Genomic DNA, 71,532 nt, shown 5'->3' with positions numbered 1-71,532 from the left:
CACATCCGGACGACACACCTGTGGTAAGTTTAACTCTGACAGGACGACTTCAAAAAGAAGGACTGAAGATTGAAAACATGTAAAATTAGTTTTGTTTGCTTGTTTGTTTGTTTGATTGTTTGGTTGGTTATAGATCAATCGATCGATCGATCCACTGGCGGGAACATCAGCGGATTGATCGATAATGACTCCTGGCTAGTTCTTCTGTAGAAATGACTTCATCTTCAGTCCTTTGAAAAGCTGCTTCCAGGTCAGATTTATGTTCTCAGCTCTGATCAGACCTTTGACCTTTGACCTCTCACAGCCGTGGCGGCGAGCACGAGCGCTGTTCCCGCAGCGAGGAGGATTTTTACTACACCGAAGTTAACCAATGGGACCAGCCGCAGTCTCCTTTACTTCCTCTCCTCTGTGGCCCCGCCCCCGCCTCCCCCACCTCCTCCTCCCCCTCCTCCCCCTCCTCACCCCCCAGCCCTCCCCCTCCCTCCCCTCCGTCTCCCCCCTCTCCGGCCTGCGGCGCTCTGAGTCGCTCTGCCCCCTCCTCCTCCGGCAGCTTCTGGCAGGTCCAATCAGAGCACTCCTACCAGGTAAGGCGGGGCTTTAAACGGTGATTGACAGCGACTGTGTTTGTTGATTTTTGATAGTTAAATAATTAATTTCATTTTGAATTGCTTCCTCAGGCTCCGCCTCCCAGTCATGTGATGTCAGCAGCAGCTTTGAACACACCCTCCTGTCGTTGGACGGCCACGCCCACCAGCTGCCTCAAACAGGTAAACTCATCAAACATGAAACATCCTCAGACTTCGAGCTTTGACCTCTGACAGAAAATCAGTTTTCATTTCAACAAACGTTTTTGATTAACAAAAATTCAAAAAAATTCACAAAAAACAAAGATTAGAGATTAAAAAAATCTAAATTTGTGTTTCAGAACTTTGTTTCTTCTTCTTTCCCACCAATCGTCTGCCGACCCCTCAGATTGCTCTGCCGACCCCTCGGAGGGTCCCGACCCTTACGTTGAGCCCCGCTAGTATATGAAGTATTTAAAGTATCTCCACCTGCAGCAGCTCTGACAGTAAAGTCACAGAGAATCAGAGGAGACACTTAACTGCACAGACAGTACTTTTACTGCATGCAGCTGAGAGTACTGCTGTACTTTTACTGCATGCAGCTGAGAGTACTGCTGTACTTTTACTTCAGTCAAGTCATCCTCTGCAGTACTTAGGGAGGAATCGTTGCTTCGACTCGTCGTGCAGTAAAACAGATTCTGCTCACTTGATGCATCTTAACTGTCTCTTCTGCACAGAGGACAGACAGACGGACGGACGGACACTTTTGGACTTTCCTCCGGAATATTAGGTTACTTTTTATTTGTCCCTCTCGGCTGTCCGTCCCCTCAGACAGCGTCTCCCTCTGTGCATGAACACACACTTCTCTGATCCACTTCTGTTTTCTGTACAGCAGCCTATTGTTTATTTCCTCCAGCCGCCAGAGGAGCCTGTTAAAACTGGTTTTATTCTGGAGGGGGGTGAAGAGTGTGTGTGTGTGTGTGTGTGTGTGTGTGTGTGTGTGTGTGTGTGTGTGTGTGTGTGTGTGTGTGTGTGTGTGTGTGTGTGTGTGCGCGCTCCTCCCTGATGGTTTTCATTCAGCAGGAAAATCCCCTCTTGGATGGTTTGTGGTCACATTTTCCATCAATCTGCCACAGTCCAGTGCTGCCACCTGCAGGCTGATGGAAGCAACTGCAGAATGTTTTTCCACCGGAGGACAAACACAAAGGACATCAGCAGCAGAGACAGAGACACAAAATGAGAAAAAAAAAACTCCTGCTGTTTATTTGTGCTGCAGAAAAAATCTGAAGGATCGAAAACAAACTGCAAAGACAGAAAACAGGAAGCGAGAGACAGACCTGAACTCTTCATCACTGTCACACTCTTCCTCCCTCTCTTCCTCAGGGTTTGGCGTTTCGGGTGCGCTCGGTCAGTGTTGGAGAGCAGTGGCTGCAGCATCAGAGCGCCCCCTGCAGGTCAGTACTGTGCGTATGAGGATGCTGATACACACGTATCACAAAGGCAGTGCTGGAACGTAGTGAAGTACTTTTACTCAAGTACTGCAGTCAAGTGCAGTTTTGAGATACTTGTACTTTATGGTACTTATTGTAATTTGAAATATTACACTTTGTACTTCACTACATTGATCAGCTTCAGGTTTGAGAGCTCTTTGCTGTCGTCACACGTTGACCTTTGAAGAGGACAAACTTGTCTTTCTGTCTCTGTCTCCGTCCGTCAGGAGGATTCGTGGTGAAGCCAAGAAATGTCGTAAAGTGTACGGCGTGGAGCACAGGGACCAGTGGTGCACGGCGTGCCGCTGGAAGAAAGCCTGCCAGCGCTTCCTGGACTGAAGCGAGGAAGAGGAGGAGGAAGGACTGAAGCAGGCGGCAGCCTTCGGCCCGGCCTGCTGGACATTTTATACTTTCTGAAACCAGACGTATTTTTTGGTTTTTATACTCTTTCTACATTTGCTAGAGGTGTCTTTTTATGTTGAACGTCTTTGAAGGTGTTTTGTAGACGTGTGTCCTGTCAGTGCTTCTCAATGGGCAGCTATGACCTTTGACCTTTGACCTTTGACCTTGAAGCAGCAGACTGAGTCTCTGCGTCCTCAGGTGTTCTTAGAGGACCAGCCAATCCTCCTTCGCTCGCCGCATCCTGAGTCGCGTAATCACGAGCTGCGTGTTTTCCACCGTTGTCACGCTCGCACCGGTCGAGACCAGCTGTGGGTTCGGTGTCTTGCTCAAGGACACTTCAGCACATTCAGAGGAGGAGCCAGGGGTCAAACCGCCAACCCGCCTCCTCCTGGTCCCGCTTTTCTGATGAAGCTCAGCTGATAGCGTTTCTCATTGAGGTTCAGATTGAGCCAATCGGCAGCCGTGTGAGTCAACATGTGACAGGAAGTCTTGGATTCTACAGGATCCCAGCGGGGACAAAAACAGCGTCCACAGCCAGAGTCCTGGGGAGGACAGAGAGACGAAGCTCTGCAGTGTTTCTGTGTGGCAGAAGCAGGTGGTTTGTTACCTGCATGAGCTTCAGCAGCGTCAGCACGAGGCAGCTTTCCCATGAGCACCTGCTCCATCAGGCCTGTCGAGCAGCGACTCGCGTGCAGACAGCAGACAGATTTCTGTCCACTAAAGTAAACGCGTTAGATTCACGGCCGGAGGTCGTCTGATCGGAGCTTACACACCCCGGGACTCAGCTGCTGTTTGGACAGAAGGAACTGACTCAGGACCAGCAGAACACCTGAAAACCACGAGGCCGATGACGCGAGCAGTGACGGACAGTGACGGTGTGAATCTCCTCACGCCGTCCTCCGCTCTGAGCGTTCTTCGTCTGAATGCTTGGAAACGTTGCAGCTCCTCTTCAGTCAGACTCTTCCGTCGGCCCGTGATGATGGAGCAGGTTCGAGCGTTCGCTCCGTTTGTGACGTTCACATTCTGCTGAGCCGCCAACCAGCCTGAAAATGTCTGCTGTCCACTGTTGTCTCTGTGGTGCGTTCAAGTGCATTCAGACCTGTGGGTCCTGGCCGGTTCCTCTTTGTCGGCTCTCGTTTTTTAAGGCGGTCTTGGCGCGTCAGGGACCTTAAAGGCTCCACACACTGAACACTTTTATTTTAAGGTCATTGATCGTTTTATCGTCTCCAGTAAACGACAGAAATCTGTTGTTTCCCATCAGCCCTTTCAGCTCCGCCGGGTTTGGAAACAGAAGCCATTTCCACTCGTCTCCGTGGAAACTACATGCAGTATTGATCAAGAAGTACAAATACACTGAATGACATATTCTAAATGTGTGTCTTACAGGTGTGTATATTCAGATATCAGCTGAAGCTTTTTAAACGTCTCAGATGTTTAACGTTTCTTTGCAGTAAACAGATTCTTCTCTATTTATCGTCTGTCCTGTCTTTCTGTCCTGTCTGTCTTTGAGCTGAACTAAGTGTTGATCGTTGTAGTTGAATCATTTTTAAGATGCACTCTTTTATACATGATGTCAAGTCACGATGTTGTTATAATAAAGTGAAAAAGTTGATTCTGGCTCGTTTGTCTCATTTTGTCCCACCTGTCTCCTTTGTCTCGTTTGTCTTCACTGATCATCACACTTCGTCTCCAGCTTGCAGACAAACGCCAAAGTGATTTTTCATAAAAAAAGAGATGCAATCATAAATGAACACATGACTTTATTGACAAACGCCCGCAGACGCTCGCTGTGTTTTAAATAAAGTTTTATTAAAGATGATTCAGCTCAACGACAGCAAACTGAACACAAACCTCCTGTAAACTGATAATAATAAAAAAAACTGCTGCAGGTACAGTGACTGGTCCATGCTGACACACACACACACACACACACACACACACACACACACACACACACACACACGCTCTCTGCTGTGACGCTGCTGTAATAAATTATATGTACAGTCCAGGTCCATCTGCGCCTCCATCTGACACCAGAACACGAGGAGTCGTCGGCGCTGGAGTCTGCAGACACACAAACACAAACCAGTGGAATAAGAACAGGCACAGCGCCACCTGCTGGACATCACGCGCACTGAGGATACGGCCCACGGTCACCTGACTCTCACCATTTGTCCGTTTTGTTCTGGGTCGACTCGCTCTTTCCATCACAGGCGACGATTTTGACCTTGTCCACCTTCACGAGGTCGGTCACCTCCCTGAACTCCACGTCGTTCAGGACGAACGTCCACACGTTGTCACAGAACCTGTAGGTGTTCAGAGACCCCTGCAGGACAGAGACCACAGCCGACCCTCAGACAGCATGGGATGACATGTCCTTCTACTCTGCTGTTTGTCTGCCAGCTTTAGTTACTCTTCAGACTTTATTTCACGACGTATTGAACGTCTGAGCAGGAGAACAAATTCTAACTGAAGCTGAACACAATCATCGCTTTGAGGACCAAAACCACAGAAGAAGACTGATCTCTGAGCAGCTTCGCTCCTGCTGCTGTACAGGGTTCAGCTCGAGGTCGGAGGTCAGAGGAGGTGGACTCACCCTGAAGTTGACTCTGTTGCGGACTCGGTTGGCGAGCGCCGTGTTGATCGCTTTATCAAACTGAAGGAGGACCTGAAGAGCCAGCTGAGGAGTGATCTGCTGAGTCTGAACACACACACACACGCACGCACGCACGCACGCACGCACGCACACACACACACACACACACACGCACACACACGCACACGCACACACAGTTTAAGACCTTCACCCTTTGTGCATTTCCAGGTTCCTGTGTGTTGAGTTTCGGGCTCAGACGTCGGCGCAGTGACTGTGTGTCGCCTCTTTAAGCTTCCTGAAGGTTTGGACAGTCTGAGCTGTAGTTCCAGCACATAACTGCCCCAAACTGTCCCTCTGCCTGTCTCTCTGTCCCTCTGTCTCTCTGTCTGTCTGTCTCTGATGGATGAACCTTCAGACTGTTGCTCGTGTATATAATAAATGCTCACTGCTGATATTTTTGTGGTTATGGTGTCAAACTGTTCCTGATCATCATCTTTCTGCTCTCTGTCAGACTGAGTCTCCTCTGATACTTCTAACCTGGACTGGATCTAGTCTTCATACTAGTTTTCATACATACTTCATACTACTGATGCTACTCTTAAAGTCACTGTTGTCACTAACAAACGTCAGTTTCGGGCAAACTTACTAAACTACGACGAACTTCAATTACTGCTACGCTACATGATCTCAGCTGAAGCTGCTGCTGATTAGTGACGTGATAAAAACTGTTGGTTATGTTGGAACAAATCAGTGCTGAAACAAACCGCAGCTAACGAGCTAAAGTTAGCTCACTGAGCTAACAGGCTAACAGGCACTGACCGCCGCCGCTGCAGTTAGCAACATGCTAAACGCGGCTAGCTGTGAGGAAACAGCCGTCACGTCTGAGGTTAGTGTCACCTGTATGAGCTCGTCCAGACTCTCCTGCAGACTGTTTCCCAGCGTGGTGTTCCTGTACAGCTGGTACGCCATGATGGAAACTGCCGGAGGAACAATTAACTACAGCAAACTATGTTTCAAACACACACAAAGCTAACGGAGCTAACGGAGCTAGCCGCTTCCCTCCACAACAAGCGAGCAGTGCAACAGCTCAGCAACAACAAGCTAACAACAGAGAGTGGACTTCCGGTTAGATATTTCAATAATAATAATAATAATAAACACGTATATAAGACATTTCAAGTATGTAAAAAACCTGTCAAGTAAAAGATGAGGGTACCACAAAAATGTACTTAAGCACTGCAGTATCTAAGTTCATCCCACCACTGTCAATATCACAAAACGAACATAAAGAAAACAAACAATGATAATGATATTAACAATAGAACAATCAAAAGGGAATGTAAATCTAATTTTTTCTTTTTTCATCTTTTTATTTGTTTGTTTTTTTAAAAATCTGTCTTTTATTTTCTTTACATTCTTGAGATCATTTCTGTATCACCTTATGTCTCCCTGCCTTATTAAGAAAGACCTGAAGCAATGTTGTTGCTTTATTGTGAAATGTCTCACTCGACGTTTTTAACCATACAACAGTTTTAGTTTCACTTTTACTCATTCTCATAATGCTAAATTTAAATTCAATAAAATTACTTTTGTTCAACAATATCATAGTAGCATGAATTTAATTTCTGATTTCATTTCTGCTTTTATTTTGGAAGTGATGTCCTCATTTTCCTTTTTCGATTCTTGCTGGCTTGATGGAGACCACGGAAGGTGAGAAGGACCAAAATATCTTCAAATCATATCGCTGATGTTTCTTTTATTGTGTTTTTGTTGTATTTTACTGATGTATCAGAGAGATTTAACCTTATTTTTATTCATGTCTGTACATTTTATTTATTTTATTATGCAATCACTCCTTTTGTTATCGGAATCACTGAACTTAACTTTATTTTTTATTAACTTAACTCTCATTAATTTAACAAAAATCAAAAATAATTTTTCTTTGCTCAGTGACAGTTTCGAGGTTGAGCATTAACCTGGACGTCACTGATTGTTGCTCTCTATTTAATCTGCACCTGATGGAAAAGACTTTGGATGACTAGAATAATTCAATTCCACTAGATGGCAGCAAAACCTCGAACAGTAAAACCATAAAGCAGCACCTGAGCAGCGCCTGTAGGTTCGTCTGTTCATGTGTTCATGTTCATTCAAAACGCCCGAGTTGCCTGTACGTCTGTGTGTCCTCAGTCAACACTGACGGTCCACGCAGGATGAAGACAACACGATCTGGACTTCAGGGTCCGTCCAAAGATCTGAGACTGTGGATTTTAAAAACTCTCCACTGAAATGAAGTGAAATGAAAGAAAGATCCATCTGGAACAAACATGAACATTTAAAGGATCAGCTTCATCCAGAGCACACGGAGAAGATGCCTGAACAGATTAAAAAAAAAAAAAAAAACGTGTTTTAGATTAAAATAAAACCATAAAATACAAAAAAGTGTTTCAAATGTGTACTGAAGGAAGAAACAAAGAAAAGTCAATTATATTTAGAAGGAAGATTCAGAGTGCACACGCGCGCGCGCACACACACACACACACACACGCACACACACACACACACACTCAAGTGTATATGAGTACATATATGTGCATGTAAAAGTGTAATCTAAATATATAAACATACAGATATATAAAAGGAGGAAGTCAGAGGCACTGGCCTGAACATCTGGGAGTGTTTCTTCACATGATCCATGAATCAAGAACGGCACATTTCAGCCCACACGGAGCGGCTGGAGGTCAGTCTGTGTGAAGGCTCGATCGGCCTCAGACTTCCTCTCAGACTGCAGCTCGAGCAGCTCGGCGGCGGCGGCTGCTGCTGTAAGCGCTCCTGTGTGATGGATGTTACCGCTGAGCGTTGTGAACGGCTGTTTGCTAATGAACAGATCTGTTTAGCCAGCCGCTCCGCTGACCTCTGACCCCGCTCAGTCTTCACGCTGAAGGAAAATAAAGCACAGCGGCGCTCGGTAACTATGGACGAGGACAGAAAACTCAATTATTGGGAAGGAGTGTTGGCTCAACATAAAGTGAAATGATTAAAAACGATGCAGGATTTCAGCCTCAGAGGGAAATGAACTGATGTGTGATTCAGATCTTCAGTCAGCGTGAGAGCAGCACTGATGAAGCTTCACCAAACAGGAAGTGCTCCTTCACCCCATGAGACAACCCACAGCCAATCAGCTCCCTCCACTCCTTCATATTCAGTTTCTTTCTGAGTAAAATCAAATAAATAAATACTAATAACTTAATAATAACAGTCCCTCTGTCCTCACTGTCTCTAATTTTCTGTCCTCCACAGACACTTCGCAGCAGGTGAACCAGACAGGACAGGAAGTGTTTGTGTCACCTGATGAACGTCAGTCCAATAGCTCCATGTCCACAGAAACATACTGAGAGGACGGCTCACACTGGGACAGACAGACTGAAGGGACGGCTCACACTGGGACAGACAGACTGAAGGGACGGCTCACACTGGGACAGACAGACTGAGGGGACGACTTACACTGAGACAGACAGACTGAGGGGACTGGTCACACTGGGACAGACAGACTGAGGGGACGGGTCACACTGGGAGAGACAGGCTGAGGGGACTGGTCACACTGGGACAGACAGGCTGAGGGGACGGGTCACACTGGGACAGACAGGCTGAGGGGACGGGTCACACTGGGAGAGACAGGCTGAGGGGACTGGTCACACTGGGACAGAGACTATTGATCAGTTCGTCAGAGTCAATCAGATCAGAGGAGAGGAGAGGCGGAGCCATAGTGACATCACTGACAGCACCTGAATGGTTTTTGTCCACCTGGAGGAAATCAAAGCATTTCCCATCAGTCTGCGGGGTAATGACCTCTGACCGGTCGGGTGATACATCAGTAAATATCCGTCTGTCAAACTTTCAGCCGTTTCCAGCCGCGGTGATCGATGAAGCTCGACGACACAAACCTTCGTTTCACTGCCTCCGTTTTATTAACAGGGATGTTTTTGTGTTTTGTCTGAGCGTCTCATAGGAGGTGAAGCATCGTGTTGAGTCTTTGTCTTTGTCCTGTGATGATGGAGTGCATCATTTCAATGTCCCAGCACGTTGAAAGAAAATCAAATGCATTAGAACACAAAATACTAGAATAAATGGAAAACTATTACATAAGAATTTATTATATTTATCCACATCAATATCTAAATTTCTATCCATGAAATCTAAATTTTGGCCGTCTATATTCATATTTAAGATGTCTGTACTTATATTTTTCCTATGTATCTTAATATTGAGGCATTTACTATATTTATCACTTCAAACAGCAAGTCATACCGTTATAACACTGCATCCCATAATATGAGCTGACACCTGTCAATATCAGGTGTTCAGAATTTCATTGGCTATTCAAAACGTCAGTCATGTACAAGATTTGTTGCAATCAACACAGACTGTAATTGGCTCCTTTGGTTGCTAGGCTTCATATGATAGCTCGTGATTGGTCAAGCACTGTGTCATTTGAAACCCGACCCTCCTCAGAGTAACCGGAGGCAAAATGGCGCGAATTGGTTGAAGTTGAAGTTGTAGCGCGAAAAACAGCGGAAAAACGGAAGAAGATAGTCTGCTAATTTGAAAGGAGAAAACATCTTTCTGTGGATTATTTGCATGTTTTGGACTAAATATCTTGACTGCAGTGGATCTTTTGGACCTTTGTGGATATTTCAGATCGTTTTCATGAGTTTTATCGATCTTTGGATCAATGAGAGACGTCAGTGGTGAGTTGCCTTAATTTTAAAAGCGTTTGTTTGTCAGTGCTGTTGCCGTTTATTGTGTCTTCTCTAGTGATAGTATCTTGAAATGGTTTGAATCGATCGATTCACATGAATTTTGGCGGTGTTTAATATGAATATAACCGTGAACGTGACCTTTGTGGAAGCAGACAGCAGGGGGCGGGCTGTTGGATCAATATGGCGCTGCTAGCCTTTAAGCTAGCGGCAGTTAATGAGAAGTTTAAGAGAGGAGAAAGCTGTCAGGAGCAAATAAATCACCTCAAAATCAACGCAGAAATATTTTCCTCGTTATTATTTGAGCTGAAGACCGTGCATGTTCTCGGCAGATTATTCAATTAATAAATAAATATATGTTCATATGCAGCATTGATTTCCATCATAATGTAATATGGCGTTATGTTTTAGACTTTCTGGAATATTCATCACATTACTGTGAAACGTCAGGAGAACAAAGACAGATGGAAATGCTGGAATACTTAATATTTAACACATCTGAATACAGATGTATATTTGTATTTAAGAAAGTGTCCCCTGCTAACAGTTGTGAGGAGGATTTTTATTAGAAGATATTTTTCAGTATTTTTATTTATTTTTTTAATCACATCTGCTCTGTAACCATTGGACAGGCTTTAGATGTGATGCCAGAAAAATCTTCAGTAAGGATATTTAGGCTGTTTTTTCAGATCTTTGGTGTTACACCAAAGATTATTATTTAACAACAAGTGCACAGAAACATACTTTAGATCCATCATACGTTAGAAAAATGGCCGACCCGTCCAGCAGGACATCAGTCCTCTATGTGTCCGGATGGAAGAACGAACAGTTTACGGTTTCATTGTGGAGTATTAGTCAGCTGTCAGCGCGAGGAGGTTCAACAGCTGATCGGTAAGAGGCTCCGTCTCTCCCTCTTATGATAATGAGCTCATTCAATATGCAGATTCAGTCCTCAGAGGCCTCACGCTATTAATTGTTCTCATTGACTCGAGTAATTATTTGTTTGCAGATTTAATTTGTAGATTTGGAAAGTGTTGATGCCACATGAATTGTATGAGCTGCGTGTGTAAATCACGTTATGTAACTCAGACCTGCCGCGGCTGATCATGTGACCAGCAGTCATTTCTGAGATATGATAATTGTAGTGCAGTGTAATCCGACAGTGACAGCTGTCACTTAGCAGGCTGAACATTTTAACCTTCCTGAGTGTGAAGTCAAAGAGCCGTGTGAAAGCATGCATGTGCAATTTAAATGGTAAAGCCGTAAGTTCACTAACAGCACTGAAACGTTTCAGCTGTCTGTGTCACAGAAAAACGTTTTTCCTTCAGTTTTAATCAACTTTCTGCCGCATGATGGAGGTGAACCTACTCAGGTTCTTTAGGGGACGTTGGCTGTGTTGTTTCTGGATTTGATTCATGCGTATTAAAATTATCCAGATGAGTTGAATCAACCAGTCGCCTTGTTTGACACACATGTCCATGTGACATGTAGAGATGGAGCAGTGTTCAGATCCTGTACTTAACTTTACTGTGAAAATACTCCACGCCACTCCACTTCATTTGTGTTCCCGTGCATTCATGTGTTCATTCATGTTCCTGCTGCATTCATGTGTTTATTCATGTTCCTGCTGCGTTCATGTGTTCATTCATGTTCCTGCTGCGTTCATGTGTTCATTCATGTTCCTGCTGCGTTCATGTGTTCATTCATGTTCCTGCTGTGTTCATGTGTGCGTTCATGTGTTCATCCATGTTCCTGCTGCAGATGTTTCAGCTCATTGAACTCCTTTATCTCCTGTTGCTGCTTTAATCTTCATCACTGCTTCAGATTCTAGAAGATCATCACGTTTGCAGCGCGGCGTCCTGTGAGAACCTCGTATCTCCAAACAGTGTGACGAGCTCAGAAAAACAGGCTGTTTTCAGCTTTGTGACGAAGCTTTTTCAGCTGATCCAAGAGGCTTTTAAAGAGTTTACTGAGCTGAAGAAGACATGAAGGAACTCTTCATCCTTCAGTTCAGCTCAAACATTCAGCATCAACACATCTGGAGATACGAGCTTTTCAGTGGACATCTGCAAAGTAACTAGTAACTAAAGCTGTCAGACAAATGTAATGGAGTAGAAAGGGCCGTATTTGTATTTTGTTTCAGCGTGGGCTGTGATTGGTTAATCAGGTCCTGCATCATAAACAAGCAGCACAACATGAGCATTATTTTTACTGCAGCTCGTTGTGACTCAAAACCTGCTTAACGAGCAAAAATGAGTGATTGAGTCCTGAATATTCAGAGAATGTGATCGTCTGAACGGTGTTTACCCTCATTTTTCCTCAGAAGAAGACAAACAGACTGGAGTCTGTCAATTTTGGTGGATTACTCCTTTAATCCTGCGGCGCTCTGATCTCACAGAGCAAACAGTGGCGCTCTAATTAGTGGCATTAGTGTTAATTAGCTGACAGTAATCTGAAGTTAAACTCGGCCTTTCCTCCGTAAATACAACATTTCTTTTGATGATTGATACGTTGATTGATCTTCTTCAATTGTTTAATTGGAGCTGAAATGACCTGTGAATCTAGCGCCTCCATCAGGACAGTCACAGTATTTTGTTCAATTTGTCTTATTTTGGTTTTGTTTCTCACCACAATCATATATTTTTTTTTAATTAATTATCCTGAAGATTTCAGGACCATCACAAGACATTTTTTTACAGTGGACACAAGGTGTGTGTGTGTGTGTGTGTGTGTGTGTGTGTGCGTGTGCGTGTGCGTGTGCGTGTGCGTGTGCGTGTGTGTGTGTGTGTGTGTGTCCATCCATCCATCATGTTTTTTATGTTTTAACTCTCCCAAGGTCGCTCAGCCGCAATTTAATTATGTCTCAGCTCTTATTAACTGGCACATTTTTAAAAGCTCAATTGTGGTAATTAATTTTTTTGGACAGTTATCCCATGGGACACACACACACACACACACAGAGTGGGTCACTGCTGGTCAGCTGACTGAAGGTTATTGTGCTGAATGTTTGTACCAGTGAAGCCTCTCAAACGTGTGCTCAGAGGTCAGAGGTCAGAGCAGTGACGTTCAGGCCTGTTTTCGACCCTTTTAAGCTTCACATCTCTCTCTCTGTCAGAGCTCATGTTTTTATGAGGTCATTTGCTGTTAATGACATTCTGGATGGAGGAGAAACGTCTTTTCAGAATAATATTTATTCAGAAACTGATTTTTAGCCTCGAGGAGGGTCGTGTGTTTCTCTTAAAGACGACTGAGCTGCGATCAACAGATACTCATGTGAACTGCTAATAATAATGGGAGGAAAACAGAACAGAGTTCCCTGTCATTAACGCAGGCATTTGATTGGCCGGCTGGATGACGTCACGTCAGGTTGATCAGGTTGAGCTTCTCTCAGCTGACAGTGAACTGACCTGAGTGCTGCATGTGTGTGTGATGCGTTCAGGAACAGAAGAAGTCCCGACGTCTGATTTTCACCTGAAGCAGCACAAACGGTCGAGTGTGTGTTTGTCTTTCAGGCTTCACTCGGACATGATGAATGAGTGAATTCTCTCCACTTTAAAGGACACGCTGACTGTATTTCTTTCTTGTCTGAGATGTGGTCGCCTAACAAACCGCAGCAAATTACATATTAACTTTCTTTTACGCTACGCTCGGCTTTTGTCTCCATAATGACGTCGACGCCGGCGCACAGTCAAATGTGCCGTCTGAGGAAACCGGTGCTGGAAGTCATTTCTTCATACATGACACGAGTGACCTCCTCTCAAAGTATTTTATGAAGGTAATCAGATGCATCAATCACGGCGAGGCCTGTGTTAATCCTCTCTGTTCGCTCACAGTTTGGAGTTAAATGGCCCTAAAGACTAATGAAAGAGACGCTGAGCTTTATTCTGCCGGTCTGACGAATTAATCTCTTCTGTCACTGCTCAGTCAGTGTTGGACAGATCCAATCATCATTCAGCTAAAAATCAAATCAGTTTCAGCTTAGATTTTCAGGAGAAGTCACTGGGCTGGAAGCAATAAGTTCAGCCAGTTTAAACAGCGGAGACGGACACGGAAACGTGTCCTCATGTCCCTTTGATCCGTCTCTGCTGCAGCCACGACCATGTTCACACGATCCCTCCAGAACAACAAGTATTAGCAGTAAAAGTACCAAGACTGTTATTATGTACATCATATGAAAACCTCGTATTTGGCTCTTCTGGAGCTTCCAGTCACATCACATGACCTTCCTCAGCTGATGGAGTTCATGGAGACGTCTTCTGTGGACATTAAGGATCCTTTTCTTTTCCCTGTCCTGCCGTGTTTGTCTGTCGTGTGAAGAGTCTCTCAGCTTCAGATCAGCTCGTCAGCAGTTTTTCCTGCTTTATGTTGTTTGGTCGAAGCAGAAGAAAGCAGCGTTGAATTAATCTCTCTGCAGAGTTCACGTGACGTCTGTGGTTCTGTAACGTCGTGCAGGCTTTATGTGAACATGTTACTCGCTGGTCCGGTGTCCGAGTCATTCCCGTCAGGACGGAGGTTCAGGGCCCACCTGTGCTCCACCTGAGATGCTCCACAGCTTCTGCTCTGCTCACCTTTGTGATGGGATGGTTCCTTTGTGTCCGGCTCGACTTCTGTCTGCTGGTGATGTCGTGTTGTGCTCATTGCTTTTGTTTGTGTTGTTGTGTTTGTCTGACAGTTTCAGTTACTTTGCAGATTACGATTTTATTACTAAAAATGTGAGAGTTGAAGATGAACTTAGTGATTCTTGACCCTCTTCTGCTTAACTGTCACCAAATGTCCTCAAAGGTTCCACGACCTTTTTCCTGTTGCCGTGATGCGTGTCATTGATGACACTGAAGTAACAGAGGAGTTATTTATTTAAAAAAACTAAGAGCATGTGGAATGAGTTGGTAAGATGACATTTGACTTCATCCAGTCTGAAGTATAAACCTGCTGCTTCGCTTTCAACCCGCCTGATCGTCTGACCTCTGACCTCCTGTTGATGTAAAGTTGTGACCATTCAGAGACATTTTTCCTTAATTACACCCGTCGTCTCATCTGAACACAAACAGGCAACATTTACACACTCACGTGTAAGCGTGCTCTTTATTTAAATGGTAAATATTATGAACAGTCAGGGCGTGATGATGGCGGTGGCGGTGGCGGCGGCCTCAGTCACGCCTGTCGTGTTGAGCGAGTGCTCTCATTGAACTGTGGGCTGCAGCAGACATGTCATCAGACCCAGACCATCTGTCTTCATCTGAAGCGGCACAGAGAGACACCCACTGAGACTCTAACACGTCTGACGAACAGGAAACGTCTGATTGGTCAGGGAGTCACGAGAGACTGCAGCGCTGACTGCAGACAGACCGAAGGCTGCGGCAGAGGTCTGAAAAATACCTGTGCAGCACCTGCAGTGCCCCAACCTGAACACCGACAGGAACACCTGATCTGAAAGCAGACCAGACCTGAGAGCTGGCCACAGACACAGACTGTGTTTTATCTGATTTCTGTTGTTAAACATGTTTGATGACGTTGAATGAGCTGCAGTACCACCGCTGTCCACTAGGAGAACCTGGCACACCATTCAGCTCAGGTACAGTGAAACATCATTACAGATGTCCTAAAGCAGAAGACTAACAAGATGAATGTGTGTGTGTGTGTGTGTGTGTGTGTGTGTGTGTGTGTGTGTGTGTGTGTGTGTGTGTGTGTGTGTGTGTGAGAGAGTGAGATGGATGGATGGACAGACGGCTCTAAACGATCTGTTCACTAACAGGAGGAGACACGATAATCTGCTCGTTTGTTGGCTTAACTGGAACGTCGATACTGTATCGACTGAAATGTCAGCCACACCGAGGCCTTCATTAACCTGCCACCTGTCTGTCTCACACACACACACACACACACACACACACACACACACACTCACTCACTCACTCACTCACTCACTCACTCACTCACTCACTCACTCACCTCAGCTGTGTGTGTGTGTGTGTGTGTGTGTGTGTGTGTGTGTGTGTGTGTGTGTGTGTGTGTGTGTGTGTGTGTGTGTGTGTGTCAAACCTCATATCACACATGTCACCATGACAGAGAGCACTGAACTTGAAGCTCAGGTGTTTTAAGTCACATCTCAGCTGCAGACAGTGTCTCTTTCCTCACCTGTCTGTCTCTCTCTCTCTCTTCTCATCTGTCTGTCTGCCTCTCTTCACCTGTCTGTCTGTCTCTCTGTCTGTCTCTCTGTCTGTCCTCACCTGTCTGTCTGTCTGTCTGTCTGTCTGTCTGTCTGTCTCCTCAGCTGCCTGTCTCTCTCTCTCCTCACCTGTCTGTCTGTCTCTCTCCTTGTCTGTCTGTCTGTCTGTCTGTCTGTCTGTCTGTCTGTCTGTCTGTCTGTCTGTCTCCTCAGCTGCCTGTCTCTCTCTCTCCTCACCTGTCTGTCTGTCTCTCTCCTTGTCTGTCTGTCTGTCTGTCTGTCTGTCTGTCTGTCTGTCTGTCTCCTCACCTGTCTATCTCTCTCTCTCCTTGTCTGTCTGTCTGTCTGTCTGTCTGTCTGTCTGTCTGTCTGTCTCTCTTCTCGCCTGTCTATCTGTCTCGCTCCTCGTCTGTCTGTCTGTCTGTCTGTCTGTCTGTCTGTCTGTCTGTCTGTCTGTCTGTCTCTCTCCTCACCTGTCTGTCTGTCTGTGGTGCAGTTTTGTAGTTCGTTAACTGAAGAGCAGAATAAGAGACTGAGTTATTTTCATGTTGTTCAGGTGTTTCACTGTAGACAGATGTCTCTACCGAGACCACCTGGAGACACTGGGTGGACACAAGTCGTTTTCAGATGAAAACTAAATTAGACATCTTGGCGTGGACGTAGTCTTGGATGACTGAACCTGTCCAGTGAACGTCACCTGTCTCACAGGTGTGCAGGTGAACAGATCGTGTGGTTTTAAAAAGTTTGGGACCCACCGTCTCATCGACTGACGTGTGAGAGACACGTCTTCAGGGAACAGCTGCGCTTTCTCCCCATCTTATTTACAACCACAGGGCCGATTTTGTTCCAGCGGTACCCTTTGGTCCCACGGTCCCTGAACACATCAGAGCAGTAATGTTGGCAGATTGTCTCGCTAACAGTTCAGGACCATTTGAATGGACCGACCCCCCCCCCCCCCCCCCCCCCCCGGCTCTGCACACACCTTGTTAAATCCCACTTTGTAAGCGGCCCTCGTCCTCTGACAGTTAAAGAAGTGACGAATGGCCATTATTATGGAAAGAAGGTTACTTTTATACACGGCTCGCGGCGCTGAGGGGGGGCCATGGCGGCTGCTCCATCACTGTCAGAGAAACTAATGATAAGATATCATAAGACACAGGACGGCCATGTTAAGATGGAGTGGCCTCCCGCCGAGTTTCCATCAGCCGCCGTCTGTCTGCGCTCAGCATTCATCTTGATTCTGCATCCACCTGCACTTATTTCGCTTTACACCTGCAAAAATACATCAAACACTCGCAGCTTCTGTAGATTTATAAGTGGAAAAATCTGCTCGCACCATTCAAATGAATAATGATGATAAAAGTGTCGTTTTCACTCTTTATTTCTGCACAACTTCACTGTTCAGTAAACAGAGAGGCTGCCGTGTGTTTGCAGATCGAGCTGACAGACTGACGAGTGGCGCTTGAACGCTGCAGACGTGTACGACGTAAAGTTAAATCAAACACTTCTCAAGTCAACGCAAACAAAGGAATGAGGCATAAACTGCAGCACATTTCAGTTTCTCTGCTTTCAGACTGAAAACTGCGCTGCATTAGTTAAATATAGAGAAGGTTGACGATGACTTGAGGCAGAAGACATGATGGGTTTTCAGTGAAACACAGTCTCTGTCTGACCTGAAGCAAAGTGGACATAACTTCCACCTGGACCAGCCTTTCATTCCATTCGTTTTTTTATTTGCACCCAAAAGAAAACATTAAAAAAGACTCAGAACGTCTGAGCTGCAGAAGTCAAACTCTGCTCGAGGTGGACACGTCCACAGATGGACGTCCTCTCGCAGGCTGAAGCAAAAACTGAGGAGAAACTTTTAATCAGAGCGAAGCAGACGGTGATAAGCTGTTAGTCCAGGGAGCCGTGCTGCATTCAGGGTCTAAAAAAAAACCAGGGGATCGTCCCCTGTGATGGACGGATTAGAGGCTCAGATTGTTTTCCTGCTTCAGTTTCATTGAAGTTTCCTCCGAATTAATTGAAACTGTGTGCTGGTTAAGCCCTGAAAAAACACTTTCAAACACAGTCTCGCAGTTTTCTCCGGACGATTCCCAAACCTGAGTCTGTGGTTTGTGATGTGTTTGAAGAGGATTTTGATTTAATTAGCACAGGCATACAGGAACGGGACGGAGCTGTGCTGCTTTTAAGTCAAAGATAATATCAAAACAAAATCAGACACTAATCTTTTGATAATTGAATCCTTATTTATCAGCCAGCTTTTATTTGTTTAGTCGCCGCCGAGGGAAATGAAGGTCTGCTGCAAATATATGCACAGACAAAGGCGAAGTAAAACCTCCTGTTCTTTGACTGCCAGAAGAAAATGAACCAATAAGTGTTCACAGAAAGTATACAAGTAGACAGAGAGCCAGCTGGATTCACTTCATGGATTTCACTTCCTGCATCCATCGAAACATATATTTAGTTTTTTTACCTAAGAAACATTTCCCTCTTTCACCTGTGTACAGACCTGTACACAGGTGAGTCGACACCTGAGCAAATCTTAAACTTCTGCTTAACTTTACGTTTCTTAACCCTCAAACTTTACATTTCACTTCTCAAGTGTGATGTTGTGACAGTGCTGCTTTCGATGTCTGCTCATGTTTAGGCACAAAATCCAGATGTGAGGGTTACAAAAGGTCTTAAACTGCTCGCTCTGTCGACGCCAACGTCAGATCAGCGCTCTGCTGACTGGACGTCTGTCCTCACTGTCCCGCCAGCACCAACCCCCCCCCCCCCCCCCCCCCACCAATAAGAAACTCCGCTCATTTAAATGAACTGCTCGTCTGAACACTTTGATATATGCTGTAGAAACACTGAAATGATTCATATGAAATGTGCTAATTTAACGTACTATGCCAACATTTTATTCTGCCAGCCGCTGCCTGCAGGCCGTCCCTGCCAACCATGTGCCATGAAGGACCAATCAGACTGCAGGTCTTCATCACGTCTGCAGACTGAAAGAAAAGATCAAACTTTAGTCGTCATCAGAAATAGGTTCTGATAACTTAGAAAATAGGAAATTAAAAGTATTTGAAATAATACTAGAAATAAAAACAGAAACTGCACAATGCAGGTAAACATAAGCAGGCGAGCAGTACACACAACCAGTGTTGTACTACTGATACTGCAGTACTGGCTGAAGTGAAGCACAGTACATAGTGTAAGAAACCATGTACTGTAACAGCAGACAAAGAATGTAGTCTGCATGTGAAAACACAGTCTAACGTTAGTGAGACAATGTCTGGGATACAAATACAAGGTGAGATGTAGTAATGCTATAGTATGACTTCAGAGTATAGTATGTAAGCAGCTTTAATAAATGTCATGCATTGAGCTCGTGAAGCACTAATTTCTGCTCAACTTTTCTCCACAACAGCTGAACACACTCAGCCCACTGATGAAGACCACGTGACACCGTCGAAAGGTCCAGAACAAGTGAGTGAGACCCTTTTTCCACAGAGAGAACGCAAGTATTAGCATGAAAATGTACTTAAAGTGCCAAAAGGAAAGTACTCATTATGCAGAATGGCTCATTTCAGAATAATATATTATTGGATTAGACTTATCGATGCATTAATGTGTTCATCACTTTAATGTTGCAGCTGGTGAAGATTGAGCTCATTTTAATGACTTTATATACTGATGGGTAGCTTGTGACCCCCCCAGATCAATAAAGTCTAACATTACTCTATAATAATACATCATATTTTATTAGTCGATTATAATTTGTATTAATAACTTCTCTTTGCGGATTCAGGTTATCAGATAAATTTACTGAAGTGAAAAGTATTTTAGTAGTATTTGCATCTGAAATGTAGCAGAGTATAAGACTGAAGTGAGGTAGAAGTACTTCAGACTTGTACTTTGAGCAGAACTCAGTCGCACTGACATGGACACACTCAGCGCTGTGTGAATGAGCTTCACTTCAGTTTACTGAAAACTGCTCGAGTGGATTTTACCCACCCCCGGTTCAGGTTGGGGGGTGACTCCAGCCTCCCTGTGAGGTTTTTGAGATGCTTCAGTGACGACGCTCTTTTTCCACCTTTGATTCCCAGCAGCCGTGAGTCGCTGGACGTCCTCATCAGGTGATAAGTGTGTCTAACAGAAGACGAACGCTGTGTTTCTCTCACCGTCTGATTAACACCCTGACAGAGGAGAGGAGCTGCTCGTCTCAGCTGCTTTCAGCACTGAAACGTCCTGAATGCTCCAGAAAAGCAGCTTCATTTATCTGATGCTGTGGTATGATCAGGTGTGGACACGGCCCTCGAGCAGGAGGCTGGTGTAGAAAATCTGAAAGAGACCAAACTGAATTCACGGCAGCTCATATCTTGCTCTTCTCTCCTGCTGCACTTTAAAACATTCAAACATTTTTCATTGGAAAAGATCTAACGTGTAATAACTTCAGACGTCTTCTGCATCACTTTGTGCACAAATTTCTTCAAGTTCAGCCCGACATCTTTGGTTGTGTTATGTTGAAGATGTCCACTGTTGTCTTCCAGACGGATTTGACGCCAGCTGAGACTCAAACGGCGTCTCTTTCTAAGCGGCTCTGACTCTCAAAGCCAAACGACTGTGCTGTGTAAAGACCATCATTTCCTTCTGTCCCGCACCGTCGTCTGTCTTTATTATTGCATAACAGAGGAGTAAATACAACAGATTCATCCACTCTAATGACTTCCTTGTCGGCCGTCTCCTCCCTCGACGCCGCGCTCCGCTTTGATTAATGCGGCGCGGCGAGTCCGAGCCGAAACGCCGAGGGAGGACAGAGGAATGTGACAAAACAACAACAGGAAGAAAACAAAAAGGTTGTGCAGAGATCACGGGAGAATTGTACAAGGAGCGTCTTGTGTATCAGAAACATTAAGAATGTAATGTGCTATTACTCTGTGAGCTGCAGCCGCCTTCCTCCAGGCTCGGCTGATAATAGAGCTGGGCTTTAGGACTCGTCTGAAGCCAACACAGCGCCACCGACAAGGGCCCTCCACACGCCGCTGCCTTAATACCAACCGCGCCCGCCGCTCCTCGGACAAAAATTGACATCGTCTGGAGAGTAAAGCAATCAGCCGACCTAGTATTACCGAGCGTTTGCGTCTGAGACGAGCCCCAGCACAGCAAATCTTGACCTTAAGAAGCCCGTTATTCCATTTTTCTTTCAGACAACTCAGTAAGTCCCCGTGAGAGTGGCGGTCGGGGGGGATTTCCTGCAGGTTATCTGTGGGTTTAATTCACTGATTCACCAATCTGTTTCCTCCTAATGCCGCCGAGGACAAGGGCCAACGACGGCAGCAGAAACACAGAAAGAAAAACAGAAGCGAAGACCCCGACGTGTTGGTATACGATCCAACACAACCACAAAGCTTCTGTGAAATACTCCTGAGATCAGCTCAGTCGACCCTCCACAGCGCGACACGAGAAGCTCTGATCTTCTGTTTCTGTTCAGTCTGAGGGGATCAAACCGCGTTTTATTTCAAAGCACAAAACATTTCAGAGGACAGCAAACATGAGTGAGAAGGAACCTCAGCAGCTCGTAGTCCCAGAGAGTCGCCTGCAGCTCCGGTCGGGTTCCTGTCCTCGCTGGGCTCTGCAGCGTCCTGCTTCCAGAAGTTTCTCTTCATTTTTTCCATACTAACGTCCGCAGATCAGCATGAACAACTGTGTCAGAAAATATGTGGAAATTCAGAAAAAATCTAACGTACAGGCCAGTGGACATAAAGAAGTTAACTACGACTCCCAAGATGCATTTCACTAACAGACTGGTTCCTGTTTGCACTTCCTGTCTGCCTGTTTGCTGCCTCATACTGACTTCATGCTGTTTGCTCTGAAGACAAACTGGACAACAGATGGAAGGTGGCGCCAGCAGCAGTAAACAACTACAACTCCCAGAATGCCTCAAAGTGCTGCACACCCACACGGGTGTTTTCACTTGTTTTGGCTCATTGTACCTTCTTCTGCCGTTCTTTCCTTCCTTGTTTGTTCCTGTTCTCTCCCTCCCTCCCTCCCTCCCTTCTTTCTTCCAGGTGATGTGATTGAAAGAGGAAACAAGCTTTTCACCTGAGCTCTGCATTTCCTCTTTGTCTTTCTTCGACCTCGTGACCTTTGCCTCTCATGTCTGTTGAGTGTAAATGAAAGAACAAAGTGCGCCTCTGTGTTTTTCTTGCTGTTTGCTGTGAGTTTTGGGCTCTGATGGCTCCTCCGGTGGCGTTTTGGTGTTTGGCGTCGCGCCCTGTGATCCGCCGTCAGTAAACACCTGCGGGTCGACCCAGACGTCGAGGTATCGGCCTCCGCGGCATCATTCCAGCCATTAAAGCTGTGGACTCAGCCTTCGCTCAGAGGAGATGGCCTCATTTCCTCCTCCAGCCTCCTTCTGGGAGCAGGAGGAGCAGTTTAAGTGATTTCTCTCTGAGCGTCCCCATAAGTGCAGCAAATATCCCCCTTTAAAGCGCGTGAATTGTAAAACATGATGTTTCCTCTTTTTTCTCCGCCGTGTCTTTTTAAAAAGCTCAGCGATCACCGGCCGCCATCCGCGGAGATGGGCTAATTAAATTGGTACTTTTTACAAGTCTTACTCAATAAATCTGAATAAATTAACAAGGCATTACTAAGGCTGCTACATTAAATTTGCATAGTGCATTTAATGAATATGCAAGCGCGAGTGGAAAGGTCTGCCACTGTGAACCCCGGTGAATTAGCATAACTACTTCCAGCATGTTTCTTAAATAATGCTCTCATTTGCACATCACTGAGTTGGCTAATTCTGGCTTCAGCGAGGGCGGCCTCGTAATTAAAGAATCCTCCTTTAATTTTTAATGAAGTTTATGTTACATCAATCCTGACAGTAATGAGGGGGACGTGGAAACAAAAAGGCTGCTAATAATTAAATTCACAAACCAGTTTGAGGGATAATAACTCCTGAGGAGGAATTACATGACTAATTATTAATTAAATATTCATAGTATCGTACAGCAGAGGCGGCGGGGATGGCGGCGGCTCGCTGTAAGCAGCCGCCTCGGCGCCGGCGGAGCCCAGATGCCAAACGGCTTTTATCTGTGGAGGGCTTGAGAGGCTCGTAACGGTGCTCCAGACTGTCATTAATTATAATGACCCCTAAAACAAAACCGGCTGTAATTGGTCGTCGTCTGTGGCGGCGTGATGTCAGCGGAGCTTCAGTCAGTCTGGTGGCTTCGCTCAGGACAAATCACACAGATTGAGTTCTTCAATCTGCCTTTTTGTATTGATTATTGATTACACTGACGCTCAATAATCAACAAGAGAACTGAACGTGAAGATAAAGTTTTGAAGCTCAATCAGACTTTTCTCGTTTAAAAGGACGTTTGTGTGTGAAAGCAAACGCTCGCTCTGAAGTTTCTACACTTCTGTGGACACGCTGACACTGTTGATGGTAAATGTTTGAGGGTTTAGGTTTGACCTCTGACCTGTTCGCTCCTCTTTTCTTCCTCTGCTCGGTCTGTTCGTTCTGCCCTTTTCTGTCTCTGCCTGTGTTAAGCTAAATGAAGATGAGTGGAACTCCTCATTCGCTGTAACTCCACACCAGATAATAAGTTAACTTGCTGAGCTTTCTGGCAAATGTTAATATTTGCTGATGGATATAAAGCAAGTAAGCTTTACGTAAAGCTGCTTACATTTAAAAGGAAGTAAAGCCTCATGTCTCTCTTTTTCTTGCCGTTCATGATGCTAATCCACCAGCTGAATTAAAAGGAAATGAGACGAACGAGAAGAGTCGATGTTAGCCAGCGGAAAGTACAGCACAACAGTTTGCTAGCTAACCACATTATCTGTTAACATTAGCTAAGCATACAAGCTAACATTAATATGGCTAGCTTTGTAGTTTGCTAGCAGTGATCAGACTGTGATAACTCCTGGTCTGTAGTGAGTTAGCAGCTGTTAGCACAGCTGTGTCTTTCATATCACTGAACAGTCAACGTGTTTAATGTGATCTGGTATCGTAACATTTCGATCACAGCAGGCGGACTGACGGACTGGCTGGCTGGCTGGCTGGCTGGCTGGCTGGCTGACTGGCTGGCTGGCTGGCTGGCTGGCTGGCTGGCTGGCTGACTGGCTGACTGGTTGGCTGGCTCGACCATTCTAGCCTCGAGCTCTCTAACGCACTGCCGACCTCCACCTGTGTGTGACGGCTCACACAGGTGTGGTTCAGCTGTAATGCTGCTGGTGTGACTGTCAAAGATGGTTCACACTGAGCTGCACGCGTTCCTTTACGTAACTTGTGGGGTTTTGTTGTGAAATTTGACCTGTTTGAGTCTCACCTTGCTAATATGGTGCTGAATGTCAAAATGTTGACAGTGAACGTCGCTTCATGGTTTCCTGTGCTGTTAGGAAACAGCCTGAGCTTCCTTTACCTTCAGAGGACAAACAGGTGATGTCCTGCTGCTGTTTAACCTGCATTCTACTTTAAAGGACTTGTTTGCAGAAAGACAGCAGGGTTGTTACCAACCAAAAGCCTGTCAGCCTGTGACTGAAGGTATGTGTTTGAGTGACCTTTGACCTCTGTTTAACAGCAGTGGAATCCACCTTGATGCAGCAGTGAATGAATGGAAGGATCTCCGTGTTTGTCTGCAATGAAGACGTTCAGTCTGAGAATGTTAATCTGGACTAGAGGTAAGATCTTAAGTCCGAGCCCGAGCCCGAGCCCGAGGCCCAAAATGTCAATTATTAACTTTGGGTCGGGTCGGGTCGGGTCGGGCCGGGCCGGGCTTCTCTCTCGCTAATTTTTTTAATAAATATATATTTATTTGAAGTCTGTAATAACCAAATACACGGCTCGGGACACGCGTGCGCTTTACGCAGCGCTCACTGCCAGATGTTCAAGAGGACGAGACCCGAGACTGAACTCCCGCACAATACGCACTTTACACCGAGATGACCGCCCTGGACCACCTACCTCAGCAGGTCTGACTTCTGCAAACAGCAGCTGGTCCAGAAACATGTATGAATGGATTCATCCGTGCACGCAGTCTCCAGCGGAGGATTTTTAAAGTCTGTTTGTTTCCGCCTTTGGTAACGAAGACTATAGTGAACCTGCTGCGCTCTGGAGGCTTCACCCCGTGTATCTCAGATGCCCTTCCTTGTGATCTACAATGAAGCCCAGAGACCTGCTCCTGCTGCTGTTCCTCTCCTTGTCAGAGAGGCGCGTTCATGTGAGCACAATATCACACACAGAAATATCTTTAACAAACTTTTCCAGCGTTATTTCATTGTGTAAATGCTTTTTTGTAATGATCATGAAAATATGTAGATTATTTTAACATTAAGAAAACTTGCGATATAAAATTTCGGGTTTGTTTCGGGCTCGGGCCTGCAAATCAAGTTAATTGATCGGGCTCGGGCCGGCTCGGGCTTTAATACCCGCGGGCCTGGGTCGGGTCGGGCTGGATTTTTTAGGGCCGATCTTACCTCTAATCTGAACAGAATCTCTCATTGGACAGTCACGGGGGACACTTTACTGCACTGAGTACATGCAGTACTTAAAGTACAGTTTCCTCTTTGTGCATATACTGAAGTAACCTTTTCATTAAAGGACGCCTGACTGAGTATTTTTACGGTGTACTTCTCCTTCAGTAAAGGATCTGAATTCTTCCTCATCACTGTTGTCACAGTTTAGCGTTTCCTCACAGACTAAACGTTGGATTGATGAACAGCTGAAGGCGTTTTGTCATTTCCTGTGTATTAAAGTTAAATGGATGTATTCACTAACACTGAACGTAAACATGTGAAGTCTGTGAGCGTCAGACGCTCGGCGGTCCGGACACTTTCTGCTGTCTTTAAAAGTTAATTTCAAAGGTAATGAGTGCTGAGCTCCTGCTAATTCACCACCTCCCTCTGAAATCCACAGTCTGCAGGAGGAGGAGGAGGAGGAGGAGGAGGAGGATCCCGTCTTTTCTCATTACAGACTTGTGAAACATTCTCATTGCTCGTGTATTTAATTGAGCTGCAGAAATGCAACATCAGGAGGACTTGGGGATAAATAAGGAGCGTTCCCATTGGTCCCACTGAGGAGCTATTGATGTTCCATAAATCCCAGTCAGGAGAAATTTAATTGAGTTATACCACGCTGAATTACCTTGCATCTAAATGGCATCCAGGTCCAGGCAAATGGAATAATTAGGCCCTGGGCAAAATGTTATGGAGTGTTATCCCGAGTGACGCGCAGCCGTGGATATTCATGGACGCGATGCACTCGATTGGCTGCATTTATGAAGAAGCGTGTCATATAACAAGGCCGAGCAGGGAGCACTTCACGAGCTCAGAGTCAAGATGCCGAAAATAACAGCCGCCTCTGCGGAGAGACGACACGTACAAGACCCATTCAGGCCTCATCAGGATGTCCTCACAAAGCCCGACGTCTGAAATCTAGCAGCACAAACACGACCGCAGCTCGAACCTGCAACAACACATTCCAGACGATTTGTTTTTCAGGTTATTCGTTCCACATGTTTTAATAAAACCCTAAACCTGCTGCGTCTGAAAGCTCATTCTTCAGCTTGGACCATTTAGTAGCTGTTCTGGAGCTTTCCACTGACTCTTCACTCAACCCCTCCTCCAAACAGCAGCTGTCCAATCAGAGCTCAGAAACTGTAACGAGCCCCGCAGGCTGTTAGCTTCACGTTTTTCTGCGACTCTCGCTAGCAGCAGTCTGGAGGGCAATGTGTGAGGCATGAATTAAACTTTGTCAAACGGTAGCTGCTAATGTTAGCATGTCTGGCTAACTAGCTCACCACCTGCAGCTTTCCCTTCCTTCCTCATCACCTGACTGCCCCACCCATCCACACACCTGTTCCCACTTCTCATCAGCCCTTCAGCCCTCTGAGCTTCAGCCAATCAGCCTTCACCAGTGCACTTTCTTTGTTCCTTCTTCCGATGTTTTTGTGTTTTTGTCCTCTTGTTTTCAGCAGAAAGTCGTGAACACGATGTTAACGTCAGTCCAGTCTTCTCCCTCTCTTAGCTCTGTTCTTGGTCTCCAGCTCCTGAGGGAAATATCTGGCGCTTTAGCTGCTAAATGCTTCTCTATGTTCACCAGCTTGTTTCTATCTGAGTCTGTCTGCTGTTTGCTGCTCAGCAGGAAGTGAACTGAGTGAACAATGACGTTTGTGTCTGACAGTTGAACAGTGAGCTGAAAGTCACTATAAAACTCAGAGGAGATGAGGAGAGGTGCAGAGTCATCACGACCAGAGACACCAACACACTGTCAAACTGTTAAAACTGTCATTTCTGTCGTTGTTATTAGAAAAATATGAATTATAGCTGCGTTCATGAAGTGTAAAGTTGCTTCCTGACGGTGAAAAACACTTGTGAAGATGTAGATTTCCTCTCTGCTGTGGCTCACTGTGAGGTTGCTGTATTGGCAGCCGGGTGGAGTAATAATCTCTTAACGAGTGCCGAAGCCTCATTCGCTGCTCTTGACAGACGCTAATCGCCTCCCTAATTAGCACCTCTCCTGAAGACCGCTGCTCGTTCACTAATCAGCCTCCAATTTGCTTAATCAGCGGTTTAATTGAAGTAATCGCCTCCTGAACGCAGAGTCACTCGAGCGCGAGGCCGAGCAGAGCAGACACACACCTGCTGAACACGGACCTCCTTAGCCCAGGGTTTTGACTGTCAGGCAGCCAGCACACACACCTGAATGAAAGCCGCTTTACCTCGACCGTCATGGCGGACAAACGAAGTGTTGTTCATCTGCAGGTCCCTGATGACCTGTGTGGTTGGATGGAGAAGAGCTGCTGACAGCCGGAGGTAAATCACACACTGCTGCTGAAGACACTCAGGGGGTCACCAGCCTGTGCTTAACCTCTGACCTTTGCTGACTGTTTACAAGCGCGCTGGCTGTGGATGTCTGTCTGTTCATTAGATTCAAGGCCTTGAATGCACTGATGGTTGAGAAGGTCTTAATTCAGCTCTGGATGTGTGACAGACCTCGTCCTCAGACCTCTGGCTGTGTCAGTGGGTTCGTGATAATTAATCACATATTAATGAGCTGATCGTCAGGACGGTCATTAATATCTGTTTTAAAAGATCAGTTCAGTATTTTGTGAAATGTGTTTGTTCACTTTCTGTGAGTGTTACATGTTCAACGGGGGGACAGCTGACCTGGCTCTCTCCAGAGCTGACCTCTAACAGGAAAGAGCTGACAACATCAGATCTGTGTGGTGGAGGAGGAGGAGGAAACATGAAACCAAGAAGATCATCTGATCTCCATCATGTTTTCATCATTTCACCTTTGACTGCAGCTCTTTGACTGATGTCGTCTCATTGTGTCTCTTCTTCTGTGGTGGTTTAATGGTGCTGACAGCTCCACCTGCTGTTTGCTGGTGAATGTGGGAACATTTGAGTGTTGTGCTGTTTGTGGTGGATTGTTATTGTTGTGTCCATCTGTTGTTGTTGTTTTCTGTTGTCTATGGGAGAAATGAATGGGACAGTTGAGGCATAAGATGACGCGTCCATACGTGGACACATTAACAGATCTGGGTTCAGTGTTCAAGGTGAAGTCCACGGCTCCATTGCGGTTTTTAATCTGGCTCTGAATTGAACCTGCTGAACAGTTAGAGAACGTTATCAGACTGGGACTGTGAACCTCCCAGTGTAATGTACTGGTTTCCACTGTGCCCCTCCATATTCAAACAGTGTAATTGAGTGATTTACATTGTTTTGAATTCTCTCCTCCTCCTGATAAATCAGCGGCTCTAATGGAGGCTACTGGCTCTGATGGGGGGGTTGTAGGCGGCGTGCTGGGTGGTAACGGCCATGACACGTTCCGTGGCACCCATTCATTTATTTCATAATAAGGGCCCGGCTAACCTGCCGCTGTGACAGCAGTGGGGGGGCGTCATTAATCCGTCACAAATTGGAGCCTCGGCGGCGCTCCGAGTCGACACCAGAGGAATATTTAGATTTGTAACAGAGGAAACACACAGGTTCAGGTTATTACTGTGGTGTTTACTACCTGGTTACCAGTGGTTACCAGCATGCTCACATGGTGGAAAAACAACAAACCAGACGGTAAACAAACATTTCAACAAACATCCAGCAGAACAGAAAAACACTCTGATTGGTCAGCTGCAGCAGCAGTGTTTCCTGTTTCAGTCCTGCTCCTGTTTCCTGTCTCTGGACGTCGCAGCTGATCTTAATCTGCGTCTTATTTACTGGACTGTGCTGTCAGTGGAGCTACGGCAGCTTTGCACCTACTGCTGTTAAAGAAACAACCACTAATCTGTGAACGGCTGTCAGAGCTAACTGCTCGTTAGCAAGGTAGCATGCACGTTATATTACTCCGAAAAAGTGATCCCAACACACAAACGGATGGATGCGTCCACTGCTGCTGCTTAGATTTACATTAAAATTGACGTTGGGTGTCCCCTGAGGACGAGCTCTCCATCTAAGAGAACTTATAGCTCTGTGTGCGTGCGTGCGTGCGTGCGTGCGTGCGTGCGTGCGTGCGTGCGTGCGTGCGTGCGTGTGCAGCTGAAGTGTTGTGGGCTGATTAGAAGCGTGCTGAAGCACCAGCACCTCTGCTGCTTCTCTGCATTTTAAAACCCTCAAACACACACAGGAAGCCTCCCGTCAGCGCTGCAGCTCCGTCAGCTGACCCCAGACTACAGCAGTGTTTCCTCAACCTCAAACATCATCGTGTGTCAGGAGGATGTCAGTAAGGTCAGAAGTGGCTTACAGCTGACGAATGAATACGTTAATTTAAACACTTTAAGTCTGTTAACGTTTCCTGTGGTCATCAGGCCGAACATGCATGCAGTGAACGCTGCCTTCACTGACTAGTTTCACACAGAGTGTTTCAGGTGAGGCGTCACCTGGGCCTCTGTGGCAATGACAGGCAAGCAGCTGAGCACCAAATGTGGATTAATCCGCCACTGAAAATAGTCCTCAGCTGATGCATTATTTCCTGTCTGTCTGATTAAATGCTACAGCGAGCAGCTGTTTTAGGAAATTACTGAAGCTTTTTTGAATGAAATATTTGAGGTATTTCTGTAGATTTATGTCTTTCAGGCAGGAGGTCAGACAGTGCTGAGAGATGCACCGGCATGTTGGCGTGTTGTCGTGTCTGAATGATGGCAGATGTCTAACAGAGCTCAGCTCAGTGGACTCTGGACAGTTTCAGCTGAGCTTTCATTTTTGCAGCATGCAGACGTTTGAAGCTCAGCGTTCGTTTCTGCTTCACTTCAGTGTGTTTCCACATCGTTTCTGCTCTCCCAGCAGTCATGTCTCCACATGCTCGTCTTCCTGAGACGACTCTGTTGAGTCAGATTTATTTGATCAGCGTGTTGAGAAAAAACAGGATTTTTCTGCAGACGGACGCTGCTGCTGTGAAGGAGGCTCTGGTGCTCTTATTGTTCGCTGATTGTAAAGACGTGGCATCTAGAGCTGAAACAGTGAGTCAGTCGATCAGTCCGATAATAATCAGATCTCATTTTGATGATGAATCGTTTTAGTCATTTTTGAACTGAAACAGCTAAATTCTTAAATATTTTCTGCTGCTCTTTGTCTGATAAACTGAACATCAGTCTGATGTCAGCTCAGGCTGATATTCTGATATTTTATGGCAGATGAATCAATCGATAAAGAAAGTAATCACCAGCTGCAGCCTGAATAGAAGCTCCAGTCTAGTTACGGTGAGGTAGAAAATCCATCTTCAGCTGTCGGTCTGAGACCAGGTGAGACGATCCAGCTGCAGCTTTGAGAAGCTGTTTGTTTGTAGACGAGTGACTGATTTTGTCATAGATGTCGTGTTGATTATCATAAATCAGACAATGTGTGTTTTTTGATTTTAGGACAACATTTGAATCTTTTCCTGCAGACTTTTCAGAAATGAATGTTTTTCCTGAATCTGTGGACACAGAGACACGGAGACGTGACTGTCTCAACACTGAGATGAAACGTTGGAGCACACAGAGGAAGCCCTCGTGTGCGAGACGCATTGGTCTATAAGACAGTGATGGACGTGTACTGGTCCAAGTGTCCACAGAGTGTCCCAGAGAGGTCTGGTTTCATCTGACGGTGAATTCTGCAAAACAAAAACATTCATTCATTCATTAATGTTTCCTCTGCAGCGTTTGCTCTCATGACATCACACACACACACACACACACACATATACACACACACACACACACACCTAATTAATAATCTAGCTGACTAATGAATGAAACATACACACACTAACGATAATCCTTCTGCTAACTGACAGCTTGTTGAATATTCATGTCAACTTTGATGCCACAAGCTGCTGTTTTTTATCATTATTCTTCCAATAATATTGTTTCTGTGGCTCCATAAGGTAAACCTTATCAATGACGGGAATAGACCTGGTGTTTAATTCAATTCAGTACAACTTTATTTATTCCTGTGGGGGAAAGTGAACGCAGCAGCTCAGACACACAAAGAAAAAGTCAGAAAACTGAAAAGAACCAAAAGCAGAAGAAGTGATGAGAAAAACACGAATAATGTGAAGATTTTCAGTGTGTTTGTCTGGTCTGCTCCGTCCTCTGCAGCTTTAACAGCACGCTTAAAGAGGACGACGTACATTTTGAAACTTTACTGTAAAGATTACACTCCTGCCCTCTGATTGGCTGCAGTGTAACCAATCACAAAGCTCTGGCAGGACGACAGAGAGGCTTTAAAATCTGAACTCTGATCTTCATGTTCACGAGCTGGTCTGCAAATATTTACATTCATTGTAAATGACACACGCACGCACGCACGCACACACACACACACACACACACACACCTCCTGGACTGTTTTTTTTTGTTTGTTTATTTATGTAAAAAAGATGGAGGGAGATATTACTGATAATTGATTAATAAAGATAAACTGCAGTTTAAAATGTATAATAATAATAATGACAGTTTCCCCTTATTATTATTATTATTATTATTATTATTATCTTTAGAATAATAAGAATAATTAGGGGAAATTATCATGTAATAATAATGATGAAGAAACTCACAAAGTGCATCGTACAACATTAAAGACAAAAGGAAAACATGAAAACAAACATAAAACAATGAAGCCGAGCTACAAACAAACGTTTATTAATATGAGCAGCAGATAAATATGAAGTCTGTCAGGAAGGATTTTCAAAATAAAATCATTTGGTGAAAAGCTACAGGAGGAAGATTGAAGATTTGAACTGATGATCAGACATCAGTTTGCTTTTTCTTTGCCTTCAGAAACACTTTTTTTTTTTCAATAATAAATTGGAACAAAATGGTTAAAAAAACAAAAAAGCTAATAATTCATGTAGAAATATGATGTAAATATAAAAACTGATGTAAATTTAAACCCTTTGAATAATGAGCAGAACAACCAGGACGCTGAGGAAGACGATGCTGTAATCACTCAGTCCTCTTAATTGAATGTTTGTCTTCATCGTCTCGGGGCTGCGGAGTGTTTCTGTGTGTTCGAGCGTGTCTCTGCATCCTGAACGCTCTCTGTCAGATTATCAGCTCACAGGTCAAAGGTCAGACGTGTGAAAGTGGCTGTTTGGTGTCGCCCTCCTCCTCCTCCTCTGCGTCCTCTGGGGATATTAAAACCTTCAGCTCCTCCAGTTTAAATCCTCCCTCTGAAAGAGAAACGGTCTGCGGCCATTTGTCCTCAGTGATTCATGTCCTGTGATCTCAGAGACAATCAGACATATGCTGCCTTCATGGACACAAACACAGCCATCAGCTGCGTTTTAATCCGGCCGTCCTTCAGTGGAATTTCACTCATTACAGAACTCAGCTTTCACATTTGTGTCCATTTAGATTTTTAACATAAATGTTCTAAATATTAAACAGCTCGTTGTTTATTATTGATCGTCTCTATAAATCAATCAGTCACAACAATAACTAATGATTCTCACACATAATTAATTTACTTCAGGGACATTATCAGTCTGATGAATTCAGCCTGTCACATAAATACTAAGTATTTTGTTTTATTATTATTATTATTATTGGTATTGTTTGTGATGCTGATTTTAGAAATCCCTGTGTTTCATAGTTTGTTTTAAATTATTATCATTAGTATTATTATTAGTAGTAATTGAGTAACTGAATTAGTGGTATTGGTATTAAACAGTAATAATAATAATAATAATAACTTTGTCTCGTGGACCGACGACCCTCCTGTGTGTGTGTGTGTGTGTGTGTGTGTGTGTGTGCGCGTGCCTGACGGGAATTACCGGTAATACATTTATTTACATTTTTCCACAACAGAAAAAATAATAAAGTTCTTTAAATTTAAATACACTCTTAGTTCATTCAGATAAATTCATCTTTGCACGCAGATTTAAGATTAAAAAAAAATTTAACCTTAAAACTAACAGATTGCGTCTGATTTAATTTAAGTAATCCCAAACTAAACACAAACAAGAACTAAAAAGCAGAAAAGAAACCGGAAGAGAAAAACCTTCAGTTTATTTTTTATCATTAATGATGAACCCTGAATTCATCTGAGAGCTCAGAATGAACATTTCTGTCCAGCCAACATTAAAGCTTGAAATAAAGCCTCAAATGTTTGAATTCGTTCGAGATTTATTCAAGAGGCCAAATTCAACTTCTGGAGGATTAATTAACGCGTGAAATCAGGAGATAATTTAGACAATTTAAAGTTTAGATGTTCGTTCCGGTCAGAAAAAAATATTGGTGAGAAACGATTTCTTCAAAGTTTGAACAGCGAAGACAAGAAATTCAGCCCGTGAAGAAGAGACCTGAGCTGCTGTGACACGTGTCAGAAAGCACTGTCCAGCAGCGTGCGTGTGTGTGTGTGTGTGTGTGTGTGTGTGTGTGTGTGTGTGTGTGTGTGTGTGTGTGTGTGTGTGTGTGTGTGTTTTTAATGTGTGTCATCTTCCTGATCATTGGATGTGTTCGGAGCAGAAACAAAGCAGATTAAAGGCGCTCAAACAGCAGCTCTCAGCGGCTCTATTTGTCAATGCAAATTGATGAGGGGCACCCAACACCCCCCACCCCCCTGCACACACACACACACACACACACACACACACACACACACACACTACGTAAAATGGTGCCAGACAAACGAACATACCTCCAGAGCAGCGCAGCTCCGTCTGAACAGCCCCGAACAGCAGGCTCTGTGGTCGGCTTCACTCCGCTGTTTTTGCCGCCGCCCCTTCAAATAAAGTGACTTGTGTTGGCTCAGTGCGTCCATGTAAATACGTGTAAATGAAACCACAATGTGCCCCCGTTTCCCCCCTGAGCCCACTCCCCCTCCCTCCTCCTCCTCCTGGCTCTGATCATGTGATGGTGAAGAAGTGGCCCATTAATGAAGCTCCTCTCCGGGGGTCTTTTCTGCTCCTGTCACCGCCGTCCAGCCCGCAGACGGGATAGACCGGGAGAGGGACATGGAGGAGGCAGCAGCCGCTTAGCGCAGCTCAGCAGCGGGGCAGGAGGAGGACGGACACCGCGCTGCACCTGCCGGGGACCCGCAGCAGGCAGGCAGGAGAGAGAGGAGGAACCAGCCGCGGCTTCTTTAACTTTTCCTCAACTTCACGGCGGAGTTGCGGCTCCTGCTCTGTGCGTGAAAGACGGAACAATGCGTGCCACACGCCAGCAGAGTTTCTCTTCGTGCGTAACGCTGCTTTGAAGAGTTGGAACAGTTTGGACAAAGTTTGGAGGGAGTGAAGCTAGTCTTTCCAGCTCTCAACAGACTGAGACTGAACTCATCCCGGTCCGGTCCGGTCCGGTCCAGTTCAGCAGAATAATGCCTCGCCCGGGAAGGAACACGTACAGCGACCAGAAGCCTCCGTACTCTTACATCTCCCTCACGGCCATGGCCATCCAGAGCTGCCCGGAGAAGATGCTCCCCCTCAGTGAGATTTACAAGTTCATCATGGACCGGTTCCCGTACTACCGGGAGAACACGCAGCGGTGGCAGAACTCCCTGCGACACAACCTCTCCTTCAACGACTGCTTCATTAAGATCCCCCGCAGACCGGACCAGCCCGGCAAGGGCAGTTTCTGGGCTCTGCACCCGAGCTGCGGCGACATGTTTGAGAACGGGAGTTTTCTGCGGCGCAGGAAGCGCTTTAAAGTGGGCAGCATGCAGGCCACGGACCCGCTTGCGCCCAGCAAGCCGCACGATGCCGCCCACTACCTACAGCAGCAGGCCAAGCTGCGGCTCAGCGCGCTGCACGCCGCCGCGCACCTCCCGCAGATGCCGGGCGGATACAACCTGAGCCCCGTGACCCAGCCGTCCAGCTTCAAACACCCGTTCGCCATCGAGAACATCATCGCCAGAGAGTACAAGATGCCCGGCGGGCTGGCGGCCTTCTCCGCCACCGGGTACCCGCTCCACAACCAGCTGACCCCGGCCTGGCCGCACGTGTACGGCCCCGGGATGATGGACACCGCGGCTCCCATCTCCATGGCCACCAGCGACTACTCGGCTTACGGCATGCCGCTAAAGTCCATCTGTCACGGCGGGCAGACTCTGCCCGCCATCCCAGTGCCCATCAAACCCACGCCCACCTCAATGCCGGGCCTGCCGGGCTTACCCACACACATCCCGGCTTTCCTTGCGAACTCTCCCCAGTCTCTGAGCCCCACATCCCCGCAGACGGCCACCGGCCAGAGCAGCCCGGCCGCGCCCGGAGAGACGCTGTCCTCCTCGGCCTCCGCGGCGCTGCAGTCCGCGGTGGCGGTGCACTGACGGGAATGTGACTGTCTCTTTTTATAAAAACAGTTCAAAGGAGAAACTTCCTCACCGCCAAAGCAGCGTTTCATCTCCAGGACGCAAAGTGCGCGAATGAGGACGAGCGTCAGTCATCAGGATATTTTTATTTTTATTTTTATTTTTATTTTTATTTTTCGCGATAAGAAAGAAATTCATCCATCAAAGCCTCAAGCCTGAACATGTTTCCCATCATGAAAAGAAACAGCAAGTTGACCTCTGACCTCAGTCAGTAACATAAGAATTAGAGATATTTTGTTTTTCCTGTGAATCCCTTTTATTTTCAGACTTATGACAGAAGCTAAAATAGTTTTTTCAGTTTATTTTCTTACTGTTTTTTTTGCTCCACATTCCTTCAGACTGACTCCGGTCAGATCACGTCTTGACAAATTATCCGGATCTTTTGTGTTTGCAGCCTTTTCTTCTCAAGCAGAAAAGAAGTCTCAGATTAATGACTTTTTAACATTTCTTTCTCTTCACTGAGGCCTCTGCTGTTTCTCTTTTGCTCCCGAAACAAAAGTGAAATCCTAAAGGAAGTTCATTTCTTCCACTTGCGGGATTTTTCTTCCCAAAGTGTTAATAAATGCAACAAAACTCAAGAGGAAAATCTTCATGAAAATGCAACCTAGCTTATGGTAAACCAAATAATGAGCCAGTCTTTTCTCCTATTTTCAAATGTATTGTTTTATAATCCATAAGAACAATCGCAGAGATGAGAAGATGAAATAAGACTTGAAATCATATATTTATGTCAGAGGTTTAAAGAAACCACTGGAGGTGTTTGACCATGAATGCAAGGATCCGCTGTCTCTGATGCACTTTTTAAAAGATGAATCTAGATGTTTTTTATTCAGTAGCTGACAGCCGTGTTGGTTCAACTTCAGTTTTTTTAATCTGTAAAATGAGCTGCTGTCTGTGTATTTGTATTGCTGCATGCTCCTCCTGTCTGAAAAGCTAAAAACGACTCAGTGTTTGTACATTTTTTGGGTTGAAAGCATAAAGCATGAACATGAACAACGGGCTTTTTATTCCCTGCGCTCTGTCTGCTCATCCACATCCATTAAAAACCCTTTCTGGGAAAAACAGATGAGACGAGGCCTGTTATTCACCTGCACACACACACACACACACACACACACAAAGGTTCCACATTTCAAAAGGAAAAATGATCATTTTTACATGACAGAGTTTATTCAGGTTTTGCTGTTGTCATGACATTAATGTGGCTTTTGTCTGGTAAAATCTCCAAAATGTTCAGTTTGCAGCTGAAAAACGAGTCGCAGCTTTCAGATGTTACTGAAAGTAAAGGTGGAGAGAGAATTAAACATTGCGGTTCGCTGTCAGATGATCATGAAATATTGATCAAATGTGGAGACATATTTCACATTTTCTAAGCTGATGAGAAAATTTAGATTTTAACAACAAATGAAAGAGATTTTTTTCTTCACATTATTTTGTTCTGTTGAAAACATTAATAAACCTGAATAGTTTTCACTGTGTGGCTTTAAACCCTCTCGTCAGCACTGAGATGACACTGTGATGGTGTTTATACGTCTTCATCCTCCACCTGTTGGAGAGTTTTCTCCGCATGAAGCAACATGTTTTCTATTAAATCCTCCAACTGATCTGAAGGCTGCAAAAATCCCAGAATTGAAGCTACATGATTTTCAGCGACGGTAAAAAAAATCTGACATTAAAATTCATTTCCTGCCGATAAACAGACTGACTTCAACTGTGAATGACGGCTGGAAAGAGAAATAACATGCGGTTTAATACTTATTCTTCATTTTCCTCAGTTCCAAATCCTAATTCCTAATTTTCACATTTTGTGCAAATAAAATGAAAAACTCAGTAGATAATAAATAAAAACCAAATATCAGCGTCCTCACAGCGTGATGGTGTTCGAGAAGCTCCTCGTGTGTTCGGAGCCTTTGTGGAATAAAAACTACTCGACAGTATGAAACACTTTAAATCAGCTGCACCTCAAACAAATACTGCAGTAAAACGCTAATTAATCAGTGATAATACAGTTTGGAGTGAAATACTCACAGGGCTCATTTCTCAGTGTTGTGACTACTTTGATATTTTGCTGGTGATAATTACAGACTTGTGTATTTTTACTTGTAGTGGACTATTGCTACCCAACAGGTCTGATCTCAGGTCAGTACCAGTCTGCACGTCCTTCCAAACGTCTTTCACAAAACGTTCATGCGTGTGTTTGATGGCGGCAGATTCGCCTCCTGGCGTCCGTTCAGTTTAATCGACTCTCTGCTGCAGTTCCTCCAAACGCTGACAGACGACAGACAGCTCTTCTGTGGAGAGAAAAGCTCGTCTGAAGAGCTTTTTCTTCCTCCAGAGCGACGGAGGTCTGGTGTGTAAACACTGGCCGGTTTGTGGAGAGCGGTGAATTAGCAGCAGGCAGCGTCTGGGCGGCCGTAAGGGATTAGCCAGTTAACACTTCCCTGGTGCCAAACACAATTGTGCGCCGTCAGTGTGTATAGGTCTTTGAGTGTGTTGCCGAGAGACGGCCACTGTTACCGTAAAAATGTCAGTTTCTGAACGCCCCCCGCCCACCCCCCTCCACTCCTGAGCTTTGTGACCACACACAAGTAAAACAAATGACATTTAAAGAGGAAAACTCCAGCCTGCTGTTATTGACATTCCTGCTCAGAGACGAAGAGCGAAGAGGAAGGAAGCCGAGAGGCTGATGCCTCGTCCACACGTACGCACTGCTGCTCAAACGTGGCGTTTTCTGTGCGTTCTGGCCTTTTCGTCCACGTACAAACGCACTCTCAGGTCACTGAAAACGGAGCTTTTGGAGAACTCCTTTGTTCACGACACCGTTTTGTTCAAAGGTGGACGTGGCCGAAGTCTGGCTCTGACTTTTCACATGTTAACATATAAATGTAGTTACACTTCCATTATTGCTGAAGCGAGGTGTCAGGCTGCTTACGGGGGTCACTGCTGGACAATCCAACACCCCCACCGCACAGACCTGCTGCCAGCATCAGCGCTTTTGAACAAGACCCGGTTGCTAATTTAGAATCCTGCTATACCAAAGGTCATGCCTTTGCATGCCTTCTTCATGCCAGGTAACCTGATGATCATAGCCTTTTTCAGGCTTCTGATTGGTCAGCGCAGCTCTAGGGTTACGTTCAGTTCGGTTCACTTCAGTTCGGCTTTTGCGATTTAATGAAATTAAAAAAAAAAAACAGTTTGTGTTTCTAAGAAAACGTACTCTTCTTCGCCATCTTTACCTGACTGCACTCTGGAGAAAGCACCTGATTGGTCAATGCTAATGAACGTATCATGGGAGATGTTAAGCAAGGCGCCTCAAGACGAAAAAAATTGTGCCACGCGGGACTGTTCACTGGGGTTTCATGGGGCGTCCCAGATGCTGCCTGAGAGGTGGTCTAGCAGGTGAAACGAAACGGTGCGGGCGGCCATGCTCATTCATAATCTGACACTGGTAATTCTTCAGCCATGACAGTGTCGTCTGGAAACCAGTCTGAACACCACATTCTCTAGTCTATTCACACTGATTCAGACTAATGAAAATAATGTTCATTTTGTAAGAAAGTGAAAATATTGAACAATAATGGGCTCTTCAGGCCTTTTTTAATTTGAAGTCTGGCCCCCACAGTCCTGGTCCTCGGCCTAATGTGGTTGAGGACCGCTGGTCTAAAGTCAGACGCTGTCGTATGATGTACACAACACATCGTCATAAATGAACAATACGACAAGTGCTTTGTCAGTGACTCCCAGAACAGCGTACTGACTGTGGGAGGGTACCAGCGACAGGTGCACCTGACGAACACCTGGTCAACGTTTGGTTTGGTGAAGGCACCAAAACTCAGTCAGTAGGTTAGCGTGACCTCAGTTAAGCACATTACTTCAGCGCTGACCTTTGGTTTCACTCAGGACGTGGACGGCAGCGTCTCAGGTGGAAGTCCTGTGTTTGTTTGGGGCTGAGGCGAAGCAGCCAACAGCACACTAAATAAAAAAGACGATCACAGACTCAAAATACTGCCCAGGACTTTCTTTACTCCTGAGGTGTCTGCATGGGAACCTTTAAAAAGCAGTCCTGAAGCATCTGAAGGTTTGACGGCAGCACACCACGACGTCGTGTCTTCGTTTCAGTCGAGTGAAGCCGGACAGGACGTGATTCAGGTCTGAAATATCACCGACACAATTAAAGTTAAATATCAGCTGGATGTCCGACGGCAGCGGCGGCCCTCTCACTTCTCGCTGTCGGTCGGTCTGTAATTAATCACGAGTCTCTCGCTGCCGTCTGTGATCATTAATTAAAGACTTCAGGGAGAGGCGTGACAGCGAGGTGTCCCTGAATCTCCCACCAAAGCACTAATTAACAAACAGTTTCTCCAGCGAACAGGCAGCCCTGTGGAGAGGGATCAGATGGAGGAGGAGAACAACAAGGAGCACAGAAGAACATGATAACGGTGATGATGATGACACGCCGGCGCACAGAGCGTCCCGCCCCCGCCAGCCAGGCGCCAACATGGCTTATTTACATTGATGAATGAATTCATCAGATGATGAAACGCAGTGAAAGAAGATTTTTACCGTCATCAATAAGACACGAGGAGACGAGAAGACGAAGCGTGGCTGAAAACAGGAAACGCCTTTATGGTCGTCGACCTGAAAGAAAGCAGAGAAATGTATGTCACCATCTCCACGGAGGTTTTTAGCCTCTTTCAGCGCACAGTTTTGGTCTAGTGACTCGTGTCCTGTCTGGTTCAGTAGGAGGACAGACACGAGCTGTGGACACTGTGAGAGCGCTCGCTCTCGTCCACTCAAATGCTGGTTTAGGTCTCTGGAAGCTGCTTCCAGGTGAAGCTGTTCAGGTGCCTCAGCGCTCTTGGTTTGTGACTCTGTGTTCTGTGATTGAAATAGAGCTGCTGCTAACGTTGCTAGCAGGACTTCTGACATGTTCACACATTAATGTGCATGAATGTTCGTGCACTGTGATGAGCAGAGGTCACTGCAGACTGCACCACGCAGGTCCAGTTTGTAAGATTCAAGGATCTATTGGCACAATATGGAGTTTATACTCATAGTTATATTTTCATTAGTGTAGAATCAGCTGAAAATAAGAACTGGTCCTTATATTCCCAGCAGGTCTCTGTCAGATCTGGGCTGAGCTGACAGTCCTGGTCCTGGTCTGTCCTCGGGTGTGGACTGACCCCTCAGTGTCCTGATGTGGAAGCTGCTTTTCCTGCTCAAACGGCTTCACCCTCCAGCAGCGCTGTGACTTTCAGCTGCAGTTCTTTTCTTTCAGTAAATGTTTCTTTGCTCCCGACGATAATCTACGACGCCTCATCAATCTGCGCGTCTTTCCCCTGAAAGCGCCGGGCTGGTTTTGGCGCCTCGGCCTCTCGCGGCAGCTTTGAAGCGTCGTGGTTAGGTGTTAGTTTACGGTCGCTCGCTGCAGATAAGATTCCTGAATGGGCCGTAAATTAAAGTCATCGTACACAGGGAAAAAAACAAAGCTGGAGGCGAAAATCCAGAGAGGTCATTAAACCTGACAGTCTGTTATCAGCTGACACATTCTCCAAATACAAGAGGAGCTCCTTAACAGGCAGACAACGACTGCAACCTGCAGGCAGCTGAGCAAAACAGCTTTTACAGCTCCAGATAAAGGAAGAAAAACCTGCTCGAATCTATAAATGAAACACACAGACCTCTTTCAGGAGGTTTATTCTGTAAAAGCCTGCAGGAGCTGGAGGAACTCACTGTGTTTCTGATGTCATTTTAAAGAAATGAAATGTGGACCGAAACCAAGGAAAATGCCACGGCGAGTTCTGGGACAGACTCCACATGTATGTGCAGTATTTGACATACAGTATGTGGACGTGCCTGTCGGCGAACCTCAGTCTGCTTTTGGTTTGCTTTTTCAGCTTTGGGCATTTTATTCACAGCAGTGCTCATACAGTTAGGTTTTAGACAGCAGCTTGTCTTCGTCCTGCGATGCCCCTCAGCCTCGTCAGGACCTCCAGCTGTGAGCCGGACCTCGGCGGTGCTGAGGGTGGAGGCTGTTTGATCAGTGGACGTGCTGAGCTGACGCTGTCCTGCTGTGCTCGTGTCCACATACTTTTGGTCATGCAGTTACTTTATAATATCACAAGCTGTGGTGTCCTCACACACATTAAAAACACACTTACTGAAACTCTGTGTCACAAGTTTCTATTAAAAAACACAGGCCAGAACACAGTACTACAGTAAAAGTACTCAGAATGCAGACTGGCCCCTGTCAGTGCTATTATATTGCTGGATCATTACTATCGGTGTAGTAATATTGGAGTAGTACTTTGATGTTATTGGTTGAGGTGAAGCTGATTTTAACTGCCTCATATCCTTTTTTTCACTGTTTGATAAACTGATCATGTTCGTCTGTAAAATATTCATTTGGAGACTGTAGCTCTCAAATAAATGTAGTGAAGTACTAGTATAAAGTAGCATAGACATTAAAAATACTCCAGTATAGTACATAAGTACAGTAAATGTACCCCACTGAAACACCAACATGCAGGACAGTCCGTGAGTTTGAGGTCTGAGCCTGAGCGACGGCTGCTTTGGGTCTTCAGTGTCTGAGGGTGGACGTGGACTCACATCCTGACTTTGTCTTTTTTTAATATTGATCAGTACCAATCTGTCCGTCTGTCCAGTGAAAATCACGTAACTCCTGAACGTGGAGCCTCGATCTTCCTCCAGTTGAACTTTACTGCATTTATTGTGGATTTCTTCTGTTTACTGTCAGTGTATCTGTGACGGTCTGATAGCTGGATGTTTCCTCCCGAGCTGTACGGGTGACTGGCCTGTTACATACATATGATGGATTGATGTGGATGACTTTATTGATCGCTGACTCGTCGTTTAAGAACTGTCAGAACAGAATCTGCTGATTTTTAGTCTTTCTGTGGGGTCACGAGTTCACCGTGACAGTTTACGGTGGCGTTGAACCCACCTGACGGCTGCAGGGAGCAACAGCCGACCCCTCCCCCCCCCCCCCTCCCTCATCATGCACAGGTGTGTTATGAGAGGGCGGAGCCACCTGCCACAAACCATTTAGAGGGCAGAGGGGAGGAGGGGGAGGATAGTTAGTGGGCGTGTGAAAAGAAAACGACACTAATTCATTGCCAATAAAAGCCCCCCCCCCCATTTCCAGCCGGGGCTGTGCTCAGCAGCCTCCAGCCCCCCCTCCTCCCACGACTAATTGTGAGACATGCGGGGGAGGAACCTGCTGCATGGCAGCAGTCTGCAGCAAACAACGCTAATAAGCAACATGAAGTAATAAACAGCGAGGGTCCGATGATGAAGGAGACCACCGGCTGCTCAGCTGAGCGCGTTTTTAACCAGAGTGATTATTTTAAAGATGGACAAAGCAACTGATTGACACTAACGATGTCATAAAGCTGAGCTCTTATTGGCTCAGTCAGCTAACAGGACGACGGGCGATGGACACACCTGTTAATAAAGGTGATTAATCAAGTAAAAATGTATTTCTTGACGCCCAGAAAGTTGCATTTGTTGTTGCAATTAAACAGAAACGGAAGATAATCTTTCCAGTTTTGGAGGAAGCTGTTTATTAGTTTATTAGTTCAAAAATCAGTTCTTGGTTTTTCACTACAAACTCAAATCAGATTAAAGCCTTTCGACTTTGAATGAAACTATAAAAAGTAAAGCTTTATGTGAGTAAAAGAAAACTAAATATGATGAAATGCGTTTGCATTTTCTGCTGCAGAACAAACAGTTTCCAGTCTTTGTGTTTGAAGCTGAAGACGAGAACCAGTTCAGACCAGAAGAAGTGACGCCACGTGATGACCGTTCAGACTGACACAGCACAGGTTTATCCACGCACACGCACGCACGCACGCACGCACGCACGCACGCACGCACGCACACACACACACGCACACACACACGCACGCACACACGCACGGGAAGCCTTGCTATGTGGGTCACACATGAAACCAAACAGATCACCTCTCGCTGAGACAGATGATTTATTCAGACGCTGGCAGCCGGTCGGCACGGCGACAGATTGTGTTCTTGGTGATCTGCCTGACAGCGCCGAAGGGAAACCGAGAGACGAGTCCCACCAGAGACACAGAGACAGGGTTTAGCCTAGCTTAGCGCACAGACTGGAAGCTCGGGAAGCGCTAGCTCCTTCAGTGTCTCATTTCTGACATTTCTGCTTCTGTGTGAAGTTTAGAAACAAGACGAACAAGAAGAATCTGACAGCTTTCTCTGTTTGTGAGCTAGGCTAGTAGTTTCCCCCCGCCTCTAGTCTTTGTGCTAAGCTAGGCTAAATATCATTTTAACTCTGTAATACATAACAGCAACAAACACAAAGCAGTGATGTCAAACCATCAGATCACTACAGCAGCTTGATTCAGATCAGCTGGAAGTTAAGTTTAGAAACCAGTTTGTTTCACGTTAGCTTAGCTTCAGTTTAGCCTCTGGAGCAGATCAGTTCACTCCAGTGCTTCACAGCTAACAGTTTGGTCCATATTAGTGTTCAGTTAACAGCTAAAACACTTTAGCTGAAGTTAGACAACATTTCAGCAACAGAGCAGTTTGCCTCGGGTTCAGTAAATCTGCTCAGCCGTCGCTGGTTAGCTCAGGTCACGTGCTGCGGGACAGCTCGCTGACTGTTAGCAGAGGTTAGCATGTCAAAGGTTCCCTCCTCTCAGCTGTCGGCACGTCTGATCAGTGGAAACTTGTGAGTTTGTTATTGATTTGGAGGTTTCTTTGACCTTTGACCTTTGAGCATCAGTAAGTGTTCCTTCTGTCTTCTGAACCTGTCTCTCAGCCGGTGACTGATCTCACCTCTTTAGCTGCTGGCAGAACTTTTCTCGTGTTGTGAAGCTCTTTAAGTCGATCTGACAGCTTGAATTGAAACTCAGAAGCGTTCGTCCAATCAGATCACAGCGAGACGCATCGGTCACAGCAACAGTGCCGATCAGCAGCATTTCTGTTGACTTTGAAGTGTGATTGCAGTTCACACCTGCTTTGATGCTTGCTTCTGCGGCGGCAGCGTTAACACCCTCAGAGCAGCGTGGGTCAACAGGTCGAAGTTCCCTGGCAGGTGAGCGATCCGTCAGTGTGACGAGCACTCAGGTGAATCTCTGAGATGGTCGGTGGGTTTTTAAGTGTTTTATGTGCCTGAGGGACTGGAGAAATCTGTCACCCTGTCTGGAGCAGGATTCCTCCAATCTTGAAGATGATCGGAGTTAGATCGACGAAGAAAAGCTGACGGCGCCGCCCACACCTGGCGTTCAGAGCTGCTGGGTTTGTGGGTGGCGACGGAGGGTTGGGGGTGTTGTAAATTTGGCCGAGCGACCACAAACCGGCGTCCAGGAACAGGCATGCGCCATCAAAGCCCCGACCTCCTTCCTTTCTTTCTTTCTTTACTTTGTCTTTGTCTTTTTTTATGACCCGCTGTCCTGCACCTGCAGCCTTTTTACCAGCGAGGACGATCCGAGGCCGCACACATTCACATTCACCAGTACAAGGAGAAGATTAGGCCCAATTCAGCCAAGTCTCTTTCTGCGGGGTGTGAAAGGGGCGGGGGGGGGGCATCTGAAAGGCCTCCTCTGCTGGTTTCTGCTCCTGCAGGGTGAAAGGCAGGCAGCAGAGGGAAAAGAAAGCAGAGACCATTGTGCTTCTCTGAAGTGCTAATTCACATCGGATTCCGCTTAATGCACTCGTCAGAGTCTTTTAATGGTCCCAGTTTGCATTCAAATGGTGTGTTTGTAGCTTTTTAATGACTTTTTTTAAAGTGTAATTGAAACAAGACCCCTTCAAGCACTTGAACGTCTCTAACCTGCTCTGGCTTTGTGCTGTCCAGGCTGATGAATGATTGTTTTCATCGAGCGTCTCACTTTGGGAAATTAGTCTGAACTGGTCTGAAATTCTCGGGGGGGTCGAGGTTCCTCCAGGATTCCTCTGACTTTCTGGTTGTTTTTGTGACGTTTGGGACGTCACACATTCATGTTCCCGTCAGGATGAACTCGTCTGGTCCTGAAGCTTCAGCAAAGGCAGAAAAAGAAGTAAAAGTCTTCATGTTACATATTTTTCATTCTTTTGTAGAAAACAACAAGTCAGTTGATCAGAAAGAGACACAGACTTTTAGTTTCTTACAGTTAAATAACGGTGACTCTCTCAAAGAGAACTTGAGTTTAAGACTTTGATGGTTTTGCAGATTTTTAGCCTCGTTTGATTTTCAGACTCCTGGAAGAGTTTAAACCTCGTGAAAGTCACTGCGTCATCACAGAGCACAGTTATATACGTCAAACAGGATTTCTCTGCACGGCCTTCATCGTCTCCTCAGGATGTGTGACATCAGCTGCCCCTGACATCATCAGGAAGAGAAATGTGTCAGATCCAGACGGCGTAGTTCAGATCAGACCTCTTCGTCTCTCAGCTGGTTTTCTTCATCAAATCAGCGTGTTTGTTTTCAGCGTCATCCTGTGGGATCGCCGTCTTTCAACAATGTCTCCGTCTCTGTTTACTTTCCATGTTGGTACATGTTGCTGCTTCCATCCCTCCAGAGTCTCCTGAGAGTCCTGTTTTTCAGTGTCCCCGTCCCCCTTGTCCTCACAACTCATTTCTACAAGGGCATGATGAATTCTCTGAAAACAGTGTCTGACATGAAAGACCCCCAGTCAGTAACAGTTCACTCAGCAGCTAAAGCTGGAGACAAAGAGCTGAAACAGACCAACACCTTCAGGATGCTGAGATCAGCCAACAGAGCGCTTTTCCATCAGCTCGGTTAAAGACGTTCGGGTGGAGACGCTCCTTCAGTGCGTCCTGTGGAAGCGTTGACTGTGGGGACATTGTCCCCCGGCCTCTCTGCTCCCTCTGCTCTGCAGTAGCTTTTCTTTCTCCACAGTTGAAATCAGTAAAACTAACAGTGCACTTCCAGCCGTATTTGCTCACAGCCATTCAGCCGGACACAAAGCGCAGTTCAATCACTTCTTTCCACATGTGGGACTCACGTTTTGTTTGGACAAAATAAACTACCGGAGCCGTCTCTTTCTCTCTTTCAGCCTCCTCGCAGCTTTTATTTCACGGCTGCCCCGAGTCTCAATGAGGGTGTCAGCGCTGAAGAATGCCTCGCCCCTCCTCCTCCTCCCGCTCCGCTCGCTGGGATTCAGCCGCCGTCCAGCCGGCTGACAGTTTCCCCGCCGCACGGCGCGGCGACTGAAGGGACCACACACACACGCTCCCCGTCCTCCATGCCGGGGTCATTCTTCTTCTTGGCTTTTCTGGAGGGTGAGACTGTTTGCAGCCACAGGTCTTTTCTCTCTGCCAGTTTCACCCTCGAGGACTTCCAAACAAATTTCAAGCATGAGAGTAAAAGCTGTCGAGTGTTATTACACAATGAAAATGTCCCCGTTTGTGCTCCAGGTGGAAACTTCACAGCACTCATATCTGTGTGTGTGGAGGCCACAGCTCAGTGAGCGTTAGACTGTGCACGCTCCGTCCACACAGTACAGGACTGAGTACATGTAGTACTCTGTCAGGACCCTCGTCAACGGCCACAAACTACAAACTGTGTAAATACACTTTGTACGTTTTTCCTGCTCAGTGTTAAAGTCAGTCACAGGTCACATGTCACAGTCAGCAGTGTGATTGACAGATGACTGTTCACACCCACACGTCAGGGTTTTTACCATTTACTTTACAATCCAACGTTTAGTTTGCCCCCCCCAACCCATTTTGCTCCTTAATAAAATAAGAGGCCAAATATTAGCATTGAGTATTAAATCTTAATAAATTGAACATATTCTGTCATATACTGAAATGATAACGGCACTCTGATTTCAGCTCATACACAATCTCTTGACTGAGACCCCCCGTCAGGGACCTTTGAGGCCTCGTTGATCCACGTTTGGATCTTAGCGCAGTGTTTGGTCAGTGGATCATGTGGTGATCATCTTGCAGGGGTCCACAGTGAGCTGATGGCAGAGGAGCTGCAGGCAGCGGGAGATGAACTTCAAAGCTTCTCCATGACATGAAGGTAAGAAAGGCAGCGGATGGTCAGTGTGGACAAGCCTTTTTCTCGACGCTGTGTGTTATCTCCGTGGGTTCATATCTGCACTGAGTCGTTCATCCTCCACATATGAAAACTTTGGGGACTTTCCTGCTCTTTGATCTTCTGGTTTGATGCTGAACCACATTTCATGGCCTCATGACAACGAACGATTCGAATCTGATCAAAGACTGTTTAGACTTTGTTTCTGCTCAGCTGGATGTGTTGTTGTTGCTGTTGTTGTTGTTGTTGCTGTTGTTGTTGTTGTTGCTGTTGTTGTTGTGGTGGTGGTGGTGTCACATTGTGCCTGGCGACACTCTGAAATCTGATTTGAGTGGCAGGAGCGTTCAGACTGAAATCTGACTGAAATCACATTTGGAGCTTCGACCTGATCTGCAAAAATTTCTTTCCACTTTGTTTTTTGCTGTCTGGACTTTCTGAACTCGATGTGGATTCAGTGTGAAATCAACATTTTCAATCAGTTGTTTAAACCATGTTTAAATGTGTTCGACTGAGGTCGTCTCTCTCTTCTTGTAGCTGTGTTTCCTCTTTTTCTTGCTCTGGATTCAGGACAAAGTCTTTGAAAATCTGCCTTGTGAAGCTGCGCGCTCAGTCCGATGCTCGTAGTCCAGCCTTCGCTCAGGTGGAGGTGGGATCACACCTGGAAGCGTGGCTGTACGTCTGACACATCGGGCAGCTGCTTCACGTCGTCATGATGAAGTTTCTCTTCCTGTCTGTGTCTTCACTCAGGAACACATTCGTTTGTTGTTGCTAACGGGCACAAACATCTAGAACAAACGTCTTTCCGCTGGAACTGTGAGCGCTTCGCTGCGAATTCAGAGCGAGAGAAGAGAATTTATTTATCCAGGGAATTAAAGCAGAAACATTCAGATTTCAGCTCGTTACACAGCCAGAATATTCAAAATAAGATGAAGGAGCTCATCAACATGCAGCGTTATTTTTCATTCAAATACATGATGCTGACAATCAAACGCAGTGAAGTACGTTTAAAAACTAGAATGATAAAAAGCTGGACTGACAAGCAGATGTTCACATCAGTGCTTTGAGAAGTTTCTGTCTCGTCAGTGAACTCAGTGATCTGGATTCTGATCATTTCGACCTTTTTTCTCTGAAAAGTCAGACTTTGCCTGAACCTTCAGCTCCTCCTCATGACGTGAGTGTTGGAGGTGTTTCCTCTCAGACCTCAGACAGTAAATCATGTTGAACTGTGCTCAAAGAGAAGCTGCTGATCCATTTGAAGACTGACTGATTGATGGCAGCGAGATCTTATAAAAATCACTTCTTATTTATTATTTCTCCTCCTTTGTCCACCGTCCCGTCCCGCTTCGGCTGGCGGTCGACTGACTGACGGCTGAAAATGAATCGGCTCGGCCGCCGCCTCACAATCACTCTTAAAAGTTAAACAGCCATAAAAGGCTGCAGGAACTCTGACCTTCACAATCTAACCGAGCAGGAAAAGCCAATGATGTGTACAAGGCCCCGCTCGGCCTCGGCAGATTATGATAAAATATGTCAGCGTCACAAAAAGATAACGGCACGTCTCCCCGTGACAGATACGAGCCCGCTATTTTAATAACAGCCCAATTTCTGCAGCACTAAAATGTTTTACTGTCGGCCATAAAGCATGCAGCGTGACACGGGAGCACGCGGCGTCTCAGCGCCTCAAAGTAAGATGGACCACGCGAAGCCACGGCGGCTTGAAGCAGCCGCTCCAGCATCGCAGCATGTCAGCCTCCGCCTTCTTCTCACCTCTGAAGTTCTGCTTCACCTCGGTGTGTTTGTGTCCACCTGGAGGAAACGACCTCATTTAATCTGCAGGCTTCGTTGGAAGTCTCTGTTTTTGCTGCTCAGCTGAAGCCAAAACGCATATTTTCATATGTGTCTGAGTAAGTTGAAAACATGTCCACGGCCTCCTGACGCGCCTCCTGCAGCCCCCTCCCTGCCCGCACTGAATGTGTGGACGGTTGTTGGAGTCTCGTGGGAGGGGGCCCCTCGTCATCAGCAGCATCTTTGTTAAACATGGACACCGCTGCCGTGAGGGAGGCTGCTTCAGTGTCTGCCTGCGTTTTATTCACTTTACACAGTTGCTTCCCTCTTTGTGCTCATTAAATATTTAATGGGGAGTTTAAGCGTTAGCAGGGATTAGGCTGCGGTCTCCAGGGAGCCGGCGCCATTGTTTCTCTCCACGGCTGCTGCTTTCCAGTCGCTCTGCTTAATCTGACATTTACATCTCACACTTCTCTTGTATTCTGTGAACGATCAGACTGTCAGCCTTCACGCAGCCGGCGCTGATGGGAGTTTAGGTGATGATGCACAGGAAAAAAAAAAGCCCAAATTTAGCGTCCCATGCTGTAAAAACCACAGTAAGTGTACTTATGATACCACATGGTACCATCCAGAAATCACCTGATTTGTGAGTCTGGTCTCCCTCAATGTGACCAAAATCCTGAAGGAGTAAACGGCCTCCAGAGAAGCGGTCCTTATAAAACAGGTGTTTATGGGTGTTTGGTTGTAGATGTCTGTGAGTGTTGAAGATGTTCTGGGTGTACCTGAGAAGGTTCTTTGGGTTTTGGAAGAAGGAGAAAGAGAGTTTTTGGTGGTTCTAGGTGTGTTTGAGGAGGTTTTGTACATGCCTGAGGAAGGTCCCCCTCTAGTCCTCCTGGACGAGGCTCTCTGGGTTTCTGAGCTGGTTTGAGGAGGTCTGGATGTCTGTGAGGGATATTCCAGGAGGTTCAGGTTCAGGTTCAGACCAGAGGAATGCAGGAAGAAAACTGCTTATTGGTCATAAATTGATCGACTTATTTCAGCACACGTCTTCCCACAGTGTCCACGATGTGTTCGAGGGGCTGAACTCAAAGAACTTTCAGTGACAGAGAGTTTCCTGATGATGGATTTCACGCCTGCATTCGTTGTTTTTAATGTTTAACTATCAGATAAAGTGATCAGAAACATGATTATGTGACTGTATGAGACTCTATTTACTCCACAAACAGCAAACATTGGTCATAAGAAACACTCGATATGAGCGGATCCGAGCACGACGGCGCTCAGCTGTGAGATAATCTGACGTGTCATGACGCCGTCAGTTTACAGCGGTCTCAAACCTTCGACCCCGTCCACGCCGTCGCTGTCCTCCACGACTTTGAGCAGCTTCTTCCACAGAAACGCTGTGAGAGGAAAACGTCGAGGTGTGGAGCGGTGATCACAGAAGAACGGGCGGATGAGGTTTGGGTGAAATCACAGACGTGCCGCCATCAGTGATTCCGGCCTGTTTCACAGAGAGAAGGTGGTGGTGATCTGATCTGAGGTCTGAGGTCTGAGGTCTCGCGTCTCGCTGCGTGCGTCCTGCGTTGGCAGCTCGTGTGTTTACATGTGTGGACTTGAACCCGCTTTAACACAGAGGCTCACATGTGACTGGCAGTCCTGCTGTCTTTGTAGTGGCAGAGCTCTAAAAACTGACACCCCGAGGGTCTCTGGGGCCGGGGGACGTTAGTATTGGGGGACCGCGGGGCCACGCCTTCCAGCCGCCATATGCTCGAGATAACAAGTCAAACACGGGACTCTTTTCTTGGCTCATTAAAACCTGCGACATTTGGCAGAAGACAGCTGTTTTTCCTGACCTATTTTTCGGCGTGGGGTCTCTCTCAGCTCACGCTGGTGATGCTGACGGTGCATCGTTTGCTTTGATCTGAGACCAAACGCTGACAGATGTCTGTGATTGGTTCATTTAGTTTCTGACATCACTTTATTGCTAACCGGTGTTAGCCACTAGCTGGGCTGCCTGAGCTGTTCAGAGTTTCACGCTTTACTTTTCTCGTGTGTGTTCTACGTTTACCGGCTGCACTGATGGGTTGGACTTCCTGTCAGTACCTCGTTTCTTCCTGGACTGAGGGACGGTGAATAATTGGACATTTGGTCCATTTTTTGTGACTCCAGTTTGCAGAACCATTGGTCTGACGACTTTTTATCAGATCTTTGTAATCACAGTCTCACAGTTATTTCCTGTGAAAAGCTCGAAGGTCAGCTGCTTTCTTCAGCCTTTAACTTGCTGACATCTTCGCTTAAATGACTTAGAGAGGCCACTCCAGCAGCGCAGCATTGCCTCTTCATTCATTCATTCATTTTGTCTCACCCACACCCTCTGACCATACCAAAACTAGACCACAAGTAGACAAAATCAATTAAATGACATAAACAAAGTGTTGATTTCCACAGTTTCATTTTAGAAAAAGGTCCATATTTGTCTCCCTGATGATAGCCATGTACGCCCCTGACAGTACATGTCAGTCTGTCCAGTCCAACGCTGCTCCAGAGCTCTTTTATCCACATGTCCAGTCATGGAGCGTCCATACTTTCCCAACATAATGCGATAGCCCTCCGAGCTTGAAGAAGCTCAGCTTGGACTTCTGAAAAAACAGTTTCTGAAAGAAAAAACAAAAAAACAGACTTGTGTGTGTATATTTATTGCTGTATTTTTTACTATTATTGTATTTTTTACTGTTGTTATATTTTTTACTTCTCTAGTAGCTTATTTTCTCTACATGTGTCATCCACCAGCTTCACCAAAACAAATTCCTCGTGTGTCTAAAATCATAGTTTTTTTCTGAATCTGATTGTGAAGAAGTCTAAAGTCCAGAAGTTTGGTCTGTCTTGAATTCTGCTTAAAGTCCTGCGGATATATTCCAAGTGGACAGAGTTTAACATTCAGAGGGATCTTAATATTAAACATCTCTGATAAACACTTACTAACATTCTTCCAAAACATTTGAATTTTTGCAAAACATAAACGATTTTTAATATTTACAGTTCAAAAATCTCACAATGACATGAATTTTTTGAACTGTAAAAGTATTTTTTTAGGAAGTAGATAACTCTGACATCGTTGATCAAGGAAAGCAGGACTCCACCTTCGTATAGACCCCCCCCGTCCTGACCCCCCCCCCATGTCCTGACCCCCCCGTCCTTCTTCCTTTGTCCTCGTTTCCCGTCTTCTTCTGGACTGTTACGTTTCCCTTCGAGGTGTTTGACTGCAGGAGACATTTTAAAGACGTTGCTGTGTCTCGGAGGTCAAGGTGTCCACTTTTCAGCCCGAGTGTGGGTGAAATGCCGAAAACACAGGATCCTTCATTTCCCATAATGCAATGCAAAAGAGCCATCGTCATCAGGGTCATATTCTCCTCCAGAGCCAAAAAGCAGCTGTAAAATCAGAGGAGGGTCTTTTTATGTGAGAGTTCAGTGAATCTGTGGATGATGAGGAGCGTGTTTACCTCGTCAGACCTGAACTTCGCCTCAGTTTGTCTGTTATCAGTCAGTGACGTCCACACCTGAAGCACAGTGTGTAAGGGAGCTCATCCAAAGTGCGTCCCACCTGACGTCGACTGCACGGATCACCAAACGATGAACATTAGAACTGAAATGAGCCGACGCCTTGTTTGGTATGAGCAGCGCCACAGATAACAATAATAACCACAGATCGTATCCCATGAGTCTGTGCTCAGTAGATTAAAACGGGTTTGGAAATGAATGGGAGTTCCCTGCTTCTGTCAGTGTTTCAGGTTTTATTTGTATTCATTTAACTTACATTTCTTCTCCGTATCTTTAATAGTTTCTACTCCTGTAAGTCTGAGATGATGTAGATCTACTTCCTGCCGTCCGCCGACCTCTTCTTAAAAAAAAGAGCTTAAATGTAAAACAAACATGACTGAATGGAGGTGAGAGTCTATCTGTCTGTCGATGGTATTATTAATATTATTATTATTAATAATGACACCTCCTCCTCTTATTGTCCCAGCGAAGCAGCGTCTCCTTTTATTACCCTGCGGGGTCATTTACAACCCGTCCCGTCTCTTCATTGGTTGAGGAGATAATCCTGTGATAAATCCTCCGTCGTGCCCTTCACAGTTGTCATAGCAAGACCATAAACAGCATTTATAACAATCTGAGCAGGAGGTGGGGGGGCGGCGCTCTGCTTAGCATGCAGAACAGATTAAGATGGGACGGGTCTGCTTAGAGCCGCCGCGCCATCCGTGACAGACAGACGGACTCATGGGAAATGTTCCATCGCCGGCCCGTTTATTCTCAGTGGAAATGAGCTGCGGTGACGGCTCGCTCGCTGGAAACAAACGCGGGAAATTTCCTTTTTCAGGAGTAAAAAAGAAGGAAAGAAAGAAAAATTCTCCAGATTCACATTTTGGAAAAGATAAATCTGTATTAAATGATTTTGCTTCCCAGCCACCGTAAAAATGTGTTCTTCATTTTCTTTAATCCAGTATATTTTTGACTTTATACAGTAATATTATTGATCCTGAGGCTGTTTTTCCTGAAGATCAATTTTTATTCAGTTTTTATGTTTTTAGCAAAGAACAAATGTCAGCAGTGAGAGAATACAAAGAAAGTTTATCATGAGGACATATTCATCCGTCTTACTTTGTACTGTTGGTGCTACTGTTCCCATAATGCTTTGGGCAAGTAAACAGGAAGCGTAATGTATTTGTTTTCCATCTTTCGAACTGTCTCCATTAACAGTCTGCTGAATTAGCTGTTAGCAGGTCCTGTTAGCTGCTCCTGTTAGCAGCTCCTGTTAGCAGCTCCTGTTAGCTGCTCCTGTTAGCAGCTCCTGTTAGCTGCTCCTGTTAGCAGCTCCTGTTAGCAGCTCCTGTTAGCTGCTCCTGTTAGCAGCTCCTGTTAGCTGCTCCTGTTAGCAGCTCCTGTTAGCTGCTCCTGTTAGCAGCTCCTGTTAGCTGCTCCTGTTAGCTGCTCCTGTTAGCAGCTCCTGTTAGCTGCTCCTGTTAGCAGTGGATGACAGCTATCTCTGGATCACTGTGAGACTGAAGAAAACCTAAAAACTTGATCTCTTTTTTAATGAGTTTCTGCAGATTTTCTACAGATGATGTGTTTCATGTCTTTGTTCTGATGTGACTGAGTTATCGTTCAGTTAGTTAGTTATTTATTTAGTTTTTATTTCTTATTATTTAACTTTTCATTTATTAGATTTTGTAATGAACAAAAACACGTTGCGTTTGGCTGGAGTGAAACCGCTGGATACGATAATAATAATAATAATAATAATATAGGTTGTGTTTGCCGCTCTTGATTTCATTTTTACAAACTAAAAAAAAGCTCTCGTCAGGGTTTTTAATCTCCCCCCCCCCCCCCCCCCCCCCCGGCACTTTGACAAGTCGAGCCGCCGCCGTGGCGATGGCGTTTAGCTGGCAGCGTCCAGGCTAAACAGCACCGGAGGACTCTTCACAGGTACACAATTAATCTTAATTAAAGGCGAGTGTGACAAACACGCAGTCCTCCCTCCTCTTTGTTCTGCCTTCAGTCTGCATGAAAGCAGCGCTGACGTGTCCTGGTGAAATAAAAGAATAAATTAAATCACGGTGAGCTAATGAAGCTCTGAGAGACGCCACAGTTTCTTTTAAACCTTCGTTAAATAAATGCCAACAGACAGACAACACAAAATCCATACAGCAGATCAGAAATCAAACAAGAAACGCAGGAGATCAACACGTCAGAGGACGATCCACAGGAGGAAAACACTTCATGTTGAACTACAAACACGTGGTGATTCCACAGATCTACAGTCATGAGGAGGAGGAGGAGGAGGAGGAGGAGGGAAGCTTTCCACTTCCTGTCTGAAGCCCTGCTCCTCACAACAATCCCTGTCATAACGTGCTGTGGAAGTAATTTGAGTTAGATGTAAAATATGAAATATTTGGGCTCCACGCTGTTTCCCCGCCCTCTCTCGATCCTCTCCAGAGTCCATGAATTCAGAGTTTATAGTCAGTGATGATTGTTGGAGCAGTGAAAAGACAAACCAAGAAGGTTTTGGTGAGTTTATTTTGTTTTTGGTGCGTTTTAAAATCACTGTTTCTGTGAATGGAGTCTGGTGGCTTTAGCCCGAGTGACAGAACAGCTCACTCTTTTTATTTGGATCCTTTCCACAGTGTTGTCAGACACAAAGGCCATTTACTTTATTTATCTAGATAAATATCTATACTGTCTGTCTTTACATTTTGACCTTTTGGTCGATCTATCTTTGCAACACTGTGGAAGATCCTCTATTTGCACTGATTTCATAGATTTGGCTGTAGCATATTCTTGTTTTCAGAATTTCATTGGCTCCACAAAGCGCCAGTCGTTTGCGATTAGCTCGATCTTTACAGGCACACGGTTTCAGCGCAGACTCTCATTGGCTGTTGTAGACATGTTGTCCATCAGTGGATTACTGTAGCATTCATCTGGAAGTCGCCTCAATTTTCTAAATGTAACTGTACCTCAAAATGATCAATTGAATACTGCGATACTCACTGTATCTTATTAATTTCCCTAATTTTTCACCTTCCTTACTCCTCCTTCATCATCCATCCTCTTCCTCGCAGTTTTTCCTCTTTTCCATCAGCACCACCTGAGTCCTGGAGTACATTTGCCTTTCCTGCAGTTGAAGTCTTAAATGTGGGACGCAGACTCGTCCACAGCTGCGAGCAGCGATGCCAAACTGAATGTCATTCACTTACAGTGAGATGTGCGGCCGTGCTGAAGGTCTGCTGACTGTCTGCTGACGGCTCTGTGCAGAAAACAAAGGACAAAAAAGCAATTAAGTCAGTAATAAAACCATAACATGCTACATTAAATATCTATGGAGCTCCATAAATTAACAGCCAGCAGCTTCTCAAGCAGTTTGTCTCGTTGAGGTTGTTTACTGGAGGAAAAAACTTTGGATTTTATTGACCACAAACACTGAATGTACGGAAGCCCACTCAGGCCAAAACTAAATAAGTACATGAGACATTTTGGTTGCACGAGTCCCATTTCCTTGATGAATTATTTCAGAATTACAGGTAAAGTCAAAAGAGTGAGCAGCTTGTTTTCTCTGGAACGTTTCAGTGACTCTGATGAAGACGAGGTTTTATTGTTTATTTTATTTGAAGTAATCCTGCTGATAAAAGTGTTTCAAAGGTTTGAACTAATCATCTATGTCACATTTATACATATAGTTTATTTATTTAATGTGTTTTATAGTTTTAATTTAATGTTTCATATTTACATTTTTTATTTTGGATTTTTTATTATTTCTATTTGGAAACTGAATTTATTTATTTCCTGGTTTTCCAAAATGATGATCAGGGTTGAAGGTTTAATGATCACCTCTAACTTAACCTGAGGTGAAATGTGATTTTAAAAAGAATTGTGGACAATCAGTCACAATAATATGATTTCATGTTTTCTACCGTTGTCGACCCTCCACCTGGAATTTGTTACAAGTTCTCTTTAAAAGTAACCAAATAACTGATTTTTCCCACCTAAAAGTAATCCATTACTGGGATAAGTAACTATGTAGTTACTCTTTAAGAGTCTCTGCCTGCTGTAAGAGCGCTGTGTGATGTGATCTAAATATTAATACATATATTAACGTAGCAGATCATACGGCACATTGTCCATAAATTCAGTGAATAAATAATTCATATAAGAAGGAAAAAATCTTCCTGCCAGGACGTCGTGAAGCATCCAGGTAACGATTGAAGGAGTGTCGTCCTCATAAAACCAGCAGCTGCCTTCGTCTGTCAGGCTGGACGATCGTCAGGCTTTTATTGTGGAGCCTGACCTCAGCACAGAGGGGTCTCGATCAGAAAACACCTGTGTGAGGCGTTCTGCAGGGCAGGTAACTGCTTCACTCGATCTGGTTGTTTCATGTGGAGGACAGTATGTCTCATTTAAGACACTTCAGTGGACACTCTGGACCCTTCAGTCAACTTTTCAGGAAACATTGCTGCTTTGCTCACAGAGCTGATGGAGTTGTGTGTGTGTGTGTGTGTGTGTGTGTGTGTGTGTGTGTGTGTGTGTGTGTGTGTGTGTGTGTGTGTGTGTGTGTGTGTGTGTGTGTGTGTGTGTGCGCGTGTGTGTGCGCGTGTGTGCAGACGCTCCTTCACATTAAGAGTCTCGTGCTTTGTTGTGATGGAGGTGTGGTGTTTGGGCTGTTTGTTAGTCTAAAGTGTGTGTGTTTGTTTTGGGTCCCGGCGGAGGCGAGGAGGCGGAGGCTCGTGTTGTTTTTGTTTGTCATGATGGTTTGACTCCTCCTCCTGGGAGTGATGGAGGCAGCAGACTGTGACACCGAGGCTGTCGTCCTGATTCATCTTCATCGTCACCAGAGGTCTTTACTTCATCAGCGCATACACGCACACACACTCACACGCACACACACTCACACACACACACACACTCACACACACACACACTCACACACACGCACGCACTGTGCGTCCTCCTGTTTGTCCTCGCTGTGAAAAGTAGAACATTAAAGGTTCTTTTCTCTTTTTCTTGTTTTTTAAAGGACGTCTCTCTGATGTTGTTCGATCAGCTGATCCGTCCACGTCGTCCATCGTTCGGCGTCTCGTGTGTGTCGCTGCTGTCACTCGTCCTCACATCCTGAACACTGTTTGATTTCATCAATAGTTTGACTCAGGTGGGATTCAGTGAAGACGTCGTGGTTTACTCTTCATCGCTGGTGAAGCTGCTGCCACACACAGCCTGGCAGTCTGTACTCAGGGCAGCGTCACACTCCCTCCTGATCAGAAGAACAACTTGACCTGCCTTCATCATCCCTGTCTTCTTCCTCTGAGAGGAAGAGTAGGAAGGAAAAAGACAAGTGGAGGGAGACGAAAAGTGATAGAGAGGGTTAAAAAGAAAGGAGGAGAGGGAGTGGAGGAGACAAGAAAGAAGAAAGAGATGAGGAAAAGGAGGAAGGAAAAGAAGAAAGGGAATAAAAATGAACAACAATGAAAGGGAGGAAGAAGACAAGAAGAGAGCGCAGGGGGATGAGGAAAAGTGTAGAGGAAGAAGAAGGAGGAGGACAGAGAGAGGAAGCACAGAGACTGGAAGAAGAAAGAGGAGACAAGGAAGGAGGAAAGAAGGGACAACAGGAAGAAAAGCAGAGAAGTAGGGAAGGATTAAAGGAGGAGAAGAAGAAAGGTTCAGATGTAGATATCAGAAGAAGGAAGGAAGGAGGTATGGAAGGAGGAGGAGAGTCTAGAGAGACCCCTCCAACCTCTCCATCAGCTTCCCTCCTCAGACCTTAACGGGCTTAACGAGCAAGGGGAGGGACACTCGTTAATGCAGCTCCACCTGCTCACATGACTAAACACCAACCTGAACCTGAAGCACACAGGAAGTGACTCAGCCTCCCTTCAACACCTGTTAACCAACCACAGCTCAGTGGGCGGAGCTACAGTCGCAAGTCTTTCTCCCCAGTGCTTGACCGTCGGCTGGAATTACACCTCAGAGCAAGGTATCATGGGTGTGTGGATCACAGCTGATTGGTCGTCCTCCTCTTAGCATTGAGCTCCATTAAAACATGCGTCCTGCCACAAAGAGTGCAGCACCAAATGTGGATTCATCCGCCGCTGAAAGTAGTCCCCCGTCTAAGTGCTTTGCAGCCATTCCAGCAGCTCTGTGAGGCTCTGATTGGACGCAGGGTGCTTTAAGGTAAACAGTGCTAACATTTAGCAGATGTAATGTTTACCATTGTCACCATCGTTGTTTAGCATGTTAGCATGCTAACATATGCTACTTAGCACTAAAGGCGAAGTACAGCTGAGTGTGACGAGAGTTTCTTTAGTTTTCCAGGAAGGCCTCCTGGCGGGAACATGAATATCGGAAATAGATTTAATGACAATTCAGCCAATGGTTGTTGAGATATTTCAGGCTGAACCAAAGTGGTGGACCACTGAAAAAGGCTAAAAAAATCAAAAATCTGCTAATAAACCTCAAAAGCCTTTATTTCTCAGGATTATTAAGAATTGATAGTGTTGAATTAAACCACTAAAAGAAGTGATTCCAGTAACTGAACAGATTTGGTTATCAAATCACTCAGGGGTCATTGAATTTGTCAACATTAATAATCCATCAATAACCACGAAACCTGCACAGAAAGCCTCCGTGTGCACCAGAAAAACCCTGATCCAAACCATCACCGCTCTGACAACTTAATGAAGAATTCATCTGATTTAATGAACGAATTAAGAACCTTTAATGCAGAAAATAACATGTTTTGGTTCAGTCGGGGGCCACGGGGGAATGTCCTGTCAGAATAAGAGCATGGATCAGGAAGATGGAAAAGAACAAGGAAGCACATTAGAGAGGAAACGGCGAGAGTGAGAGAGTGAACTCAGTTTGTCTCTGAGCTCCAAAACACAGCCAGCATGGTGCCAATTAGCAGGGAGCGCGCTAACACGCGCCCTCCTGGTGCGTCTGATTAAAGTGCATATTGATGGTATAAATTATCTCCACCACAATAGATAGCTGAGCATCTATATGTAAATGTTTAATTAACCCGTGGCTGAATCGCCGCACCGGTCCAGAGCGGAGGTTATTAATCTGATGATGGCGGCCATAACAGCGGAACAACGCCACCAAAATGAGCCGTCTGGACGCGGCTGCAGATTCATCAGAGACGCCACCTCGTTTCCTAAAGTGCTGTTTGTTCTCAGTGATGAAGTCAGCCCTCTGTAAGGTGGGCTCAGTGTCCCACCTGCAGGATGTGCATGAAGACATGCACACCTGGATGGAGGACTCACTGCTCACACCCAGAAGCATTCAGCCTGTCGAGCTCTTCAGTCCAGATCAGCAGCTGCCTTTAGCTCAGGGTGTCACAGCGTGTTCAGCGAGGAAGGAAGTCAGAGTAAACACAAATCATGAGCCAGTTTGATCACTTTTCTCTCATATTGGCACTTTGTTGTGAATTAGTGGAGTAGCTCACCTGAATGGGATGCAGCCTTTCTGACGTGCTTTCCCATCACTGGTCACGAGCTCGTTCAGTGTGCGTCACTGTTGGATCACGGCTTCATTCCTGCTCTCTCACCTGTGAACAGGTCGCTCAGTCCTGCTGTCGGCGGACATGTTTGGACAGTCTCTGCGTCGTGTGGACTCCTGTGTGCCATCAGAGCTGAAGTGTTGAGATATGAGTCAGTAGAAGTGAACCGGAGCCGTTAGCTGAGTTTGATGAATCTCAGCATCATTGCGTTTCCTTTGAGCTCTATCTGTGAATATATTTCTATTTTAGAAACATTATTGTTTGAAATCCTCCTGAAAGTGAACACGTTTCCACATTTTCTCATGAAAACATCTGACTGACTGCAGCTTTCAATATTTGCCGTATCGTTATCGTTAAAAGGCAAATACCCTGTTGACACTTTGCTCGCAGAAGCAGCTGCATGAATATTTAATGGGCTGTGATATAAAGACTGTGAGTGCTTGTGTATCCGTGGAACAGGGATGTTTACAGCCTGCGGAAAACAAAAAAACAACAGGGAGCATTAAAGCTAACCTCTGAGCCGCCGGGAGACGCTCGGGCTCCTCAGTTAGTTCATTACGAGAAGACAAAGCGAGACACAGCAGAGCAAATAAACAGCTTCAGTGGTCTGACACCGGCAGGTTAAAAGGTGCTTTCAGGAAACAACAGCTGCAGGTGAAACACAGGTGAGCCTCACCGGGCTGGAAGCAGGAAACAGCTTTTAATGTGTGAGTGCAGCATGTTTTTAATACCTGCTGTCAGTGGAAGTGTCAGGACTGCCTCCTCTGATCTGCAGCTTCTCGTGCTGAGCAGGTTCAGAGATCTGAAGGAGGTGCTGCTGAGGAGGGAGGTGCTGCTGAGGAGGGAGGTGCTGCTGCAGAGGGAGGTGCTGCTGAGGAGGGAGGTGCTGCTGAGGAGGGAGGTGCTGCTGCAGAGGGAGGTGCTGCTGAGGAGGGAGGTGCTGCTGCAGAGGGAGGTGCTGCTGAGGAGGGAGGTGCTGCTGCAGAGGGAGGTGCTCTGGATGTCTGAGGTGGGAGCTTCAAACCAGAGTTGCTGGCTCGACTGAGCAGCCACGCCCGTCAAGACATGTTCATTCAGTGAAGTGATTTGGACCTTTGACAGTGAAGCAGACTGAAGGTCACACGTCCAGCAGTGATGGAGCGACTTCATGGTTGGCATGGAGTCCTGTCCTCTCTGTCTTTAGCTCTGTTTCTGGTCTCCAGCTGCTGGAGGAAACATCTGGCTCCTCAGCTGCTGAATCTGCACCTTCCCACTGGTGGACTGGTGGCCACAGCGATCTGATGAGACCAGTTAGGAGAGGAGGACAGTCTCAGGGGACAGTTTGCTGCATTGACTGCTTCGGCTTTCAGTGCTTAAAGTGCATTTTGCTGATCATGACTGCAGAGACAGTTTCTCTGCAGGACCTTTGCATCCAGGTGGTTTCAGTACTTTCACTGACGTGAAGGACCTGAATGCTTCCCTCAGGACGCGCTGCTTCTGAAGACAAATGGACGTAAACCGTCTGCTGAGCTGAGGCCTGACACTGTTTGACACCTCCTCGTCCGGGGTCGTGCTTCCTCTCGTTGTTTTACTTGCTCTTCTTCTGCTTTTGGTAAGAAGTCGTCAGATGTGGGAAAGTGTGCGGTGACACTGGGGGACGCGCAGACAAACCCTCTGTGGCGTCTGTCTCCTGTGTGGTGATGTTTCCTGTGTCCTCCACAGTGAGGACTGACAGACAGAAAGACGTTTGAAACACAGCAGTCAGAGGAGTCGAGTGTGATGTCTCTGGGAGAGACTCATTATTCCTCCATCTGTCTGTCTCTGCGGATCACAGACAGACGAGGAAGAATCCTCTTTCCCGCTCTTCCTCTACCTCCGCCGTGTCCTCCCTCCCTCTCTGCAGGAAAGTGACAGCCCGCCTAATTGGGATTAATCAACTGGCAGCTCCAGTTGAGTGGCGGCGTCGCGATCTGAAGAGAAATGGCATTGACCCAAAGAGAGAGGTGTGCACCGCCCGGGGGCCGGCGCCTGCACCGATTCATCTTCCTCAGCATAACATTATTATTCCCAACTCCACCACAGAAGAAGAAGGAGCCTCTTTAGGATTCCTAGGTCAAGAACAAAAAGCCAGAGAGGGGGAGAGAAACTGAACTAATCAAAAAAGAAAGAAAAAGAGCAGCACTTGACAGTTTTTCCTCAGCGAACATGACAAAAACAGAATGAAAGCTGCGGCGCTACATTATTCTTTTTTATTCTTCCTCTCGCAGCCATCGCTTTGAATTACAGAGGGAATCTTTCTGCTGAGAGTCGTCGTTGAGGAGGAAAAAATCAAAAATTCATCTGAGAGACTTTCAGGAGTGAAGAGAGCGAGAGGAGGCGAGGAGGAGGAGGAGGAGGAGAGTTCTGTGCTGGAACCAACATTTGCAGAAAGTTCCAGCTCCTTAAGCAATTATTAGCGGTGATAGTTTGACATGTTCAAGAGTTGTCAACAACTGGCTTTAAACAAAAGTACAAAGCAGAAATAAACACTGCCCGCGGTGGAATTAACTTGAGGGACGTGCGGGTCGATGAATTAAACATGTGCTGCTGCTTCTTCTTCTTCTGCTGTGCTGCAGCCGAGCGTCAGGAGGCGCGACGCCGCTGAGCTGTGATGGCACGGAGCGCTGGAGAAGGCTGACGTTCACGCTCATGGCGGCTGTTTGAGTCGTCCGTCCTTCGGTCCACGTGGACGTCAGCGGACATCAGGGTGAGGAACAACCTCATCACAGCGTCCATCTCAGATGTCAGAAAGAAGATATGTGTTAAAGGTACAAATACTGAAGTACGCAAAGTACTTCCTGTACTCAGCTACTCTTCACGAGGAGAACACGAGACGACACGAGGCAAAGCTTTGCGTTGATATTTTTTACAGTGTGGAGCAGCGTAACACAGCTGCTTGCATCATTTCCATCAGCATGTAATGAAGCGACCCTCGGCCCCCCGGGGGGGTCGTTCACGCGCTCTGTTGTTTCCAGCCCTGTTTCTTTTTCTGACTCCGTTTACCAAAACGTGCTCGTCCTCTCTGTCCGCCGCCGCCGCTCGGCTCATTAGCAAAGTGCTTAAGACATGAAAGAAGTTTGTGTCTCTAATCTCGTCTTCCTGCAGTTCCTGGAATCGAACACGCCGCCTGCTCTGCTTCACACATGCTCGTTTTCATCTCACGTTTATTTAATCACAGCTGAGAGAAATCGTCCATTTGCAGAGTTCACGGGGTCATATTTCAGGATTTAGACGGGGGGGTTCAAATGAGGCCGATGGCGTGATGAGTCATTCGTCGTCAGGATTCATCTCGGACCTTCACGCTGTAAAACGTCACGTCAGTGTTCTTTAACGACGTTCAGCGATCTTCATCCAAACTGTTTGATGTTCATGTGACCAAAGAAAAAACAGGATATCAGCAGTTTTGTTGTCACGGAGACATTTTCAAACCCTCAGAGTGTCCGTCAGACGCTCAGGTCAGCACCGTCAGCTCCAGCTGTGTGAACCGACGCTGTCATGGCGGACTCACCTTTCACACCTGCCTCTGTCCCCACATGTGTGAGTGGAAGCAGGGATCCCCACCACCAGCGTCCTCCACGTCCTTTGTGACTGAAAGCAGTAACATTCACCCGTCGGACGACGGGCGTCTTCACGTGAACTGTGCGAACCAATCCCAGGACGCCACTGAGGACGTATTTGATTCAGAATCTTTGTCCCAGACGTGTCGAATCTTAGAGACGTTACAGGAGCAGCAGACAAAGCAGCTGCTCGTCCACCGCGAGACATCTGGCCTCGCCTCGTCTTCTTCTGTTGAATTTCACGGTGCTCGATGCTGTTGCAGCACTGCCCTGGTGGATGGAGGATGTTGGTGCGTGTCGCTGCGTGTGTGAAGGAGACGGACGGCGAAACCTGGACGAACACGCTGATGATCAGCCGCTGTTAGATTTACCACGTTCACACCGCAGTGCAGCGTGTTAGCGTGCTAGCATAACTAGCCGTAAACAGTCCAGCTGAGGCTGATGGGAAGCTTTTTGCTGTCAAACCAAAGTTTTGGTCAGTTCGAATGTTGGCCTGACGGTGGCGCTGATGGGAAGCCAGAGGATGGTTGAACTTATTCCGGTTCATCCTGAGGAGAACATGAACGTCTGAAGCTCGTTTCATCACAGTCGGACAGGAAGTTCAGATATTTCAGTCTGGACCAGAGTGAAGGACGCAGAGACGTTTCCGTCCATCGAGCCACGCTGCCGATAAGACTGAAACGAGCTGAGGACACGCCCACCTGCTGACCGCCTTCCTCACCAGAGAAACAACCAATCATCTCAGAAACGTCTCACATGTGCTTTGTCTCCGTTTGTCCACAGCAGTCCATCAGTGGACGTCGAGTCGTGCAGCTCTCAGTCTGCAGCGCTCGCACAGGTCACACCTCCCTCGCCTCAAACATGGAAGTCAGACTGAAGACAGGAAGTGTGTTCACGCACGCATGCACGCACGCACACACACACACACACTTACAGTCTGTGTTTCATGTCCCATCAGGGCGTCTCTGACGAGGGAGGGGTTAATTCAGGCGACGCCAGCTCCGAGCGGAACAATTCAAGATCGCCGCCTTCACAGCGTACAGGAATATTATTAACAGGAAGTCGTGGACCGGGCGCCGTCTTCTTCTTCTCTCCGCCGCGGCGGTCTGTATTAATCCCACAGAGGAGTCATTATCTCAGCACAGAGCGCCGTCGTGGACGCTCTCTGCCGCCTGTCGCCGGGCGTCTGCCGGCGCTCCTCCTAATCCATTAGGCTGTGATCAGAATGCTCACTGCTGATTGGCTCAGATGTGTGTTGGATCAGTGAGCGGCAGGTAGATTTAGAGTAATGGAGTCTCAGACCTCGTTGGCTCAGCAGATGGATGATGGGAGCGTCAGCGGGCCGTACATCGCCGCCCGGCGCTCCATCAGTCCTGACGATGTGAGATAATATTTGAAGTGCGATGGATGTTCACGTCCGCTCGCTGTGTTTCCTCTCCTTTTACCCAGAGTGCACCTGTGTGCCCATCAGCGGCTTGTTTTCCTTCTCCAGGTGAAGTCAGCAGGTCGTGGAGTCGCTGCAGGACATGACATGAATGAGGTTCCTCTCGCTCGGCGGGTTTCACATCAAACACTCATTTCAGCCCAGAGCGCTGCAGAGGAAGAGGAGAAGAAGAAGAGTTCAGCTTCAAAATAAAGGCGTCTTCACAGGAGCCACTTTTAACCTCATCAAGCTAAAATCTGAATCTTATTCTGAGCCCAGCCGGCGCGACTTTGTCTCTTCATCACTTCACTTTGTCCCACAAACGTTTGACGTCCATTATCCAGATCGTCCAACGAGCCTGTCCTCACTTTTCATTTCATTCAGACTTCATGGAGACAGTCGACATCAAAAATAAAGCACGTCTCTCATGTTTTTTAGTACCTTCAGATATTTAAGTGAAAGTAATCAATGAAGCTGCAGCTCATAGCTCATAGAAGACACTCAGCACAGACAGAAATATAGATTCATACATAAAAGACAGACTGATTTCATCCTTTTGTCAGTGAATGAAACACACTTCCAGCAGCTGAAACATGTCTGGACTTTAGATTCACACAGAACCAAAACACCAACTTTGTTCTGGTCGGGATGTGAATGAACGTCTGTGAGATGCAGGCGGAGGAGGAGGTGGAGGAGGAGGAGGAGGTCCTCATCCGTCAGCAGAGCTAATTCACACCCGCTATAAAGCAGCAGCGCCTGAGAAACAGCCATAATTTTGTCCGTCCTTATGTATTTATCAAGATGAATAATCAGGACGAAGGCGGCCCCCGCCCGGGAGCTGCAGGCGGAGGATCCTTCACCGCCGATCGCTCCGCCACATCAATACTGAGACGATCAGCGGCCCATGAGTAAACAGAAAGAAGCGCTGGCCTCGGCATATTTAAAACGCAGGCGGCTATTAACTGATGTCCCGTTATTTATTTCCTTTCCTTGTTATTAACGCCGGACGTGATATTATTCTAATTATATCAGGCCCAATCAGCAGCACGGCCGTCCCCGGCTCATTTCCATTAGCTTTGTCTTTCACACTGTGATACTAATTCAATGAGACATCAAACATTTAACTGGAGCTGAGATGCAGAGGTCAGGAGTTTTTCCTCCGTGTCTCTGCTCGCTCTTATTGCTTCGCTGTAATTGTGTTTGTCCCCCGCCGGATGACTAATTGTGCCGATCCGCCCGTCCCATCAGACCGACTGCACGCTAATATGTTAGTTTGCTCTCTAATGCTAATATGTGTTTTGTTGTGGACGAGGACGGCGGACGAGATCGCAGTCCACCGGGACAGAGAGGCAGGTGGGAGAGGAGAGCGCAGGTAGACTAGAGGAGGGGACGGACGAGACGTGGTGACACGGAGGAGACAGCAGGAGATGAGAGGACTGGGACAATGTGATGAGGTCAGTGATGGCGGCGGGACAATGGAGGAGAAGACGAAATGAGATGACAAGAAAAGAAAAGCACAGGGAGGACGACACAACGTGATACCATGGGAGACAACTGGAGAGGACAGGAAGAGTGACATGAGACAACAGGAAAGACGACAAAACAAGGGGACAGGAAGCATGAGACAAAAACTGAAAGGAAGCAGGACGTGAGACAACAGGAAGGACAACATGAGACAATAAATAGCACCACAGTACAAGAGGACAGACAGGACAGGAGGGACACAGCACGGGATGTCAGAGGACACCATGAGACAACAGTGTAACAGCGAAGATGACATGAGATTAAGATGATGGAAAGGACAACAGCACAAGAGGACTGAGGACAGGACTACAGGGACAGTAAGACAAGATGGACATTTGGTAGAACAGAGATGAGACAACATGCAGGAAGAGTATCATAAGACAAACAACACAGAGGATTGTCCATTTGTCCAACATCTCATCTCAAGTCCTCAACCGCAGGAACCAATCAGAGATCAGCTAGCACGCTGCTGTAGCTCGATGCTAACCGCAGACGGCCATCTTTGTCCTGGTTCAAAGAGACTCTTCGTGCTTCCTGTTTATGTATCATTAACATTAGGAAGTGTGTGTGTGCGTGTGTGTGTGGACGTGGGGGAGGAGTCTGGATAATAGTATTTAATTTATCACTTGAAGTGGGGGACGACCTCTGGGCGTCCCGCTCCCTCCATCACCTCCTCAGCTGCTCCCTTTAATTGTTGGAGCTGAGAGAGTAAATGAAAATCAACTGGCCTCGTAATGAATGGAGGCCATTACTCTTCAACACACACACACACACACACACACACACACACACACACACACACACACACACACGCGCGCACGCACACACACACACACACACACACACACGCACACACACACGCAGCAAAGGCCAGCTGAAGGTTTCAGAGGAGCTGGACTCTCAGCAGATCTTGACCTCAGTGAGTCTTGGGAGCAGCTCGGTGTGCAGATCGACTCGTTTCAGCTCGGATGGATGTTTCTTTGATCCATTGACCATCCTGCCGGACTCTGGGATGAGCGTGGCGTCTTTGTTGTTCCAAACGGTCAGATTAAAATCTGAAAATAAAATCTGTGTGGCCCCTCAAACCTCACCGCTACCTTCAGGTGCAGGTAATGTTAGCGTTAGCCGCTAACGCCGCAGGCTGGGTGTCGTCCTGGTTACTGAAGACGTGCCGTGTCCTCATGGTCAAAGGATGTTTCCTCCATGTTTGTGAGCGTCCATCAGCAGTGCTGAGTAACTTTACTCTTAAAAGTAATCTGTTACGTTTGGTCATAGAGTTACTGACTGAGGAGCAGAGCCGGCGAGTGCGTAGGGCGACAAATGTGTTGTTGGCGCCCTCTAGTGTCACCCTTAACCGTTACTCATGGAATTAGAAGGACAAGCGAAATAAAACATGTTTGTTCAACATATCGTAGGGCCTCAGACAGACGTTTGCTTGTCAGTGTGATTATTCACTGAATTGATGAATTTGTCGATCATTCCTTGGGCCGCCGGTCTGAACCCTCTGGTGCACAGTCGAAAAAACGAAGAAGATAAAAAGAAAGCCAAATATGGAGGCAAGTCTTCTCATCTGAGCCTTTAAAGTGTCAAACGAAATACAGTTAGTACTGTGCATCACTAATATCGGACGTCTCGTTGCTGTCACTAAGCTATGGCTAGCTAGCGACTGTTACTGTGCTAGCGTGCTACGTGTAGTTAGCAAACATAACTTCACTGCTAACCGGCGTCGATATAAATAAGACAAGTGTCTGCTTTGAATAGTGCAGCTCGTCAGAGAGGTTGCTTTGTAACGATCATTTTAATTATCTCTAACTCATGAACACCCACTCTGTGTGTGTCAGCGTAAGCAGGCTACGGTACGTACAGTATCCATAGAAACACTCTGTTTGTAGAGGGTTTATCCAGTTGATGGGTCTTGGTCATAATTTGTCCTTACCGTGTGTTTTCACAGTGTTTTTTCACAGTTTATGGAGTTAATCCAGTTTGTTAAATATCCTTCTTATATAGCCATAGTTTGCTTTGTGTCAGTCCTGATTTGCCTGTTGAAGCGTTGGAGTGACTATAAGAACATTTTTGTTTTGTAGTTTCTGGAGTTCATCCATAAACTTTTTATCCTTTATGATTTTGTATGCGAGTCTTCAGAGGTGACCCTTTTCAGTCATGATTCGCTTGTTTTTTCAGTGTCCTGAAAAGCACTTTTATTTCCATAGTTCATTTCATGTTAAATGTCCTTTAATCGATGAGCACCTTTACACTTTATGGAGTTCATCGCTTTGAAACAAACTTTGAGTGTGTAATCAATTATTTGAAATATAAAAAAAAGGGGGGGGGGGCTTTGAGGGATTTGTCCCTTTTTTCTTCCACTTGCTGCTTCAACTCCAAACATTTTAGACTCAGATGTCGTAAATTTTGCTGCGCTTCAGTTTTTTGATGACTTTTTAACTTTCTGTATTCAGATTAATAGAATCAACAAATAATAGTATTATCATGTAGATCAATAAATAAAGATTAAAATCACCGAATTACAGAGATGAGCACATGAATGCATCAATAACTGTAATCTCTGAATGTAATAAATGTTATTATCAGATGGGCCGTCCTGCAGAACGAGTAGTTTTACTTCAGGTACTTGAAGGACAACATGTTTGTACTTAAGTAAATGTCTGAATGCAGTACTTTTACTTGTATCAGAGTATTTCTGTGAAGGATCCGAGCATCTGATCGGATCATCGAGTCCTCGTAGGTGCAGTCACGGGGACTCTGATGGACCTGGACCGGCTCTGCTCTGCGGTTCAGCGACGAGGCGGTGGGGACAGATTTGTGGACGAGCGTCTTCACGCAGGACAGTGTAATGAAAAGCCTCAGAGTCTCTGTGCTAAAGAGTTCATTACGCCCCGTCATCAATCCTTCCTCTTCCTGAAGCATTACATTCATCAGGAAAATTAAAAAAGTGTCATGTCTGCCGTGATTTGTATTCTTCCATCAAAAACACGCCGTCGAGCCGCCGCCATTTGCATATTCTCAGGATGTAATAATAAGTCACCGGAGCGGCGTGAGACGCAGTCTCTCAGCGGGACGGGCTGGAAAAGGAGGACGCAGACCACAGAAGACGGATGAACAGGGAAGAATCCCTCTGTCGTCCCTGCCCGTGTTTGTCCACAGCGTTTGTCTCCTCCAGCTGAGGACAACTGAGGTCAAAACGGTGGCGTCCTCTCCGGTGGAGTGGACTGTGTGATCGGACATACGTGGTTTCAGCAGGAAATCAAAAGCTGAAATGCGATTGAAGCTATTAAAGTATGGAAGCCATCGAGGATCATTTCCTGTCTTTCCTGTCTGTCCTCAGTGTCAAACACAGACGTCACCTGGATTTTTAAAACCTCAGCCTGGTTTCACTTTGACAGACAGTTTATAGTCCAGCTGCAGGACCAGCGTCCGTCTGTCTGTCCGTCTGTCCTCCTCTTTCCTCTGTCTGATGGATTAGCATTAGTTTGTCCTAATGCTCATGTCCATCACAGGATGAATCCCTCTGACTCTGGTCCTCCTCTCTGACGTTTCCTCTGGCGCCATCATCAGGTCAACATCTTAACTTTGCTTTTAAACCAAATGTTAGCGTGCTAACGTGCTAAGCTAAGACGGACAGACCTGCAGCTGCTTCGCTGTCTTCACTCGACATGCAGTCAGCTGTCCACAGGAAACATGAAGACTGTCTCTGCAGGGACTCTGGACCATACGTTGAACCCCACCCATTGGGACGTTATGTCTCTGATAATAAATCCCCCTGCTGCTGGAGGAGCCTGGAGGTGGGTGGGTCTTCTGGTCACCCGGGGGGGGTTAATATGTGGATGATATACATACAAGGATCAGAGACGGAGGACACAGCTGACTGAGACGGCTTTATTAGGACGTCCTGGGACAGACGATGCAGTTTGATCTGAACGACAGAAGATTTGGAGGAAAACGAGGTTTAAATGTGAAACAAGATGAAAAGGTGTCAGAAAATAAGACGTTTCACGGAGAATCAGCGTCCTCTGCGGGACACGCTGGACGTAGACCTGAATGTGTCCACAGTGTGGACGAGGTTCAGACGGACAGTCTCCTGAAGGGCTGAACCTCAGCTCAGGCATCCCGATGACGCTCTTCAACCCGTGTTTTACTATATTCAGCATGCTCTTCGTCCTCCTCGTGTGAAGACGAGTCCCAGCTCGTCGCCTTGTTCCAGAATCCATCAGAATCAGAATCAGAAAAAACTTTATCGCCAAGTACGATTTTACACATACGAGGAATTTGTTTTGGTGAAGTTGGTGCGTGACACGTGTAGTGAAATCAAGCTGTTAAAGAAGTAAAAAATATAACAATAATTTAAAAAAAAATAACAGTAAGGAAAAAAA

At 46.1% G+C, this 71,532-nt stretch overlaps 3 protein-coding genes across 7 annotated transcripts in view; 2 read left to right on the top strand and 1 right to left on the bottom strand.

The window, feature by feature from the left end:
- Window positions 1-4,085, top strand: part of LOC139330739 (zinc finger protein 395-like) — an 8,443-nt gene extending 4,358 nt beyond the window's left edge. For 2 of the 4 annotated variants that reach the window (XM_070961842.1, XM_070961834.1), the window contains exons 6-10: window positions 1-23; window positions 305-584; window positions 678-767; window positions 1,947-2,017; window positions 2,281-4,085. The exon at window positions 1-23 is cut by the window's left edge and continues 78 nt beyond it. In XM_070961842.1, coding sequence (XP_070817943.1) covers window positions 1-23; window positions 305-584; window positions 678-767; window positions 1,947-2,017; window positions 2,281-2,392 — 576 coding nt within the window. In that variant the 3' untranslated portion in view covers window positions 2,393-4,085. The remainder of the gene's footprint in view (window positions 24-304; window positions 585-677; window positions 768-1,946; window positions 2,018-2,280) is intronic. The other 2 variants (XM_070961854.1, XM_070961847.1) reach the window with 2 other exon arrangements.
- The window catches only part of gtf2a2 (general transcription factor IIA, 2), a 278,570-nt gene extending 272,413 nt beyond the window's left edge, over window positions 1-6,157 (bottom strand). The window contains exons 1-4 of one of the 2 annotated variants that reach the window (XR_011602043.1): window positions 5,949-6,124; window positions 5,052-5,156; window positions 4,624-4,781; window positions 4,419-4,519 (exon numbers count right to left, since the gene is read on the bottom strand). Coding sequence is in view for 1 of the 2 variants with exons in the window: in XM_070958662.1 (XP_070814763.1) it covers window position 4,519; window positions 4,624-4,781; window positions 5,052-5,156; window positions 5,949-6,020 (336 nt within the window). In the remaining variant the exon portion in view is untranslated. Of the gene's footprint in view, window positions 1-4,243; window positions 4,520-4,623; window positions 4,782-5,051; window positions 5,157-5,948 lie in introns of those variants that run through there. The other variant, XM_070958662.1, reaches the window with a different exon arrangement.
- A 28,194-nt stretch (window positions 6,158-34,351) lies between these two features.
- Window positions 34,352-36,847, top strand: LOC139332973 (forkhead box protein B1-like). Its single transcript, XM_070965179.1, has one exon. The coding sequence runs from the start codon at window positions 34,764-34,766 to the stop codon at window positions 35,709-35,711; it is 948 nt and encodes a 315-aa protein (XP_070821280.1). The 5' UTR covers window positions 34,352-34,763; the 3' UTR covers window positions 35,712-36,847.
- The last annotated feature ends 34,685 nt before the right edge of the window (window positions 36,848-71,532 follow it).

Source organism: Chaetodon trifascialis, chromosome 1, assembly GCF_039877785.1.
Source record: "Chaetodon trifascialis isolate fChaTrf1 chromosome 1, fChaTrf1.hap1, whole genome shotgun sequence".
Lineage (NCBI taxonomy): Eukaryota > Metazoa > Chordata > Actinopteri > Chaetodontiformes > Chaetodontidae > Chaetodon > Chaetodon trifascialis.
This window is presented reverse-complemented; position numbering and strand designations above follow the sequence as displayed.

Coding starts and splice junctions, on each gene's coding strand:
- LOC139332973 (XM_070965179.1), top strand. CDS start 34,764: ATGCCTCGCCCGGGAAGGAACACGTACAGCGACCAGAAGCCTCCGTAC.